Below are 72,089 nucleotides of genomic sequence, written 5' to 3'. Positions count from 1 at the left end.
CGTAAAAAGCACCAAGGTGCTCTCTGGCTTCGGGTGTCTTCTCGCCCGAAGTCATAGTGAAACAGTCACATTCGCCTGAGTCAAGAAGCTCAGCTGATGTGTGGAGAGAAGCGCTGCACAAATGTCTGCTGCACTGCAGGCTGGTCACAGGGCTCATCTCACCCGGGATGGCTCCAGTGTCTTCAGGCTCTAGAATCCTGCCGGGGAGTGGGAGAAGGCCTGAGTGGCCTGGTATCCTTCATGCAGGGGGAATCCTCACCTCAGAAGCTGTAAAGAAGTCTCTCAGAGCTGGAAAATCCCCTAGACCATGATACAGCGATTCCTTAGGAAGGTAAGTAGGGACAAATAAAGATCACATCATTATCTCAACCCAATGTTCAAGGAAAAGAAATAGACTCACTTGCCTTTCCATTCAAAGCTAGCATGCTGATGACTAAAGTTTGACCATTATACCTTGTCTGCTGTCACATCAGTGCTACCAAACGTGGAGCTTGCCAAAGGGTGGGGGCAGTGATAAAGACCATGCATGGACTTTGGATAAAGACCACGAAGCCACACTGCCTAGTTTGAACCCCGATACCTATCCTCGCTGGTTGTTGACTTGGGCAAGTCATTTCTCCTGTCTGTGTCTTGGTTTCCTCCTCTGGAGAAGAGCGGGAAGTCATGAGAGGGTCCTTGTGAGTTATCACTTATAAATACTAGGAAAGAGGCCACTTGGAGAGCCTCTCAGGTCTCTGTGTAGGTCAGCCCAACACACATCCACATATCTAACACTGGCTGGTAGGGTTGGCAGGACCCTCCCAAAGGGTCCAGTTTGGTACCATGCATGCCCACCCACACCTCTTGACATACTCTTCCATCTTCATTTAAAATGCAGGTTTTCCAACTTATAAAAACTCCCTTGATATTGAGAGGGGAATGACAGCATAGCCCCACTGGTCATCAACAGCACAGGAAAGCAGGCAAGGGTGGAATGATGCCGGAAGCCGCTGGGGCCAGTCTCCCGGCTTGCTTTCTCCACCCTGTGATTCTGTTTTGAGCTCCCCATACCTTCCTCCCTGCCCAGCTCTTCTCTCGGAGAGGTCCTCAAGAGCTGCTCTAAGGCCCCCTCCCGTCTCTCTTTTCTACCTCCATTAAGCTACTTCATGCAACCCATAGGGCCCACAGCCAGTCACTCCAGGGCTCACACATTTCACCTGCAGCTCTGACCGCTGCTGAGCTCCAGGTGCAGAGTCAAGTCCATACTGCAAGGGTCCTTTAGGGTGCCTCAGAAGCACTACAAACCCAGGGAGTGAAAGCCCAGCTTATGCCTTTTGTACCCACATGTGGCCCTCCCCTGGGTCAGCCAGGGTCAAGGATCAACACAACCATTCGTGCAGACCTGATGAACACCTACTCTATCCTTCACTTGTTCAGTGTCTCCACAAACCCCATCAGCTCTACCTCCAAAGCACCTTTCAAACAAATCTCTCAACTGGGCGGAGACCAGCCTGGCCAACATGGTGAAACTCCATCTAAAAAAATTCAAAAATTAGCTGGGCGTGGTGGCGTGTGCCTGTAATCCCAGCTACTTGGGAGGCTGAGGCAGGAGAATTACTTGAACCCAAGAAGCAGAGGTTGCAGTGAGCAGAGATGGTGCCACTGCACTCCAGCCTGGGTGACAGAGCAAGACTCTGTCTAAAAAAAACCAAACACACCCAAAATCCAAATAAATCTCTCAAATATCTGCGCATTGCTCTCCCTCCTCATCTGGGGTGACCCAGGCCCATTCTCTGGCTCAGCTATTGCCTCTGACTTTTCTACCTATATGTTCAACATAAAATATAGTTGAGGAAAGGGCTAACAAACACACTGATACATAATTCAAGTTGTTTTAGATAATCTAAGTACCATGAAGAAAAATACACCTGGGTAATTGATTGGAGAGTGACCGAGAGGGTGGCTGGGTAAGGCCCTGTGTGGAGATCATGCTGAGGATGCTGAGGAAGGGGACTCCAGGTCTGCCTCAAATGCACACTCAGGTCCTGAGATGGGAGCACGCTTGAAGGTTCAATGGTCGGATATTACAGGCTGGAGATAAGGGGGGTGAGTGATAGGGGATGTGGAGCTCACAAGGGCTGGCTCCTGCATGGTTCTGGAGGCCTTGGGGAGGAGTTCAAGTTTTATTCCAAAAGTGGCAATGGAAAGCCACTGATGACTTCTAAGCAGAGAATTAATATAGTTTGATTATGTTTATTAAGAAATTATCTCTCTGAGCCAGACATGGTGGCTCACTCCTGTAATCCCAGCACTTTGGGAGGTCGAGGTGGGCGGATCACGAGGTCAGGAGATCAGGACCATTCTGGCCAACATGGTGAAACCCTGTCTCTAATAAAATGCAAAAAATTAGCCAGGCATGGTGGTAGGCACCTGTAGTTCCCGCTACTTGGGAGGCTGAGGCAGGGTAATCACTTGAACCCAGGAGGTGGATGTTGCAGTGAGCTGAGATCACACCACTGCACTCCAGCCTGGGAGACAGAGCAAAACTCCCTTTCAAAAAAAAAAGAAAGAAAGGAAGAAAAAAGAAATGATCTCTCCATCAAGGCACAGTGGCTCACACCTGTGATCCCAATACTTTGCAAGGCTGAGGCCGGTGGATTCCTTGAGCTCAGAAGTTCAAGATCGGCATGGACAACTTGGTGAAACCCAGTCTCTATGAAAAATACAAAAAAATTACCCAGGTGTGGTAGGGTATGCCTGTAGTCCCAGCTACTCAGGATTACATTAGGTAGCTGGTCAGACATGAGCAGGGCAGGAGAAGGCTCCCCTGACACCACCAGGAATGTCAGGTGATCATCAGGTGAGGTTCAAGATTGTTAACTGTCTCCCTAAAATAATAACTGGTCGTAGCCAGCTCCAGGGAAAGGCAGTCTCGCAGTAGTTAGGAAACATCTGAAACTGGTGATTAGCTGCTTCCTGATAAAATCTCAGGAGTTGATCGAGTGGGCTTAAGCATACACATTAACTGGCACATGACCATCTAGGGATATTCGACTGGCAGGGGAAGTGAGCATGCGTGCAACTCCAGTAAACACACTGTGCATGTTCCCCTCCAAGTGCTGGCAGGCCACAGTATACATCGAACAGTCCACCCCAAAGGAAGAATCAGGGAGAAGGAACAACATATAAAACCCCAAGTCAAAGGTCAAATAGCACACTTGATTTCTCAAGTTGCCTGCTTGGCCCTCCTCCAAATTTTACTTCCTTTCATTCCTGCTCGAAAGCTTTTTAATAAACTTTCACTCCTGCTCTAAAACTTGCCTCAGTCTTGCCTTCTGCCTTCTGCCTCCTTGGTTGGATTCTTTCTTCTGAAGAGGCAAGAACTGAAGTCACTGCAGACCTGTATGGATTTGCCGGCGGTAACAGGGATGCTGAGAGGGGAGGACCACTGGAGCAGGGGAAGTCGAGGCTGCAATGAGCCATTATTATACCACTGCACTGGAGGCAAGGCCTGGGTGACAGAGCGAGGCCCTGCCTCAAAAACAAAAAACAGCAACAACAAAAATCTCTTCCTTTCTTTGTTCAGAATGTGTCTACTGAGAACTCATAAAAACGCCAGGTGGTAGGCGAATTGCTGGTGACATGAAGCCATGTCAAACATAGAGTAAACCCAGAGGAAAAATGCTTCCACTTCGCATGATTCTGCATTCAATAGAGTGTTTGGTAGATATAGGCACTCAATTAATGTTTGTTCAGAAAATTAATGAATGGTGACCCTGAAATCCAGCATCTACTGAGGCTGATCTCCATGGCCAGCTGGCCAGTGATTGCATGACTATCCACACAGACTCACAGGCCAGAAACTTAGGGATATCTTGACTTTCCTTTTCTCCAAGTGGCTTGTCACCAAATCCAGTTCACTCTATCACCTAAGTGTCTCTCAAATCTGTTCCCCTGGTATTCTTAGGAGGTAACAAGCTGAGCTAATCCTCGCCATGGCTAAGTGGCCACTCTCCTTGATCCCTAAATCCAGCTCTGTTGGTTTATAACCTGAAGACCGTCTACAGCTCCCTATGTCAGGGACTCAGGTCTAGTGAACACATCCAGGTGTCTTGGACCTATGACTTGTGGCTTTTCATACAGCAGTCAGTTATATAATGTCTCTGGGTTTGCTTGAGCTTATTTGTAAAGTGGGTGTGATGGTAACCACTGGATCTCCTTCACGTTGGGAAAAAGTGGGTTGCCTCTCTTTGAGGGCCAGAAAACATCAGGCACACAGGTAAACGTGAAGGATGATTGTGACTGGGGCTGGGAGTCTAACAGGCAGAAGGAGCTTCAGTCAAGGTGGAGAAACCAGAAGAGCTGGAGTGATTTTTTCTGCCTGACTGGAGCACACTCACTCCTTCCCATTTCCTGCAGCCCTGCTGGTGAGCTTGGTGAGAGTCTCCAGACCCTGTGGAGACCCCCCAGCACGGCTGGAGCTGCAGCAGTGATGCTTCAGGCACCTGAACCTCAAAGGGTCATCGTGTTGCCGGCCTTTCATTCCCAGAGATATGATCTTTTGCCCTCAAATCCTAACTTGTCATCTCTACTCACAGGAGAGGTTAAGGTCTGCCTTGGAGCTGCTGACTCTGGATTCATACAGAAGAGAAGTTCTGGGAAGAGGCATCCTGAAAGCACCCCAAATCCTGAGACCTCAGGCCCCACTCTGTTCACTCAACCAAGTGATTGAGCATCTGGACAGGTGAAAACATTCCAAGATGCAGATCGCGCTAGAGCCTTTCTCTTAGTACCCAGAATCTGATACGTGTAGAGTGAAGCTGCATTTGATGAAAAGGCTGTCAGTTTGGCGTGTGTGGCCGTGCTGCCCTCGATCCTGCCCCTGGCCATAAGTCCCCTCTGGAGCACACTGTTCACCTCCCCACTCACTCTCTGCTCTGTGCTGGCACCCATATAGTTTTTTTTTCACTTATTTTTCTTCTAGATTTTCAAGGGGCACAAGCTGTGCATCTTCTGACCTTCCTCTGAGTCACACATTCTAGCCCATTTGTGCACGTGAGCTCTTGGCTACATGTTATAGTTCTTGTCTAAAGCACAGCACGTGGGGGCTGAGAGGGAACGCACATTTGGTCAGCATCAACTCAGTGTTTTCCAGCACTTGCACCTCCCATGTCTCACTGACCCTCAGGCCCTGAAAACATAGTCCCTCCTTTTACACAGACGAGAAGCAGAACTTTACCACTGGGAGCTTGAGCAACATCCCTAGGGCAGCCCTGGCTTCAGATGCGAACTCATTTTCTCAGGGAAAAGATAGGTGAGTGATTTTGTTCATGAAGAATTCTGGCTTTTTTTTTTTTTTTTTTTTTAATAGCGGGCGAGAGAGAGAGAGAGACAGGGTTTCAGCAGACCAGAATGTTCTTGATCTCTTGACCTCGTGATCCGCCCACCTCGGCTTCCCAAAGTGCTGGGATTACAGGCATGAGCCACCGCGCCCGGCCTTTTTTTTTTCTTTTCTTTTTTTAGAGACAAGATCTCACTATGCTGTCCAGGCTGATCTCCTGGCCTCAAAGTGATCCTTCTACCTCCGCCTCCCAAATGGTGGGATTACAGGCACGAGGTACCACGCCCGTCTTTTTGCTCTTGTTTAAAACACATAAGCTATTGAGATAAGATGGTTCAGTTAAGTTTTTTGGCAACATTTTACCTCTCAGCTTCTACTATTTTCTACTTCTCTGGGCATGCCCTATTCCTTGTTCAAGAATTGTTAGGCTGTATCCTGTTTGAATAAGTTCTCTTATTAGCTCTGATCCAGATTCTCTGTGGCCAGCTGCTGCAATCTCTAAGATAATGCAAACAATACTTACTTCTGTTCTCAGTTGCTGATCTTTTAAAAAACTTTTTTCACAGAAACAAGAGACGGTTTTCACAGGTGGGAGCTGTGGCCTTTCTCGCCCGAGGCTCACATCTGCCGGCAGAAGGGCAACAGACAATGCCGTTCAGAACTCGAGAGCCGGCGCTGTTCCAAGCAGCTCCATGAAGCATTCGAGCACATTAGAAGCAGTCCTGGGCACCAGCACACTGTGACCCATGTGACACGCTCTTGCAGCTGGCTCTCTAGCAGCCCCACACTGGAAGCTACTCAAATGTCCATCAGCTGTAGGATGGATAAATGAATGGTGGTGTATTCACACGATGGAATACCAGCCACCAGAGAGAAGGAGCTGTCTGTAGCTACAGGCAGCAATATGGATGAATGGCACAGACATAACATTGTGTGAAAGAAGCCAGATACAAAAGAGAACAGACTGCGTGATTCCATTTCCACAAAGTACAAAACCAGGCAAAACTTATCTATGGTATTAGAATATTGGTTACCTTGGGGGTCGGCAGTGACTGAAAGAGAGAATGAGGGGGCTTCTAGGATATTGGTTGTGTTCCGGTTAAACGGGGTGTTTGGTTTGTGAAAATACATCCAGCTGGACACCTATGATATATGCATTTTTCTGTATGTCTATTATTATTTTGATACGGAGTTTTGCTCTGTAGCCCAGGCTGGAGTGCAATGGTGAGATCTCGGCTCACTGCAACCATGCCCTCTGTATGTGTTTTAATGACCCCTTGTGATTCATTTGTCACTCAAAACTGCTGCCAATAAGCTACTCAAAACTGCTGCCAATAACAAGAAAGATCCTTTCTTGTTTTTAAAAGAAATAACATGCTTAATCAAAAATTACTACAAATTGTGGAAGGAAATGGTATTGTAGGACCTTCATTTCTTTTTCTCCAGCAAAATTGCATTTCCATAATTCAAGATCTAGTCACAAGGGCTTAAGCAAGACCTTGTGTCAGCAATCAGGCATGGATCGAATGCACTTTTGCCTTCCTAAGGTACGTTCAATTAAGGAATAAAACTGTCATACAACATTCACAGGCTAAAGTGTGATTCCTGAGTCTAATATTTCAAAGATTTTTTTTATGCAAGATAAAATAAGTCACAGATGACCACCTGCTATTTCCCTAGGGATCCCTTCATCTTGGAAGAAATGCTGATGCATTGTCCCAGGTTGGCCATCACTAAGAAATGGAGACATCAGAATGCTCCTGGCTGGACCAAGCCACCTCTGTGAGTTTTGTTTCATTTTTAATTTTCACTGAAAATAACAGACATGTAGCTGGGCACCATGGCTCATGCCTGTAATCCCAGCACTTTGGGAGGCCGAGGTGGGCGGATCATGAGGTCAGGAGATCGAGACCATCCTGGCCAACATGGGGAAACCCTGCCTCTATTAAAATACAAAATATTAGCCGGGTGTGGTGGCACATGCCTACAGTCTTAGCTACTCAGGAGGCCAAGACAGAAGTATCCCTTGAACCTGGGAGGCGGAGGTTGCAGTGAGCTGAGATTGCACCACTGCACTCCATCCTGGTGCCAGAGTGAGACTCCGTCATCTCAAAAAACAAAAAACCATACATTCTCCTAACATCAGCTAACCATCTCATGTCAGGTCTCTGAAATGCAATACTTGAATACTGCTGCAGTACTTTTCAGGTGACTGAAGGAAAAATCAAAGCTTCCATTTTGTGGTTTTGAAATATACAGTGTTACTGAAATATAGCTTTAATTCAAGACCTATAGGATGAGTCATTGCTGTGGTTATTTCCAGCAAGTAATCTGAATTTCACCTTAACTCTCATACTGATGTCATATTTAATTGATATATTCTAATAATGTGCCTGCAAAATTTTCCCCAACACAACTCCAAGTCACAGTCATCTGCAATTCTTTAGACGTTTTCTCTTTAGAGTCCACCCTCAAAGGCTGCTGGGACACAGCTTACGTTAACAAGAGGCTCTTGCAGAAGCCGAGCTCAGTTTGCCTTTTGCTGCATTCAAGTCTCCAAGCTTGTGGTCCTGAGTTATGACCTGCCTTTAAAATAAACCATCTCTGGCCAGGTGCGGTGGTTTAGGCCTGTAATCCCAGCACTTTGGGAGGCCACAGCAGGCAGATCACCTGAGGTCGGGAGTACAAGAACAGCCTGACCAACATGGAGAAATCCTGTTTCTACGAAAAATACAAAATTGGCTGGGCATGGTGGCCCATGCCTGTAATCCCAGCTACTTGGGAGGCTGAAAAGCAGGAGAATCACTTGAACCTGGGAGGCAGAGGTTGCGGTGAGCTGAGATCACACCATTGCACTCCAGCCTGGACAACAAGAGCAAAACTTCATCTCAAAATAAAAATAAAAATAAACCATCTCTTTGGTGTATGTTTTTTTTAAATTTTTTAATTTTTTCATGGATCATAGGAAACAATGGTGCTATGTTAACCTCTCAAAATGCATTTCTGTCAAAACCATCATGTTTACTTTAAAAAGCACACGTCCTTGGCCTCTGTCAAACTCTCCTGTCAACTTCATGCTGGCTTTTGGAAGTATTTGATAAGGTGGCTTTTCCAGTGTTCATCATTAACTGCAGAGCTGAAGAAAGAAAGACCATGAGCTCAGATCACCACATGCCTCAGTGAAATTTCTGAAGCCGTGACCAACCCGGAAATCTGATGATTAGCTTCAGGCACAGAGGGGAACAGAAACAAGAAGCTTGGGGAAAACTAATAACTGTAGCAGGTGAGAGGTGGCCCAGCTCTGTTTAATCGTTTCTAAGAAACAATACACACATGGGTCCAGAGTCCAGGAGGCTTCCAGGTATCTATTTCTATTTTTTTCTTTCCTCTCTCTCTCTTTCTTCCTTTCTTTCCTTTCTTTTGAGACGGGGTTTCACTATGTTGGTCAGGCTGGTCTTGAACTCCTGACCTTGTGATCCACCCATCTCAGCCTCCCAAAGTGCTGGGATTACAGGCATGAGCCACCACACCTGGCCTATTTTTTAATTTTTTAATATTTGAGACAGAGTCTCTCACTCTGTTGCCCAGGCCATAGTGCAGCGGTGCCATCTCAGCTCACTGCAAACTCTGCCCTCCCAGGTTCAAGCAGTTCTCTGCCTCAGCCTCTCAAGTAGCTGGGACTACAGGTGCCTGCCTCCATGTCCAGCTAATTTTTGTATTTTTAGTAGAGATGGGGTTTTACCATATTGGCCAGGCTGGTCTTGAAATCCTGACCTCGTGATCCACCTGCCTCAGCCTCCCAAAGTGCTGGAATTATAGGCATGAGCCACTGTGCCAAGCATATTTATTTATTTATTTTGAGATAGGGTGTTGCTGTACTGCCCAGACTGGAGTACAGTGGTATGATTACAGCTCACTGCAGCCTTGATCTCCCACTTCGCTCTGACTCAACCTCCCAGGTAGCTGGGATTACAGGCATGTGCTGCCATATCCAGCTAATTTTTAAATTATTTTTTTTTTTTGGTCTTTTTCTGAGACAGAGTTTCACTCTTGTTACCCAGGCTGGAGTGCAATGGTGCAATCTCGGCTCACTATAACCTTTGCCTCCTGGGTTCAAGCAATTCTCCTGCCTCAGCCTTCCAAGTAGCTGGGATTACAGGTATGTGCCACCATACCTGGCTAATTTTGTGTTTTTAGTAGAGATGAGGTTTCTCCATGTTGGTCAGGCTGGTCCTGAACTCCCAACCTCAGGTGATCCACTCACCTCAGCCTCCCAAAATTCTGGAATTACAGGCATGAGCCACCCCACCCAGCCTAATTTTTAAATTTTTAGTAGAGACAAAGTCTCACTGTGTGTACCCAGGCTGGCCTCTAACCCCTGAGCTCAAGTAATTCTCTCTCCTCAGCATCCCAAAGTGCTAGGATTACAGGTGTAAGCCACTGCACCTGGCCTATCTGTCTATTTATTTCAAGATTTACTTTCTCTTTTTTTAAATTTTTTAGATTTTTTTTAAAGATGGGGCTTCACCATGCTGGCCAGGCTGGTCTTGAACTCCTGATCTCAGGTGATCCACCCACCTCAGCCTCCCAAAGTGCTAGGATTACAAGCCTGAGCCACCGCGCCTGGCAAGATTTACTTTCTCTAAAAAAGAGAAATCTAAGTTCCTAGGTGTGTGTCCCAGTGCCTGAGCAGGTGCTTTCTGCCATTTCGAGAGGAAACAGCAAGCCGTGACTGTGAAAGATGGGCCTGTCGGCAATGCTATCTGTGTGGATGCTAGGGATGAAGGAGGCGGGGTCTGACTGTGCATGTGGGGGCCTAGGGCAGGTGGTGCCTGTGCCACACCTGGGGGCCTGAGGTCCTTCCAACCTAAGCAGTTGGACAGACGGGAGTTGGAGAGGGCTCAGTGAGAGAGCTGACTTTGTTGTTGTTCTGCTGTTTCTAATGCATGGCTATAGCATTTGCTCCTGACATCTAAAGTCAGGGGATGTGAATCTGGGATTCTCTCCCAGCCACTCTTGGCTCCCCACGGGGAATCCCTTCACATCTCATTAGACTTGCCTGCCACCATCTGGATCAAGTCGACCTTGATCTGAATCGGGCGGGAGGGAGTAGGTGAGCAGAGGGAGGTGCGTGATGCTGCTCTTTGCAAAGAAGCCGGCCTGCCTGTGTCCCAAGAGCAAAGAGGTGAAGAGCTGGGATTAAAGTGCAGCTGGCCTGAATTCCAAGCCCAGCTCTGCTGTTTACTGCATCATTTTGGGCAAGCTACTCAACTTCTCTGCATCCCAGTTATCTTGCTCATGAAGTGAAGTTGCCAAGATTTACTTCAAGAGTTGCTGGGAGGTTTAAATGGGGGCGAGAGATGCAAACACTTAGCCAGAACCTGGCACTTGGTCAGGCCTCAGGAAATCTTGGCTTAAAAAACTCCTTGATGCTGCCCAAGGTGCTCCCCTCAGGTTTGCACCTTCTTTACTGCTTCAGTGTTTTCTTTTTCTTTCTTTTTTTTTGAGACAGAATTTTGCTTTTGTTGCCCAGGCTAGAAGCCTGGGCAATGGCACTATCTCAGCTCACTGCAATGGCGCTATCTCAGCTCACTGCAACCTCTGCCTCCTGGGTTCAAGTGATTCTCCTGCCTCAGCCTGCCAAGTAGCTGGGATTACAGGCATGCGCCACCACACCCAGCTATTTGTTTTCTGTGTTTTTAGTAGAGATGGGGTTTCTCCATGTTGGTCAGGCTGGTCTCAAACTCCCGGCCTCAGGTGATTCACCTGCCTTGGCCTCCCAAAGTGCTGAGACTACAGATGTGAGCCACCATGCCTGGCCTGCTTCAGTGTTTTCTAATCATCAGATGTTGAGGTTGAAATGGGGTCTTGGCATCAGTCTAGCCCCCAACTCACCTGCTTGTGAACCTCCCTTTTCTGTGTTGCTGGTAGGTGGCTGTTCATCCCTGCTAGGACTTGGCTAGGAAAGGGGACCACATCAATTCACAAAGCAACCCCTTTTTGCTGTCCCTCGGTTCTGGAAGGGTTTTCTTTGCACTAAAGTGAAATCTGCCTCTCTTACAATTTCTTCACATAATTTTGAGTTTCAACCTCTTTCCTTTCCTCTCTCTCTTCCACATGACAGCCTTTCCAAGTTTTGGAACAGCACTTTTCCCTTGTATATCTAATTATCATGGAAGCACTCTTTTTCCCCCCTTTTGCCTCAGGTTAACTCTCCTAAAACTTAAGCACTGTTTTGTTTTTTCTTTTTGAGACAGAGTCTCACTCTGTTGCCTAGGTTGGAGTGCAATGGCACGATCTCAGCTCATTGTGACCTCCGCCTCCCAGAACTATGAGATTCTCCTGCCTCAGCCTCCTGAGTAGCTGGGATTATAAGCATCCACCATCACACCCAGCTAATATTTGTGTTTTCAGTAGAGACAGGTTTCACCATGTTGGCCAGTCTGGTTTCAAACTCCTGACCTCAGGTAATCCACCTGCCTTGGCCTCCCAAAGTGATGGGATTACAGGTGTGAACCACTGTGTCCAGCCTTTTTTTTAAAGACATAGTCTTGCTCAGTTGCCCAGGCTGGAGTGCGGTGGTGTGATCTCGGCTCACTGCAACCTCTGCCTCCCAGGTTCAAGCGATTCTTCTACCTCAGCCTCCTGAGTAGCTGGGATTACAGGCACGTGCCACCATGCCCAGCTAATTTTTGTATTTTTAATAGGGATGGGGTTTCATCACGTTGGCCAGGCTCTCAAACTCCTGACCTCATGATCTTCCCTCCTTGGCCTCCCAAAGTACTGGGATTACAGGCATGAGCCACCACTTCTGGCCTGGGAACAATATGTCTGTGGAAGACAAATCTGTGACCATCTGTACCAACATATCAGGGAAGCAGAGTAGACTGCTCCCAGGATCAAACTATACCTGAAACCACCAGAACTTCGACACCCCCTGTACACAGGTCTCTCCACACTCTTTGTTGTTGTTGCTGTTTGAAGCTAGTTTGAGTTGGTTTTTTGTCACTTGCAACCAAAGGAATTCTGGTTTATCCAGACGGAAAGTTCCCCAAACAGGACTCAAGGGACTTGGTGTGTTCCTTCCTCACTCTGTAGTCTTTCTTATGGATATCCAGTGCTGTGTCATTGTCGGTATAGAGAAGGGCTTTTCATTCTTAGCACCCCTTGAACCTCAGAGACGGGGGAAGAATCCGGAATTTTTTCTTTCCAACTACTGAAGTGGACTAATCTGGGTCAGGGTGTATTTCAACCAAATGTGAAATACGAAACATAAGCAACAACCCACAAATCCTGTTTGCTGACCAGCCAGAGCCAGAAAAACAGAAGTCAAGGGATGGAGCTGCTACATGGGTAGAGCGACACCCGCCAAGAGTTGCAGCAGAACACAAGAGTCCAGTCTCCTCTCTCTGGCTCTGACCAATAGGTTTTCTGCAGAACTGAAACTTGCAAGATTTGCTCAGGGGAGAGACCTTGTTTCCTTTTCCTTTTATTTCATAAAAGGAAACTTATTTTAAAAGTATAGAGTGAAATGTATAACCAAACTTCTGTAAGAATCTAAGACACATACACTCACTGTGTTAGTTTGCAAAGGCTGCCATGCAGACTGGGGGTTTAAACGACAGCAATTTATTTTCTTATGGTTCTGGTGGAGGCTGGAAGTTCAAGATCAACCTGTGGGCAGGGTTAGTTTCTTCTCAGGCTTCTCTCCATGGCTCATAGATGGTCCCCTTCTCCTGTGTCTTCACCTGGCCTTCCTCTGTGTGTGTGTCTGTAGCCTAATGTCCTCTTCTTGTAAGGATGGCAGTCATTTTGGATTAGGGCCCTCCCTAATGGACTCATTTAACCTTGATTACCTTCTCAAAGACCTACCTCCAAATGCAGTCACATTCTGAGTTACTGTGGGCTAGAGCTTCAACACATAAAATTGGAGGGACCCAATTCAGCCCATAAAACTCACCAATAATAAACTTTTGGATGCTCCAGCCAACTATCAATTGCACAATGTTTAGGAAATTTGGAATGCTTGATAGCCTGCATTTCTCTTAGAAATTGGATCAACAGGCTCTATCAATCTTGGAGAACATGATTACCTCATTGGAGCAGATAAAAACAGAGGCAGGTAAGGAACACCACCCCGCCACAGAAGCAGCCCCAGGCAAGTCTGCTGAGAGAAAGAGGAAAGCCAATTCCCCCAGCAGAAGGGGCTCACCTTGACAAAGAACTTAGTGGAATCCTAGACCTCACCCTTTCTCAGACTGATCACTTATGCTCCTTGGGGCCAGGGTTGGATAAGGGGCTCAGAGGTTCACCTGGGCTACTCTTCCTTGAAAAAGTTTCCTCTCCAGGGAGCTCAGTGAGTTCTGTTCTAGGCACATTTACATCTGAAAAGCACTGAGGTGAAAGAATGAGGAAAGAAAAGGCACAGTTCCTGTCTTTGATCTTTTGAAACAACTTGAAGATTTGGCAAATTGCCCAGATAAAAAATAGATAATTATATACAACATCAACATAGGTTGCATATAACACAAGAGGTTATTTTTACTTGAAAAACTGCAATTTGCAATTGGAGTGAAAGACAACTGAAATATTTCAAACATGCCAATGGAAGAATCCATTTAAAGTAATCCTATATTGGATCTTTATTTTTTAAGTCAATCTATTGCCACTATTTTGTTGGTGAAAGAGATTATGATTTTCGTGTTAAACAACACAGCCCAGAGGAGCCATCGGAGAAGAAAGAACCAATCTGGGATGGGGCTAACTGGCTCTTGCCTCATTCAATACCCAGCAGATCTTTGTTCTGTCCTTTCAACTCCAGGAGCTCCCTTTCCCACATTGGGAACTTTGCGTCTGCTGTATCCTGTGCTTGAATCCTGTTTTTCTCATAATTCCAGTGACTTACTCATTTTCATCATTCACATCTCAACTCAAATGCCACACATCGGTAGAGAGGCTTCCCCCATTCCCCATTCTAATCCCAACTGTCTGTGTCCCAGGGATTCTCCAAGTGTGGTACCCAGACCACCAGCAGCAGCCTCACTTGGAAACCCATTAGAAATGCAAATTCAGGCCCAGGCAGTGGCTCATGCCTGTAATCCCAGCACTTTGGGAGGCCAGGGTGGGGGGATTGCTGGAGACCAGCCTAGACAGTATTGTAAAAAAAAAAACAAAAAAAATTAGCCGGGCATGGTGGAAGCACCTGTAGTGCCAGCTACTTGGGAGGCTGAGGAGGAAGAATTGTTTGAGTCCAGGAGGTGGAGGTTGCTGTGAGCCGAGATTATGCCATTGCACTTCAGTCTGCCTCAAAGCGGCGGGGGTGGGGGCCGCGGGGGGAAGAAAGAAAGAAATGCAAATTCCCTGGCCCTACTCCAGACCTATTGGACCAGGAGCCCCGAGGGTGGGGCCCAGCTGCCCAAGTTTGAGGACCACTGTTTTGTCCCATTCCTTGAAATTTTGTCTCCATAGTTCCTATCACTCTCAGAAATTACCTGAAAAAAAAAAAAAAAAACAACTGTTGGCCAAGCACAGTGGCTGGCACCTGTAATTCCAGCAGTTTGGGAGGCCAAGGAGGGTGGATCACCTGAGGTTAGGAGAACAGCCTGCCCAACATGGTGAATTCGTGACTCTACTAAAAATACAAAAATTAGCCAGTAATCCTGAGGGAGGAGACCCTTAATCACCCTTAAGTATCTAAGAGCATCCCCCCCTGGCTCCCCGCCTTGACTTCCACAGTGCACTTAATAGGAGAAGCCTGGCAGGCCAGGTGCCACCTTTAATCGCCCTCCTATAGATTGCAGGCATGGTGTGGAGGAATCTTTCTGGAAGACATTTTTTTTACTTAAACAAGATGAAACCCCCACCTAAGTCACTATACCCCATGCCTACTTCATGGTCCAAGACTCTTTCACATGTAATGTCTAGAGTTGTAAGCCTTTAAAAGGGCAGGGACTTTCTCTGTGAGCTCAAACTTGGCTGTTAGGCAACTATGCTGCCTTGCTCCCAGCTGAATAAATCACCCTTTTCTTCTCAGTTCGGTGTTCGAGAGGTCTGTTTCGCCGCCTATCCTGCTTCAATTCCAGCACGCCTGTAATCCCAGCTACTCGGGAAGCTGACCTAGGAGAATCGCTTGAAGCTGAGAGGCGGAGGTTGCAGCAGAGATTGCACCACTGCCTGGGCACTCCAGCCTGGGCAACAAGAGTGAAATTCCGTCTCAAAAAAAAAAAAAAACCCAGAAAACTGTCACTTTATATTAGTCAGGCATGGTGGTGGGTGCCTGAAGTCACAGCTACTCAGAAGGCAAAAGCACAAGAATCAATTGAGCGTGAGAGGCAGAGGTTCCAGTGGGCCAAGATTGTGGCACTGATTCCAGTCTGGGTGACAGAGCAAGACTCCATCGCAAAAAAAAAAAAAAAAAAAAAAAAAAATTGTCACATTATAACTGTACATATTTATGGGATAGAATTTGATATTTACCTACCCCTATATGTTGTACAATGATCAAGTCAGAGTAGTTAGCATATTCATCACCTCATGCATTTGTCATGTCTTTGTCATGAGAACATTCGAAAACCTCTCTTCTAGCTATAGGGTGGTATACAATACCTCACAATTAACCGTAGTCAGTTCCCCCAGACTCATAATCACTGTTCTATACTCTGCTTCTATGAGATCACCTTTATTTTTTAATTCCACATATGAGTGAGATCACGTGGCGTTTGTCTTTCTGTGTCTGGCTTATTTCACTTAACAGTGTCCTCCAGGTACAGCCATGTTGTCACAAATGACAGGATCTCATTCTTTTTTATGACAATAGAATTTTGTCTTCCTTATATACCACATTTTCTTTACCATTCATCTGTCAATGGACACTTAGGTTGATTTCTTACCTAGGCTATTGTAAATGGTACTGCAGTAAAGATGGGAGTGCATAGATCTCCTCAACCAACATACTGATTTTACTTCCTTTTTTTTTTTTTTGAGACGGACACTGGCTCTGTCAGCCAGGCTGGAGTACGGTGGTGTGATCTCAGCTTACTGCAACCTCTGCCTTCTGGGTTCAAGCGATTCTCCTGCCTCAGCCTCCTGAGTAGCTGGGATTACAGGTGTGCGCCACCATGCCTGGCTAATATTTTGTATTTTTAGTAGAGACGGGGTTTCACCATGTTGGTCAGGCTGGTCTCAAACTCCTGACCTCAAGTGATCCATCTGCTATGGCTTTCCATTACAGGCCTGAGCCACTGTGCCTGGCTCCTTGGATATATATCCAGCAGTGAGAGTGTTAGATCATACTATAATTCTATTTTTATTCTGGGGAAAACCCTATGCTGATTTCCATAATAGCTGTACTAATTTACGTTCTTATCAACAGTGTGCAGGTGTTCCCTTTTCTTTGCGTCCTCACCAACACTTGTTTTCCTTCGTCTTTTTGATAAGAGCCATTCTAAATGGAAGGAAGTGGTATCTCATTGTGGTTTTGATTTACATTTCTCTGACATTTAGTGATGTTGAGCATTTCTTCATGTACCTGTTGTCTATTTGTGTTTCTTTTAAGAAATGTCTATTAAGGTTTTTTCTGCCCATTTTTATATCGGGTTATTTGTTTTATTGCTGTTGAGTTGCTTAAATTCCTTATGTATTTCTGAATAATAACCCCTTGTCAGATGGTTTGCAGACATTTTCTTCCAAACTTGTAAGACAGTGTAGGTTTTCTCTTCACTTTGTTAATTGTTTCCTTTGTTATGCAAAAGCTTTTTAATTTCATGTAGTACTATTTGTCTATTTTTGCTTTTATTACCTGTGCTTCTGAATTCTTTTTAAAAAAAATCCTTGCTAGCATAATGTTGTGAAGTGATTCCCCAATGTTTTCTTCTGGTAGTTTTATAGTTTTAGGTTTTAAGTCTTCAATACATTTTGAGTTGATTTTTGTATATGGTTAGAGATAGGGGTCTAATTTCATTCTTCCGCATGTAGATATTCAATTTATTTTATTTTATTTTTGAGACAGGGTCTCACTCTATTGCCTAGGCTGGAGTGCAGTGGCACAATCTTGGCTCACTGCAACCTCCACCTCCCGGGTTCAAGTCATTCTCCTGTCTCACCCTCCCTAGAATATTCAATTTATTAAAGGGACAATCCAATGTGTGCTCTTGGTATCTTTGTCAAAAATCAGTTGGTTGTAGGTGCCTAAATTTATTTCTAGGCTCTCTATTCTGTTCTGTTGTTTTATGTGTCTGTTTATAGGCCAGTACCATGTTGTTCTGGTTACTTCAGCTTTGTAGTATGTTTTAAAATCAGGTAGTGTGATGCCTCCAACTTTGTTCATTTTGTTCAGAATTGCTTCAGCCTTTTGGGGTCTCTTGTGGTTCCATATGAATTTTAGGATTTTTTTTTTCTATTTCTGTGAAGAATGTCTTTGATATTTTGATAGGGAGTGCATTAAATCTGTGGCTATCTTTGGGTAGTATGGTCATTTTCACAATATTAATTCTTCTAATCCATGAACACAACGTATCTTTTCATTTATTTGTGTCTTCTAAAATATTTTTCATTAATGCTTTATAGTTTTTAGTATAGAGATATTTCACCTTCTTCGTTAAGTTTATTCCTAGGTATCTCTTTTATTTTTGGTAGCTGTTGTAAATGGAATTGTTTTCTTTTTTTTTTTTTTTAGATAGTTCACTATTAGTATATACAAACACTGCCAATTTTTATATGTTGATTTTTTATTCTTCAGCGTTACTGTATTCATTTATTAGCTCTAAGAGGTTTTTTTTGCGTGTGTGGCGTCTTCAGAGTTTTCCACATATAAGATTATGTTATCTGCAAACAGAGGAATTATCTGACTTATTTGTTCATTCCTTGCCCACCTCCCCTTACTAGAATAGTCTCATAAGGAGGGAGGAAACCTCTTTTGCCTCGATGCTATAAACCCTGAACAGTGCCTGGCATGTAGTAAGGACTCAATAAATACTGGCTGAATAAATGAATGAATGATTTGATGGAAAGACAAGATGAGGGGAACTTCTGGGGTTGGACTGTCTGGGTTGAACTCTGACTCCAGTTCTTGCCAACTGTGTGACCAGGTTATCTGAGCTTCCTAAGACTGTTTCTTCCTTTGTAAAATGGGGTAGAGATATGACCTATCTTAAGGTTGCTGGGAGATAAAATGAGGTAATCCAAACAAGTGCTTCAGAAGTGTTTAATAAATGTCTATTATCATTATTAGCTAGTTTCCTCCTTCCTTAAGGTAAACAGAGCAAAGGGGGGCTCCCTGAGGAATGAGGGATGAGAAGGAATTTGAATGGGCAAATGAAGCCATTTGTAGGCAATGGGAAAGGATAATTGGAGGTTGAAACTGTGTTCACAGGAGCTCTGGGGCAGATGGTTACAAAGAAGTAGAATATTTGGTAAAGGAAACCCGACGAACTTGGAGAAAGAACCAACACTCAGAAACCTGGAGTTCTGAGGATCAGAAATGAGATCCTGAAGTGGGGCGGGAGGCCCTGGAGAGCTCTGAAGGGTGCACTACCCCAGAACCGTCAATACCTCCCATGTGAATTTCTCCCCTCCTGCACAGACATGAGGTTCTGTCTTTTCCTCCTTGGATTATTTGCCATTTAGAGCAGTAAAGAGACTGGTCCCTACTTTCCTCTGAGTGTGCTTTCTCACTTAAAAGGAGAGGTTTCAACTCAGAACTGACTTCATTTAAAGATGCCATTAAAACTGTTATTCTTTATGGCAACTAGAGGAAGAGATGAGTTGGAGAGCTTTGCCCAAATCCCCAGGTTTCTCCATATCTTCAAATTTGTCTTAATTACTGAAGAAAAGTGGCATGACATAACACCTCATTCTTCTTTCTGAATTCCAAGGCCCAATGCAGTATGTTGTAGCAAATACTGTGGTAATGTGTCCTAACTTTTTTTTTTCTGAGATGGAGTCTCACTCTGTTGCGCAGGCTGGAGGGTAATGGTGTGATCTTGGCTCACTGCAACCTCCTCCTTCTGGGTTTAAGTTGTTCTCCTGCCTTAGCCTCCCAAGTATCTGGGATTACAGAAGCATGCCACCATGCCCAGCTAATTTGTTTAATTTTAGTAGAGATAGGGTTTCACCATGTTGGCCAGGCTGGTCTCGATCTCCTGACTTTGTGATCCACCCACCTTGGCCTCCCAAAGTGCTGAGATTACAGGCGTGAGCCACTGTGCCTGGCCTGTGTCCTAATTTAATAACATTCTGCAGAACATAAAAATATGGACATCCAAAGAGAGAATTTAAGCAGTGACTGATTACTAAAGATGTCTTTCTTGCTTTTTATCCAAAAAGATTTGAAGCTGCATGCCTTTAAATAGTTAGGTTTCCCTGACCTGTACATTTAAAATGCATTTAATTTTTTTTTTAATTGCATTTTAGGTTTTGGGGTACATGTACAGAACATGCAAGATAGTTGCATAGTTGCATACATGGCAGTGTGTTTTGCTGCCTTCCTCCCCTTCACCACATTAGGCATTTCTCCCCAGGCTGTCCTTCCCCAGCTCCCCCACTGCCGCTGTCCCTCCCCTATTCCCCCACAATAGATCCCAGTGTGTAGTACTCCCTTCCCTGTGTCCATGTGTTCTCATTTTTCATCACCCACCTATAAGTGAGAATATGCAGTATTTCATTTTCTGTTCTTGTGTCAGTTTGCTGAGAATGATGTTTTCCAGATTCATCCATGTCCCTACAAAGGACACGAACCCATCATTTTTGATTGCTGCATAATATTCCATGGTGCATATGTGCCACATTTTCCCAGTCCAGTCTATCATCGATGGGCATTTGGGTTGGTTCCAGGTCTTTGCTATTGTAAACAGTGCTGCAATGAACATTCGTGTGCATGTGTCCTTATAGTAGAATGATTTATGGTCCTTTGGATATATACCCAGTAATGGGATTGCTGGGTCAAATGGAATTTCTATTTCTAAGGCCTTGAGGAATTGCCACACTGTCTTCCACAATGGTTGAACTAATTTACACTCCCACCAACAGTGTAGAAGTGTTCCTATTTCTCCACATCCTCTCCAGCATCTGTTGTCTCCAGATTTTTTAATGATTGCCATTCTAACTGGCCTGAGATGGTATCTCAATGTGGTTTTGATTTGCATCTCTCTAATGACCAGTGATGATGAGCATTTTTTCATATGTTTGTTGGCCTCATGTATGTCTTCTTTTGTAAAGTGTCTGTTCATATCCTTTGCCCATTTTTGAATGGGGTTGTTTGTTTTTTTTCCTGTAAATCTGTCTGAGTTCTTTGTAAATTCTGGATATCAGCCCTTTGTCAGATGGGTAAACTGCAAAAATTTTTTCCCATTCTGTTGGTTGCCGATTCACTCTAGTGACTGTTTCTTTTGCCGTGCAGAAGATGTGGAGTTTGATTAGGTCCCATTTGTCTATTTTGGCTTTTGTTGCCAATGCTTTTGGTGTTTTGGTCATGAAGCCAATGCATTTAATTTTTAATATTTATTTATTTGAGATGGAGTTTCGCTTTTGTTGCCCAGGCTGGAGTGCAATGGTGTGGTGTCTGCTGATTGCAATCTCCACCTCCTGGGTTCAAGTGATTTTCCCACCTCAGCCTCCTAAGTAGCTGGGATTACAGGCATGTGCCACCATGCCCAACTAATTTTGTATTTTTAGTAGACATGGGGTTTCTCCATGTTGGTCAGGGTGGCCTCAAACTCCCAGACCTAAGGTGATCTGCCTGCCTCAGCTTCCCAAAGTGCTGGGATTACAAGTGTGAGCCACCGTGCCCAGCCTAAAATGTATTTTATTAAAGCTCAACTTAGGCAGAATTATTAGGGAGATGGTGCATGTATCAAATGTTGCATATAGTGGGAGGTTCAGTAGATACAGCCTTAACCTATTTATGCTGGAGCTTGCAAAACTTTTTGTGTGAAAAGTCAGACCTTGGAGATGACCTTTATCAGTAGGTATAAATAAGTCCCACAAGCTTAGCATTCCAATCATGGAACACTAGGCATAAATGGGTTTTAAGGCTTGGTGGGAGGATTCTGAGTGTTCCCATGGCAACAGAAGGAGGGGCTCCCTTCTGCTCCCTGAGTTCCTCGACAATCCCAGCTCTCTCTAGCTTTGGAGTTTTTGGTGATGAAGTCAATCAGGACTAGCTTGTCTCTGGGTACAAACCCTACCGTCCGTTGAATCCAAAATGCTAGCCTGTGAGGCTTGTATATGAGGTCTACTGGGCTGGGCACAGTGGTTAACTGTGAGCCAGAATCCCAGAACTTTGGAAGACTGAGGTGGGTGGATCACCTGAGGTCAGGAGTTCAAGACCAGCCTGGCCAACATGGTGAAACCCCGTCTCTACTAAAAATACAAAAATTGTCCAGGCATGGTGTTGTGTGACTGTAGTCCCAGCTACTTGGGAGGCTGAGGCAGAAGAATCACTTGAACTGGGAGATGGAGGTTGCAATAAGCCAAGATGACACCATTGCACTCCAGCCTGGTGACAGAGCGAGACTCTGTCTAAAACAAAACAAAACAAACAAAACAAAAATCATATACAGTAAACTCTTCCTCTGGTCATCTGTGACGTTTTCCTGGATGCTGGCTTAACAGTGTGGGTAATATCATGGTTTAGCATAAGGACCCACGCTGTTCAGAATGCAGATAGCAAACTGTTCCAGAGAAGATCCATGAAGGTGAAACTTGCCATCTGAAGACCAGAGATTGACAGGATCTTGCTCTTTCTGCCCTGGTCAGTGGGGTCAGCGACAGCCACCTCTACCTGCCTGCTGTAATTCCAGCCTCTAAGCAACTGCTCACATCACAGCCCTGTGCTGTGGTGGCAGCCCAGCCAGAACAGGGCTCTTAATGCCACTAGATATTCTTAGCTAGGTGCTCAGGGCTTGTGACCTTTCAAGGACCCAAGACAATATTTCAGACCTGGAAAAAAATGTACTGGCTCCTAAACATAAAAATAAAACATTAAAATGGAAATAAATATTTAATTAAGTGTCTGCAAATCGTAATGTGATATTAATGAGTCAGCTGCCACTCAACTCAAGCCTTATATGGTTACATGAAAATATAACACGGTTTGAATCATGAGGAAAAAATGTATGTTACAACAAAACTCCTAATTGGAATTATAAAAATTATACAGCAAAAATGTATATGTTCTGTGGAATGTAAATATGTTGTAACGCGTTTGCTATGAAGTGGGCTGGGTCCTGGGCACTGCAGTCCTAGACTTGGGCTTGACTCCACTACCTTGTAACATTGCCATCTTAGGCAAATCAATAAAAGTCACAGAACAATGTTTTCTCATTTGCAAAATGAGGTTCAATGAGATCAAGGTCAGCAAGGTAATTTGTAGATGGAAGAGTGCCAGTGAAATGTATTGTCCTTGTTTGTGAAGAATCTAAGGCAAATAGGTAACAGTAAAAGGAAGAATTTTCTCATCTGAAAACCATACTCCTTGTATTGTATTCTCTCTTAGTAATGGGTGCTGAGAGATCAGAGGTGGGCAAGGGGCCTCTCTTATACACCCTGAGGAAGTTATGACAGGTCTGGGGTCTTCCGATGAAAAGTGGAAAGTTTTTCTCATTTAGACACCAGTTGAAAATAATATATATATATATGATATTTAAAATATATATTTTTTGAGATGGGGTTTCACTCTTGCAGCCCAGGCTGGAGTGCAGTGGCATGATCTCAGCTCACTGCAACCTCTGCCTCCCAGGTTCAAGAGCTTCTCCTCCCTCAGCTGCCTGAGTAGCTGGGATTATAGGTGCTCAACACTATGCCCAGCTAATTTTTGTATTTTTAGGAGACAGGGTTCCGCCATGTTGGTCAGGCTGGTCTCGAATTCCTGACCTCAGGTGATCTGCCTGCCTCACCTTCCCAAAGTGCTGGGATTACAGGTGTGAGCCACTGCACCTGGCTGAAAATATTATTTATGTACAGGCTGAGCATCCTTTATCTAAAATTTGAAATCCCAGATGCCCAACCGATGCAGGCGAACCCTCAAACTGGGGCTCTGGCCGGGAGGGTTCTTGGCTTTGCTCAGGAAAGAATTCAAGAGCAAGTCTGAGCTGACAGTGAAAGAAAGCAAGTTTATTAGAGCAACAGTATATAGCAAAATGGCTGCTCCACAGACAGAGCCGGGCTACCCCACAGGCAGGGTAGCACTTGTGGATTGCTGGCAAGCTATATTTATTACCTACTCCTAATTATGTGCTAAATAAGGAGTGGATTACTCAGGAACTTTCTGGAAAAGGGGCAGGGAGTGCCCAAAACTATATAGGATAACTTCCAGGCATTGCCACGGTATTCGCAAATTGTCATGGCACTGGCGAGTGTCTTATAGCATGCAAATGCATTATAATTCCTGGTCCTAGCTGGTTTGGGCTGATTTCTTTGCTACATCCTGTTTGATCAGCAAGGTTGTGAAAACAAGTCCTACTGATCTTCTGTCTCAAAATGAGCATTTTCTTTGAGTGGCAAAACGTTTCAGATTTTGGAGCATTTCAGATTTTCAGATTCGGGATACTCAACTTGTATTCCTTATGTTCCCAAAATTCACCTAGAAGAAAGGTAATAATATAAGCAAAGACTAAACAGGACAAAGGTTCAACTCCCCTAATCCCTAATCCATTTGGCCTGTCTTGCCGAGACATCCCATCAATAACCCAAAGCCAGTGGCATATATTTTTCAGACCCTCTTCCCTACCAAAATGGACCACATAGAAGTCCATCCCATGTTCACCTCAAGAAATACCCCATTAGCATGGTCAGTGCCCTCTTTCTTGCCTGGGTCCTGGACTGTCTGTATCACCATTGACAGAATCTTGGGAAGGAGCTTGCTCTTGGCTTGCGTGGGCGTCTCATGGCCACCAGCTGAGATCTCCTGCTGGATTCTTCTATTGGAACCTGATCTATGGCAATGATTCAGATGGCCTGGTTGCAAAGAATATGCAGTAAAATCCCCTCACTCCAATATTAATTTATTTAAAACAGGACTTAATTCAGGACAGCTCTAACCCTGCAGTTAATTATGTGCCATATTATCCAATAAAAAATATTTTTAAAATCTAAATCTGGTTAAATTGGAATTTTTTCCCCCAGGTTTATTATACTTTGTAGTATTCAGGTTTTCTGGATTTACTTTCGGAGCAGAACTTTTTGAGTGTTCTGGGGTGGGTCTGTATTGGGAGTTTGATGTTCTTGCCTCCTGCTCACTGGTTGTTTTCCCTGCAGCTCTGCTTTGATGGGTTTGGTTTAATGACCGACTCCTAGAGATGCCCTGTGCACTGGAGTGTCCAGGCCTGTGCACACCCTCTTGGTCATCTTTAGCTATACACATTTTGCTCATTCTGTAAAGTCTAGCCACTAGCTACCCCTTCTGGAAGCCTTCCCTGGGGTACCTCAAATAACAGGTGCCTGTTTTCCTTCTACCTTTAATGACCCTTCATGCTGACACCACTTATTTTGAGATGTACGTTCTTCTTTGGAATCCAATTCAACCTTGTCTGTGATCTCATATGTGACAGATTCTGCGAAACATATAGAAAAGTAAGTCCAACTTTCTGCCCTCAAGGACATTCAGCAACATGTTAGAGGAGGCCCCTGAAAGAGAGGTCATGGAAGAAGAGACTGACCTCAAGGAGGTAGTGCAGAAAGCTGCACAGAGAAGGCAGCCTTCAAGCTGGTCTTGGGAGAAGAAGCCCACAAACAGCAAATCCCAAGCCGCAGAGAGACGAAAGGCTTGAGCTTGTCAGAATGGAGCACAAACGGCTATAGGCCAATTGGATTGTTAAGAGAACAGTTACTGGAGACAGACTCCCAGGGTTGGAATCTTGGCCCGAGAACTGACCAACAGTGTAACATTGAACAAGTTATTTAGCATCTCTGGGCCTCAGTTACCTCACCTGGACATTGTTGACAATAATACCAGGTCCTGATGTTGCTATAGGAATGAAGGGACATAAAGTGCATAGGACTGTGCCTCCTATATGGTTACAGGAGCAGTGAAGATGAACAGCTCTGGGGAGGAGCAGAGGCCCATGGGGAGATGCCACCAACAAGAGGCCAATTTGGAGTGAAGTTTCTATATTAAGCAAGGAGGTGAGTTTGGACTTTATCCCTTGGCCAACGGGAATCTTGAATTATTACTTAAATGTTCATGAAGCTTTGTTTTATTGTGGTTAAAACTAAAGAGAAGGGAGGGCGGTGGGGATGAGAAAAAAAAACTAAAGAGAACTGTGTCTTATACCTTCTTGCATCCAGAACAGTTCTTGATGCTCAAGAAGTGTTTGAATGAATGAATAAATACCAGGCTGAAAGATTCTCTCCTCTGTGTACATCATATCAATACACTACATCTTACTCAAGTGTTCATGGAAGCTTCCCTTATGTGTTTCTCCTTTTTCCAGACTCTCACATCTATGAACTCACTCTTCACCCTCACTATGAGCTTTAATCTTTAAAGCTCTCTTCTAATCACCTAGGACATTTGATTCTGAGTGTATGTTTGCCTAAATGTCTGCCTCGCAGTCTGCAATGTCAAATATAAATGCTGTACCCAAGCCCAGCCTTCCAGTGGGCTCACAGACCATTCCACTCCTGGGCCGGCACCACAGCCCCTCTCTGTTCTCACATTCTCAAGCCCTTGCATGCTGCAAGCGAATTCATTACATTTAGTTGCCCGGTTTTACTGAAATTCAATGCTGTCTACCTTCTCTACTGGGTGCTCAATGCTGCCTGCCAACCATTTATCTTTTATGCCTTTCAAAAATAAAATATTACAGACATCTATAAAAACTATAGAGTTCAATTAACCATTGCAAAGTTATTCTTCATGTGAACATTTCCTGGGCCAAAAGCTAGAATGATGTCAAACCCCTGAAGTCCCTCTCATGCCCCTTCCTAATCACCATTACTTTGTCTTTTGGTAAGAATTTCCTTACCTTTCCTCATAATTTTGCCACTTAAACACTCACCATTAGACACTATAATTTAGTTTTTCCCATTCTCTGAACTTCATATAATTGGAATTAAGCAGCACATATTGTGCGTTATGTTCATCTGGCTTCTTTGACTTAGTATTATGTTTGTGAAACAAAGTTGTAGGTCATTTGTTCCCAATGTTGTTTATAAATAGACCTTTTTTTTTTTTTTTTTTTTGCAAGTTCTCTCTCTCTGTTGCCCAGCCTGGAGTGCAGTGTGGCAATCAGGGCTCACTGCAACCCTGACTTTCTGGGCTCAAGTGATCCTCCTGCCTCAAGACTGAAACTACAGGCATGCACCATGGGTGTTGACCCAGCTAATTTCTTTGAATTTTAGTAGAGATGTGGTCTCCCTATGTTGGCCAGGTTGGTCTTGAACTCCTGAGCTCAAGTGATGCTCCCACTTCAGCCTCCCAAAATCCTGGGATTACAGGTGTGAGCCACTGTGCCTGGCCAATATATCTTAATTATTTATTTATTTTAAGACAGCGTCTCGCTCTGTCACCCAGGCTGGAGTGCAGTGGTGCATTCTCAGCTCACTGCAATCTCTACCTCCTGGGTTCAAGTGATTCTCCTGACTCAGCATCCTGAATAGCTGGGACTCCTGGTGCACGCCACCATGGCTGGCTAATTTTTGTATTTTTAGTAGAGACAGGGATTTCGCCATGTTGGTCAGGCTGATCTCAAACTCCTGACCTTGTCATTTACCCAGCTCAGGCTCCCAAAGTGGTGGGATTCCAGGTGTGAGCCACCATGCTCAGCCTATCTTGACTCTTTATTTACCCTTTCATGTCCATAGTTAGGCACACCTTGTTTCATTGTGCTTTGGTTTATCATGCTTCAAAAAGGTTGTATTTTTTTACAAATGGAAGATGTGTGGCAGTTCTGCATCAATAACACATTTTTCTTTTTTTTTTTTCTAGAGATGAGGTTTCACCTTGTTGGTCAGGCTGGTTTTGAACTCCTGACCTCAGGTGATCCACCTGCCTCAGCCTCCCAAAGTGCTGAGATTACAGGTGTGAGCCACCATGCCTGGCCCAATAAAGTATTTTTCAAACAGCGTGTGCTCACTTCAGATCTGTGGCACATATTGGTAATTCTTGTAATAGTTTAAACTTTTTGATTATTATTATATCTATTGTGGTGATCTGTGATCATCGATCTTCGATGTTAATGTCATAATTGGGGATGCTATGAACTGTCCATATAAGACAGAAAACTGATTACTCCCCAGCAAAGTGCAAAGTGATTCTTCTCTCCCCCCCCCCGCCAGGGCCTCCTTATTCTCTGAGAAGCAACAATATTGAAATTAGGCCAATTAACAACCTTACTGTGGCCTTTAAATGTTCAAGTGAAAAGAAGAATCATTTTATATCAAAAGAAGAATTATTTTATATCAAAAGCTAGATATGATGAAGCTTAGTAAGGAAGGTGTGCTGAAAGCCAGCCCTCTTGCTCCACACGATCAAGCTGTGAATGCAAAGGAAAAGTTCTTAAAGGAAATTAAAACTGCTACTCCAGTACAGCCTTATTGCTGACATGGAGAGAGTTTTAATGATCTGGATAGATCAAATCAGCCACAACACTCCCTTAAGCCAAAGCCTAATCCAGAGCAAGACCCTAACTCTCAAATCTATGAAGACTGAGAGAGGTGAGGAAGCTGTAGGAAGAAAATTAGAAGCTAACAGAGGTTGGATCCCGAAGTTCAAGGAAAGAAGCAATCAACATCACATGAACTTGCAAGGTGAAACAACAAGTGCTAACGAAGAAGCTGCAGCAATGTATCCAGAAGATCTAGCTAAGATCATGGATGAAGCTGGCCACAATAAAGGAGGGTTTGTTTGTTGGTTTGTTTCTTTGAGAATGGAGTCTTGCTTTGTCACCCAGGCTGGAGTGTAATGGCGCGATCTGGGCTCATTACAACCTCTGCCTCCCAGGTTCAAGCGATTCTCCTGCCTCAGCTTCCCAAGTAGTTGGGATTACAGGTGTGCACCACCATGCCTGGCTAACTTTTGTATTTTTAGCAGAGGCAGAGTTTCACCATGTTGGCCAGGCTGGTCTTGAACTCCTGACTTGAGGTGATCCGCTGACCTCGGCTTCCCAAAGTGCTGGGATTACAGGCATGAGCCAGCACACCCAGCCAAAACAAGAAGTTTTTAATGTAGAATGCAACAGCCTTCTATTGGAAGAAGATGCCATCTCAGCCTCTCAAAGCTAGAGAGGAGAAGACAATGCCTGCCTTCAAAGCTTCAAATGACAGGCTGACTCTCTCATTAAGGGCTAGTGCAGCTGGTGACTTTCAGTTGAAGCCAATGATCATTTAGCATTTTGAAAATCTCAGGGCCCTTAAGAATTAAGCTAAATCTACTCTGCCTGTACTCTATACATGAAACAACAAATCCTGGATGACAGCACATCTGTTTATGGAGTGATTTATGAAAATTTTAAGTCTACTCTTAATTCCTGAGACCTACTGCTTAGGAAAAAAATTTCGTTCAAAGTATTACTGCAAGCCGAGTGAGTTGGCTCATGCCTGTAATCCCAGCACTTTGGGAGGCTGAGGTGAGCATTGCCTGAGTGCAGGAGTTTGAGACCAGCCTAGGCAACGTGGTGAGCCCTCGTGTCTACTAAAAATACAAAAAATTAGCTGGGTGTGGTGACTTGCACCTGCAGTCCCAACTGTGTAGAGCAGTTACCTTACCCTACCCAAAGACAACTGAACAACGCAGACCTCAAATTCTACACGTGAAGAACAACTTGGAGAAAAAAACAATATGTGTATTTCTGTTATTTAAACAGTGCTCAGCAGAAGACAGGATTAATTTTGTTGAACTGTAATGCAGAATGTAAGAAGCCTGAGGGAAATTCCTTGTTCTTCAAATACAGTCTGTTGTTACGTTAAGACCAAGTGATCTGGGATGACGAGAGATTCAGCATGGCACAGAAACATTCTTTCTTGCTATAAGAGGGCTTACTATTTAGAGGGAGGAAAAAGAGAAATCATGGTCATTTTCTGTTTGTAAAGACTTATTCTCTAAAACAGACATGGAAAAAAAATTATCGAAACGAAGAATGAAAATAGACAATACAGTAATGAACCTAAGGTTTTAAGTGAGATTCCGGATCTACTGGGTGATCTTGGCCAAGTCAGCTACATCTGCCTGTGACCCAGTTCTCCTTATCTACATTGATAATCTCTTTATTGGTGCTAATTTCTTTCAAATGTTTGTGCAGTGAACTAATGGGAGAAAAATGTCTGCAAAATGCCAGAGGATTTCATTTGCAAATATTCAGGTATTCCTTATGCAGAGGACAGCAGATACCTGCTCACTGCAAGCACAAATTTTTAACACTTCAACTCCAGGCAGTGAGTGAAAAAAAAAAAAACAAGGCTGAATTATGAAATTGTTATGAAAGGCTGAATGAGTTGTGGAATGTAATGATCTCGATTTCTGGAAACACAGGGCCAGAGAGACACTGTCCATTAATGAGCTGTGTGCATAGAGAGAGACAACTTAGTTTTGTTTTTACATTGCTGTCTCCTAAAAGGAACCAAAGCCTGATTGCCCTGAAGAGGTAAAAAGGCTCCTTTGCATTGCAGCATTCTGCTAAGGCAAAAATACAGATAATGCAGTTATCCCTCTTTGGTCTAGGGAATCACTAATACCCAGTCAAATATAAAAAGACTGCACACAGCATACAATTTTGGAGAAGCAGTTTACATGGTTATCTTAGTTCCAGTGGCCCTGGGGTGAATTTTCTGTTTTGTGGTCATAAATGCTTTGTAAATACACAAGAATTTTTATAATCACAGAACAAAAATTAGCCAGGTGCGGTGGCAGGCGCCTGTGATCCCAGCTACTCGGGAGGCTAAGGCAGGATGGCAGAGGCTGCGATGAGTCGAGATTGTGCCACTGCACTCTAGCCTGGGCTATAGAGTGAGACACCATATCAAAAAAAAGAAAGAAAAACACTTTGTTGCTTAGCAATGCTAATGGTCATCTGTGCTGTTGGTGAGTTATAATCTTTTGGCTGTTGGAGCATCCTGATTCACGTTGATGGCTACTAGCTGATCAGAGTGGTGGTTGCTAAAAAATGGGATGCCTTTGGCAATTTCAAAAAATAGGAAAAAATTTGCCCTGTCAGTGACTCTTCCTTTCATGAAGAATTTCTGTGTAGTATGTGATTTCTCCCACAGTGGAACTTGATTCAAAATTGGAGACAATGCTCTCAAACTTTGCCACTGCCTTGTTAACGAAGTTTATGTAATATACTAAATTATCTGTTGTCATTTCAACAATATTCACAGTATCTTCACCAGAAATAGATTCCATCTCAATAAAACACCTTCTTTGCTCATCCATAAGTGCAAGTTCTCATCTGTTCAAGTTTTCTCATGAGATTGCAGTAATTTAGTCACATCTTCAGCCTCCCCTTCTAATTCAGGTTCTCGTCCTATTTCCATCATGTCTGCACTGACTTCCTCCACTGAAGTCCTGAACTCCTTAAAATCATTCATGAGGGTTGGAATTCCTGTTAACCTTGATATTTTGACATCCTGCCATGAATCATGAATGTTCTTTTTTTTTTTTTTTTTTTGAGACAGAGTTTAGCTCTTTTCGCCCAGGCTGGAGTCCAATGGTGTGATCTCAGCTCCCAGGTTCAAGTGATTCTCCCGCTGAGTAGGTAGGATTATAGGCATGCATCGCCATGCCTGGCTAATTTTGTATTTTTAGTAGAGACAGGGTTTTTCCATGTTGGTCAGGCTGGTCTTGAACTCCCGACCTAGGTGATCCGTCCACCTCGGCCTCCCAAAGTGCTGGGATTACAGGCGTGAGCCACTGCGTTCAGCCACAAACGTCCTTAATAGCATCTAGAATAGTAAATTATTTTCAGAGGGTTCTCAATTTACTTTGCCCATATACATCAGATGAATCATTCTCTGTGGCAACTATAGCCTTACAAAATGTATTTCTTAAATAATAAAACTCAAAAGTTAAAATTACTCCTTGATTCATGAGCTACAAAATAAATGCTGTGTTAGCAGGTGTGAAAACAACCTTAATTTCCTTGTACATCTCCATCAGAGCTCTTGGGTGACCAGGCACATTGCCAATGAGCAGTAGTATTTATTTTAATTTTTTTGATTGTTTTTGAGACAGGGTGTCACTCTGCCTCCCAGGCTGGAGTGCAGTGGCATGATCTCAGCTCACTGCAGCCTCACCCTCCCAGACTCAAGAGATCCTCCCACCTCAGCCTCCTAAGTGACTGGGGTTCTAGGCATGTGCCACCACGCTTGGCTAATTTTTTTTTGTATGCTTTGTAGAGATGAGGTTTTGCCATGTTTCCCAGATTGGTCTCAAACCAAGCTCAAGCAATCTGCCTGCCTCAGCCTCTCAAAGTGCTGGGATTACAGATGTGAGCCACCACACCAGGCTGAGCAATAATCTTTTGGTTGGTTTGCTCCTTTCTTTGTGAGACAAGGTCTTGCTCTATCGCCCAGGCTGGAGTGCAGGGAGCGCGATCCTGGCTCACTGCAACCTCCGCCTCATGGATTCAAGTGATTCTCGTGCCTCAAGAGCTGATCAGTTGTCTTCTGCTAGGGGTAAGGTCACTGGGCCACTCTCTCAAGAGGGTAAGAATATGAATAAGCAGATCCTCTGTCATCCAAGGGCTGTTTTCATACTCCATATCCATATACTGAGGGGTCCACTACACATGTGGAATTATTCAAGTGAGGAATTGAATCAATTTTAGCAGCAATCTGCCGGACCGGTGCAGGGCGTCCACGAAGCCCTCGCCCTTCATCCCCACAGGTTCTCCGCCCCTGCACCAGCTCCGCTATTACTGCCCCTGCTGCTGACGCCACCACTCAGCTCCCCAGTCTGGCCTGCTGCTCCACTTGGGGACCCATAGTGCAAAAAGCTAATTTTTGTATTTTTAGTAGAGTCGGGGTTTCGCCATCTTGGTCAGTCTGGTCTTGAACCCCTGACCTCGTGATCCACCTGCCTCGGCCTCCCAAAGTGCTGGGATTACAGGTGTGAGCCACTGCGCCCCACCAATAAAGTATTTTTGATTCGGGTATATACATTGTTTTTTAAACATAGTGCAATTGCACACTTAATAGACTACAGTATAATGTAAACATATCTTTTATACACACTGGGAAACCAAAAGGTTTGTGTGGCTATTGTGGTGGTATGGAATCAAACTCATAACATCTCCAAGGTATGCCTATAAGTGTTAAAAATAGGTTTGTCCGCTTTTTATATAAACAAAAAATACCTGTAGAAATTGTAATTGCTTTGACTCTGGATGCCAGTCTGGAGGGAGAATTGACAGCTTCACAATATTGAATCTGCAAATGCATGAACGTGAATATCATTTTTTAGGGCTCTTCAATTTTTCAAAGTAATGTATTACGATTTTTTGCATCTCTTTTGTTACATTTTTTGCCAAATAATATTTTGGATGTTTTTGTAAGTGGTATTTTTTAAACGTTATTTTTCTAACTGCTCATGCTTGTATAAGGAAATATGATTGAGTTTGAATGTTATTTGTGTCCAGGAATCTTGCAAATTGTATTTAATAATTATAATAATTGAATAGATTGCTTTGGATGTTTTAATGTACACTATCACTATAATCTGTGAATAATAAAAATTTCCTTCTTTTCCAATCCATATATATTTTATTAATTTTTCTTCTTGTCTTACTACAATGGGCAAGACTTTCAGTTAAATGTTGAATAGAAGTGGTAATAGTAGGCATTTTGTTGTTTTTGTTTTTTGAGACACAGTTTGAGTTTCACTCTTGTTGCCCAGGCTGGAGTGTAATGGCATGATCTTGGCTCACTGCAACCTCCACCTCCTGAGTTCAAGCAGTTCTCTTGCCTCAGCCTCCCAAGTAGCTGGGATTACAGGCACCTGCCACTATGCTCAGCTAAATTATTGTATGTTTTTAGTAGAGACAGGGTTGCACCATGTTGGCCAGGCTGTCTCAACTCCTGACCTCAGGTGATCCACCTGCCTCAGTCTCCCAAATTGCTGGGATTACAGGCATGAGCCACTGCATCCAGCCAGGCATTCTTGTCTTATTATTGATGTCAAAGGGAACACATTCAACAATTAACTATTGAGTACAATATTTACTACAGATATTTTGTAGATTTTTGTAACAGTCTGGGTCCAATCAGATCCATCAGAAACCACATGATAATTTAAACATGAAAGTTCAGTATGAAAAATTACTAAGCAAAGATAGGATGGTAACTCCAAAGATGTAAAGAGAATGTTAAAAGGTACCCCAGGGCTGTGGGAGAGTACACAAGGAAGAGTGGCTGTCTTCCAAAGGCTGGGGTTCCGCTCTTATGTAGACCATGTGGTTGCAGCACTCTGGTTGGTGGAGAAATTTGCTGGACTGCACAGGCTAGAACTGGGCCACAGTCAATGGGCAAGCAGAAAACCACTCTTTAGAATCCAAACTGGTGGGTGACTGGGTGGGTTTATAGAAGATGTTAGGCTGCCACTGAGAATGGCTTGCCAGGAACCTTGTAAGGGTCATGGGAAGTTAGTTACTGGGCCTAGGTTAATGCTGAAAGATGCTGTGGACTACATATTCTGGGCACGTTGCTGGAGTAGAGCATTATCAAATGTCCCAGCACATTTACACCTCTGACCATCTATGCAGCAGGAGGAAGTAAAAGCAAAAACACTTAAACAAGAGAGAAATTAAGGAGCAAAGGAAATAGAAAACACTCAGAAAGCAATTAACAAAATGACAGGAATAAGTGCTCACCTATCAATAACAACCTTGAAAGTAAATGAATCGAATTCCCACTTAGAAGATATATGCTGGCTGAATAGATAAAAATAATATGACCCAACTATATGCTGCTTACAAGAAACTCACTTCATGTGTAAATTCATACATAGACTGGAAGTGGAGGGATGGAAAGAGATACTCCATGCAAATGGAAACCAAAAGCCAGCAGAAGTAGCTATACATATATCAGATAAAACAGACTTTAATTCACAAACTCTAAATAGAGATGAGGTTTATTACATAATAATAAGGGGATTAATTCAGCAAGAAGATATAACAATTATAAATGCATATGTGCCCAACATTGGAGCACCCAGATATATAAAGCAAATATTAGATCTAAAGGGAAAGATAAACTGTATTCCAATAATATTTGTAAAGTAGGAGGCAAGACTAAGACTCTGAAAGCAGGGTTTGGACGCTAGACCAAATGGAGGACTCACTAAAACAGATTGGGGTTGGCCAGGTGTGGCGGCTCATGCCTGGAATTCCAGTCCTTTGAGAGGCCAAGGCAGGCAGATCATCTGAGGTAAGGAGTTCAAGACCAGCTTGGCTGACATGGTGAAACCCTGTCTCTACTAAGAATACAAAAACTAGCCAGGCATGGTAGCAGGTGCCTGTAATCCCAGCTAGTCACAAGGCTGAGGCAGGAGAATCACTTGAGCCCAGGAGATGGAGGTTACAGGGAGCCAAGATCGCACCACTGCACTCCAGACTGGGTGACAGAGCAAGACTCCATCTTAAAAAAATAAAATAAAAAAATAAATAAAACAGGTTGGGGTGGAAGTACCTTTCTATAAGACATGCCCAGCAGCCAGGCACGGTGGCTCATGCCTGTAATCCCAGCACTTTGGGAGGCCAAGGAGGGTGGATCACATGAGGTCAGGAGTTCGAGACCAGATGGGCCAACATCGCAAAACTCCATCTCTACTAAAAATACAAAAATTAGCCAGGCATGGTGGCATGCACCTGTAGTCCCAACTACCAGGAGACTGAGGCAGGAGAATTGCTTGAACCCGGGAGATGGAGGTTGCAGTGAGCTGAGATTGTGCCACTGCACTCCAATCTGAGAGAAAGAATGAGACTCCATCTCAAAAAAAGAAAAAAAAGGACATGCCCACCAATGTGCCATGTCAATTTACCATTGCCACGGCAACACCTGGAAGTTACTGCCCCTTTCCATGGCAACAACTTGACAACCCAGAAGTTACCACCCTCATTCTAAAAACTTCTGCATAATCTGTCCCTCAATTTGCATATAATTAAAAGTGTATCTAAATATGAGTGCAGAAGTGCCTAGGAGCTGCTGCTCTGGCCACATTCCCTGTGGGTACCTCTGCTGCTGCTGTATACTGCCACTGTCTAACACCGCCAGCTTGCCCTTGAATTCTTTCATGGGTGAAGCCAAGAACTCTCCAGGACTAAATCACAAATTTGGGGGCTTGCTTGCCTTACTGCATTAGTTAGAGACTTCAATACCCCACTCACTGGATTGAACAGATCATTTAGACAGAAAATCAACAAAGAAACATTGGATTTAAACTGCCCTTTCGACCAAATGGACCTAACAGACATTTACAGGACATTTTATCCAATAGCTGCAGAATACATATTCTTCTCATCAGCACATGGAACATTCTTCAGGGTAGACCACATGTTAGGCCACAAAACAAATCTCAACCAATTTAAAATAATTGAGATCATATTAAATATCTTTTCTGACCACAATGAAAAAAAAAAACTAGAAACCAGTAACAAGAGGAACTTTCAAAACTGTACAAATACATGAAAATTAAACAACACGCCCCTGAACAACCACTGAATCAATAAAGAAATTAAGAAGGAAATTTAAAATGTCTTGAAATAGGCCCAATGTGGTGGCTCATGCCTGCAATCCCGGGGAGGCTGAGGCGGGCAGATCATGAGGTCAAGAGTTTGAGACCAGCCTGACCAACATGGTGAAACCCTATCTCTACTGAAAAATACAAAAATTAGCGGAGTGTGGTGGTGTGCACCTGTAATCCCAGCCACTCAGGAGGTGGAGAATCATTTGAACCTGGGAGGCAGAGGTTGCAGAGAGCCAAGATCAAACCACTGCACTCCAGCCTGGGTGACAGAGAAAGACTCCATCTCAAAAACAAAAAAGTCTCGAAACAAGTGAAAATAGCAACAACACATACCAAAAGCTGCAGGATACAGCAAAAGCAGCATTAAGAGAGAATTTTATAGCAATAAACATCTACACCACAAAAGTAGGAAGATTTCAAATAAACAATGTAATGATTCATCTCAAGGAACTAGGAAAGTAAGAATAAACCACACACAAAATTAGTTGAAGGAAAGAATTTTTTACAATCAGAGAAGAAATAAACCAAAAGCCACTGCACTCCAATCTGGGTGACAGAGCGAGACTCCATCTGAAAAATATATGTATACATGGCACCATGCCTGGCCAGAAATAAACAAAATTGAGTTTAAAAAAATACAAAAGATCGGCTGGATGCAGTGGCTCACACCTGTAATCCCAGCACTTTGGGAGGATGAGGCAGGTGGACCACGAGATCAGGAGATCGAGACCATCCTGGCCAACACGGTGAAACCCCATCTCAACTAAAAACACAAAAACTGGCTGGGCATGGTGACACGTGCCTGTAATCCCAGCTACTTGTGAGGCTGAGGCAGGAGAATCACTTGAACCAGTGAGTTGGAGGTTGCAGTGAACCAAGATTGTGACAGTGCACTCCAGCCTGGCAACAGAATGTGCCTCCATCTCAAAAAAAAAAAAAGGTCAGCAAAATGAAAAGTTGGTTTTTTGAAAAAATAAACAAAATAGACAAACTATTAGCTAGACTAAGAGAAAATATTCAAATGAATAAAATCAGAAACAAAAAAGGAGATATTACAACTGATAACTTAGAAATACAAAGGATCACTAGAGACTATTATGAACTATACCTCCTAGATTGGAAAGCCTACCAGAAATAGATAAGTTTTTGCACACATACTACCTACCAAGAAAAAACAGAAAACCATAATGGGCCAGTTATGAGTAACAAGATCAAGTCAGTAATACAGAGTCTTCTATCAAAGAAAAGTCAAGTACCTGATGACTTCACTGCTGAATTCTACCAAACATTAAAACACAAACAGCTAATACCAATTCTTCTCAAACTCTGCCAGAAAATTGAAGTGGAGAAAATTCTTCCAAACTCATTTTACAAAGTCAGTATTACCCTGATAGCAGAACCAGACAAGGACATCGCAGAGAAAGAAAACTACAGGCCAATATCACTGATGAACATAGATCGTCAACAAAAATCTAGCAAGCCAAATCCAGTAGTACATTTAAAAGATCATTTACTATGATTAAGTGGGAATAACCCAGGAATGTAAGCATGATTCAACATAAGCAAATCAACGAACATTTTACATTACATCAATAAAATGAAGGACAAAAACCATATGATCATCTCAAAAAATGCAGAAAAGGCATTTGATAAAATCCTCAGCAAACTAGGTAAGTCCTCAACACTCTAGGTATAGAAGGAGCATACTTCAACCTAATTGAGGCCATGTATAGCACACAGCTAACTTAATACTGAGTGGAGACAAGCTAAAACTTTCCCTCCAAGAAGTGGAACACAAGGAAGGCCATTGTCATCACTCTTCTTCAACACAGTGCTGGAAGTCCAAGCCAGAGCTATTAGGCAAGAGAAGAAATAAAGGGCATCCAAATTCAAAAGGATGAAACTGTCCCTGTTTGTGAACAATACGATCTCATATATAGAAAACCCTAAAAGCTCCATCAGGAAAACTTTTAGAGGTGATTTTAAAATTTAGTAAGGTTGCAACATACTAAATTAATATACAAAATTGGTAATGTTTCTATGTACCAACAACAAACCAGCGGAAAAAGACATCAAGAAAACAATCCCATGTTAAATAGCTACTAAAAAAAAAAGATACCTAGGAATAAACTTAATCAAAGAGGAAAAAGGTCACTACAAAACAAAAACAAAAAACCTATGAAATGTTGATAAAAAAGAAACTGAAGATGTTACATCAAAATGGAAAGACATCTCATGTTCGTGAATTGGAAGAATTAATATTGTGAAAATGCCATACTACCCAAAGCAATCTATAGATTCAACACAATTCCTATAAAAATACCAATGATATTCTTCACAGAATTTAAAAACAAATTCCATAATTTCAGTGGAACGACAAATGACTCCAAGTAGCCAAAGCAATCTCAAGCAAAAAGAACAAAGCTGGAGGCACCACATTGCCTGAATAGAATATATATTACAAAGCTACACAACCCAACAGTATGGTACTGGCATAAACACCGACACATAGACCAATAAGACCGAATAGAGAGCCCACAAATAAACCCACATATTTATAGCCAACTGATTTTTTGGCAAGGTGCCAAGAATATTCAAAGGGGAAAAGACAGTCTCTTCAATAAATAGTTTGGGAAGATTGTGAATATCTGTATTTAGAAAAACTGAAAGAGACTACTATTTCTTGTATACAAAAATCAACTCAAAATGGACTAAAGACTTAATTGTAGGACCTGAAACTATAAAACAACTGGAAGAAAACTTTGGGGAGACTGACTTGGGCAAAGTTGCTTTTTGGGTAAGACCTTAGAAGCACAGGCAAAAAAAGCAAAAAATGGACAAATGGGATTACCTTAAGTTAAAAAGAATGTGTGCTGCAGAGGCAACAATCAACAGAGTAAAGAGGCAACCTACAGAGGGGGGAAACAATATTTGCAAACTATTTGTCCAATCAGGGATTAGTAACCAGCATATATAAGGGATGCAAACAACTCAATGGCAAAAAAAAAAAAAAAAAAAGGCAAATCATCTGAATAGATATTTATCAAAAGAAGACATAAAAATGTCCGACAGGCAGATGAAAAAAATGCTCAACATCAGTTAGCATCAGGGAAATGTAAATGAAACCCACAGTGAAACATCATCTCACCCCAGTTAAAATGGGCATTATCTAAAAGACAAAACATAACCAATGCTGATGAGGGTGTGGAGAATGGAGAATTCTTGTTCATTGCTAGTGGAAATGTAAATTAGTATAGCCACTATAGAAAAGAGTATGGAGTTTCCTCAAAAAACTAAAAATAGAATTAGCATATGGTCCAGCAATCTCACTGCTGGATATATCTCCGAAAGAAAGGAAATCATTATATCGAAGAGATATCTGCATGCTGACGTTTATTGCAGCACTATTCATTATTGCCAAGGATCAACCTAAGTGTCCATCAATGAATGCGCAGATGAAGAATACGTGGTATGTATATGCCATAGACTATTAATCAGACATAAAAAAGAATGAAATCCTGTCATTTGCAGCACCTTGGATGGAACTGGAGGACATTATGTTAAGTGAAATGAGATCGGCACAGAAAGACAAACACCTCATATTCTTACTCATATATGGGAACTAAAAAAGTTGATCTTACGGAGATACAGAGTAGAATGATGGTTACCAGAGGCTAGGAAGGGTGACTGGGGAGGATGAAGAGAAATTTGTTGATGAGTACCAGCATATAGTTAGAGAGAAGGAATAAGTTCTAGTGTTTGATAGCATGATAGGGTGACTATAGTTTACAATAATCTATTGTATATTTCAAAACAGCTAGAAAAGAAAATTTGAAATAGTCTCAAATAGTCTCAACACAAAGAAATGATAAATGTTTGATGTGATGGTTATCCTATCCTTATTTGATCATTACACATTGTTTGCATATATTAAAATATCACATCTATCCCATAAATATGAACAATTATTAAGTATCAACTTTTTAAAAAGACAAAGGAAAACAAAACAATATGTTGTACGTTGGAACCAGGACGAGAAGCCACCTCTGTCTTGCAGCGTCTCTCCAGCACCCTTTTTGGGCAAAGTTCCATGTACTCACTGTAAAGGGAAAATGCTTAAATGAATCTAGTCTGTCACAGAGCAGGTAGTGAAGGGTGAATTCGGAGCTGAGAGGCAGTGAACTGATAACTAACAATATTCTTTATCAGGTGAAAAAAGTTCTCCCTGTTTTTAGGTTTTTGTTTGTTTTTATTTTTGAGACAGAGTCTCGCTTTTCCACCCAGGTTGGAGTGCTGTGGCCCGATCTTGGCTCACTGCAATTTCTGCCTCCCAGGTTCTTGTGATTCTCCTGTCTCAGCTTCCTGAGTAGCTGGGATTACAGGTGTCTGCCACCACACCAGCTACTATTTTATGTTTTTGGTAGAGACAGGGTTTCACCATATTGGCCAGGCTGGTCTTGAATTCCTGACCTAAAGAGCTTCCCCTGCCTCAGGATCATTAACTTTCTCCCAAAGTGCTAGGATTACAGGCATGAGCCACTGCACTTGGCTGGTTTTTAGGTTGTTAAAATTATTTTTCATAAATGAATTTTAAATTTTATCAAATGACTTTTCTACATCTATTGAGAAGATGATGTGGTTTTTCTCTGTAGTTACATGATCAGGTATGTTAATTTTTTTATTGTGGTAAAATACATGTAACATAAAACTTATGAGGCTTTTTGTACATTTTGATAATTTTTAAGTGTACAAATTCAATATCATTATTTATGTACATGCCATCATTATTACCTAGCTCCAAAATGTTTTTATTACTCCAAATGAAAACTTTCTAGCCATTAAGCTTTAACCCCCTCCATTTCCCCCCTGCCTGGCACCACATAACCTCTAATCTATTTTCTATGAATTTGCCTATCCTAGATATTTCTCTTAAGTAGAATCATACAATATTTGTCTTTTTTGTCTGGTTTATATCAATTAGCATAATGTTTTCAAGGTTCATCTATGTTGTAGCATGATTCAGAACTTCATTTCTTCTGAACAAAACATATATATGATGTTTCATTTACCCATTGTAATGGCTAATTTATGCACACACTCAACATGTACAAAGGTCTGTTTTTCTGGAGAACACTGACTAATATATCCATTCCTTTGCTAATGACAGTTGGGTTGTTTCCATCTGGGCTAATATGGATAATGCCGCTATGTACATTCATGAACAAGTATCTGTTTGAGTCTCTTTTCAATTCTCTGGGGTATATACCTAGGAGCAGGATTGCTGGGGCATATGGCTTTTTAGGAGCAACCAAATTGTTTTCCAGAGCTGCTGCCTACATCCCCCAGCGATGTAGGAGCTTCCAACACAAACAGGCTGAAAGTGAAAGGATGGAAATTTCCAAGTCCATGCAACTAGCGAAAGACAGGGGTGGCTCTACTGCTATTAGAAAAATTAACCGGACTTTGTAAAAATCAAAACCGTGTCTTCTCCCAGCCCCTTAAGGCTGTCAGAAGCACTGCCCAGATGCCTCCACGGGAACTGGCAAACACTCTCGAGGGGAAAGGACTCTGCACCCACGCTCACGTCTCTGGGGGATTCTCTTCCGAAGTCCGCTGGGGATTTCTCATGGCTTTTAGCCGTCATCAGGTAGCTGCCGCTTCCCTTTCGTTTGGCTTTTTGAGTGTGCACATTGGGAGGGGTGGTCTAAGTTGTTGGAAAAGGAGGTCTGGTGTTCCCTCCCCCACCTTTCTGTTGCTGCCTTTCGAATTCCACACAGGAGCTGTGGCATCGTTCACTGCGGTGTTCCATCTACCACTCAGTTCTTCAGGCTCAACACCTGGCCTAGCTTTTGCCTCATGGAGGAAGCCAACCTTCCCCTGCACCCGCCTCTCTGCCTCAGTATTGTTGCAGTCTCTTGTTTGATTGTTTTTGTATCTTTCTATCTATTTGTGTACTTTCTTCCCCCACCCCCCCCTTTTTTTTTTGAGACGGAGTCTCACTGTGTCGCCAGGCTGGAGTACAGTGGTGTGATCTCGGCTCACTGCAACCTCCAACTCCCTGGTTCAAGCGATTTTCCTGCCTCAGCCTCCCGGGTAGCTGGAATTACAGGAACGTGCCATCACGCCCAACCAATTTTTGTATTTTTAGGAGACACAATGTTTCACCATGTTGGCCAGGATGGACTAGATTTCCTGACTTCATGATTCGCCTGCCTAAGCCTCCCAAAGTGCTAAGCTTACAGGCGTGAGCCACCGTGCCCAGCCTATTTGTGTACTTTCTTTCTAAAAATGCCAGGGGCGTGGTGGCTTACTCCTGTAATTTCCAGCACTTTGGGAGGCCGACGTGGGCGGATCACCTGAGGTCAGGAGTTCAAGACCAGCCTGGTCAATATAGTGAAACCCCATCTCTAATAAAAATACAAAAAGTAGCTGGGCATGGTGGTATGCACCTGTAATCCCAGCTGCTAGGGAGGCTGAGGCAGGAAAATAACTTGAATCCAGGAGGCGGAGGTTGCAGTGAGTTCAGATCATGCCACTGCAGTCCAGCCTGGGCAACAGAGCAAAACTCCATCTCAAAATAAATAAATAAATAAATAATAAAAATGCACTGTTTACAGGGCCTCAACTTTCTATGTCCCACCTCCCCCAGTTCCCATGTCACACTGCTGTTCATCAACTAGAGACAAGCTTTAATCTCTCCTTATCCCTAGATTTTCCATTGTGCTTACAAATATTCCCAGGTATTTCTCACCTCAGGAAACCTTATCCCACATCTCCTGCCGTCTTGGTCTGTCATCTCATCTTTTTTTTTCCTCATTGTTATCTTCTTTTGAAAAGGAAACCCGTGTTTTCTGCTCCACCCCCACCCTCATTCTATTGAATCATCTTTGTAGATCGTCACCAATAACATCTAGGTTGGAAATTCAATTTCGGGGGGGTTACTCTTCTATGTTGATTTCACTGGAGCTCATGAAACTGACCTACTATTCCCTACATCTCTTCTTTCCCTTGGCCTAAATTGTAGTTCTGTTTTCCTCAGCCCTCTACCTTTCATTCCATATGTCTCTCCCACTTCAGTGGGCTTCTCTTGTCACATTCCTCATCAAACAAGTATAATTGCAGAATTGCTGCAGGGTCTTTGGGCGCATGGATGGTTCTGTTGTTGCAAAGCCAAGCATCCATCTCACAGCTGGGCCCTAGGCATGTCCCAGAGCAGGGAATGGGGGAAAAAGAGAAACAGATGGTTCTGCCTCAAAGTATAAAAAGCTCTTTCAGTGATAGGCTGGGAAATATTTTGCAGGTTATATTGCCTTCAGGAAAATGTTTCTCTTCCTTTAATGTGTATTTAGACCACTGTTTCTGAGAATGACTGTTTGTCCTTGAAAGGGGTGTGTGAGGTTGTGTTTTCCGGTATATGTGGGACAATTTAGAGGCTACCCTCACCTCCCACCATGGAGACAATTGGGCAGGGATCGAACCCGCATGGGAGAGGCCTCGGCACTGTGCTTGTGAAGCCGCCTGCGTTGGGGCTCTGAGGGGATTAACTCACATGCTGGGAAATGTCCTGGTATTTACTGTGTTCCCTGGATCGCATGCCTGTGTGGAGTGATGATGTGGCTCCATGTGAGAGCACCCACTGGGTGCAGAAGAGGGATGTGGAGATTGACACACCAAAAATAAAAAAATAATCAGACGGGATTTTCTTAAGGAGGGGAAGAGAAGAATGGGCCTCAAGTCATGAAAGCAAGGCTGGAAAGTTGAGTCTGCCTTGTGAAAACGCTGGCATTTCTCCTCTTCTTCTGGACTCTGGGATAAAATATTTATATTTAGCATGTGGGCTTCAGTTTTCTTCTTTCCTACATTATAATTTCTTCCAGGTATCCCCAAAACCTTGATAAAGATGTTGCCATGCTCTAGAAACTTGTGTATGAGTGGTTGTGTGGATACATCTGGGGCAGCCCAGAGAGAAGACTGGAGCCATCTGTGCATCGTCCTCACCCACCCAGGTGGATCCTGCTGAGGAAGCGCAGGAGACCCAGAGGTGTGGATGCTGAGAGGGAGGGTGGAACAGGGTGGGCAACCATACTACACTGCACCCCAAAGACATTACAGGACGGTGCCTTACAAGGGAAGACAGACTTCCCAAATTCTGGCTTGAACTCTGTTTTCTGATCCCCTTTTGCTCCCCTGATGCACCTCTCCTCTCTGCATGTCACATCCTTCTCATGGGCTTATACGTACCCATGGAATCAACCTCTGCCTTTCTCTTATTACTCCCAGATTCCTATACCTTCTGTCCTGAATTCTCACCCCTATTCCTGCCAAGTGACTGCGCGGATGAATTGTTCACACTGCAAATTCTACATGAGTGAGGCGAAACTTGGAATCTTTGCTTTTCCTCTACAGCCTTCCGTCCGTGCCAGCGTCCCTCTCTTTCTTATTGTTATTTTCACTGGTTGCAGCCACTTCCCATCACCCAGGCTCGGAATGGGGTCTTCATCTCTCTTGTCATCCTCATCGTTTGAGGGGTCACATCCTGTCCAGTCTTCATTTTGAGTGGCTCTTCCTTTTGACCCCACTTTTCCATTCCCATTGCCACAATCCTAACCTGGCCATTCACTTTAGGCTCTGATTCCCGTGAGACCCTCCTGGTTTCTGGCCTCTTGTTTTGGCCTCTTTCAGGAATCTGCATGTCACCACCACCAGGCTCATATCTTCCAAAAATGTGTTTGTTCCTCCTCAGTTAGAAGCTTTAGTGGTTTCTGTTGCCTACCTAATACAACCGGATGCCCTCCCTGGTACTGGGCTCTTCTCCCTTTTCAGTTTGATATCGCATTGCACCCCTAAATGCGCGTTGCCTTCAACAAAACAGAGCTAGCTTCTTTCTTTCTTTCCCTTTCTTTCTTTCTTTCTTTCTTTCTTTCTTTCTTTCTTTCTTTTCTTCCTTCCTTCCTTCCTTCCTCTTTCTTTCTTTCTCTTTTTTCTTTCCTTATTCCTTTCCTTTCCTTTCTTCCTTCCCTTCCTTCCTTTTTTCATTCCCTTCCTTCCTTTCCTATCCTTTCCTTTCCTTCCCTTCCCCTCCCTCCTTTTCTCCCTCCCTCTCTCTCTCCCTCCCTCCTTCTTTCCTTCCTTCTTTCTCTTTTTTTCTCTCTTGAGACAGAGTCTCACTCTGTCACCCAGGCTGGAGTGAGTGCAGTGGCATGATCACAGCTCACTGCAGCCTTGACCTCCTGGACTCAGGTGATCCTCCCACCTCAGCCTCCTCAGTAGCTGGGACCACAGGTGTGCACCACCACACCTGCCTAATATTTGTATTTTTGGTAGAGATAGGGTTTCACCATTTCGCCCAGTCTGGTCTTGAACTCCTGCCCGAAAGCGATCCACCCACTTTGGCCTCCCAAAGTGTTGAGATTACAGGCTTGAGACACGGCGCCCAGCCAAGAGCATGCTTTCTATTTTCCTTCTTCCTTGTCTCTCCTCACAGTTTTCTCATTTTCTGGTATATTCTTTGCTTTTTTTGGCTGACACATCTTTCACAATCTCTACTTCAAATGCCACCCCACAATCAAGGCCAACATTCCTATCTCACCACCTTAAACTTATCTTTTACTGATTGTGTATGGTTATGTGTTGTAGGTATATATGCAGATGTCTTATTTCTCCAACTAAAATAAAAGCCTTGTGAGAATAAAAATACATTTTCTGTCTTGTATGCCCTCCACAGACACTAACAGAATGATAGGCACATATTAGTCAGTGGATGTTAGAAGAACCAGAATAAAGAAAAGTTCAAGAAAAAAATGCTGATAGGAATCACAGAAATCGGGAAGAGGTTTTCTTTTATTTTTAGGTGGACTGCTGAAGAAAAGAACATTTTTAAAAAGCCAATCTAAACAATACATCTAAATAATGCTTGGCTTCTTGTGTCCTTTGTGTTTGACCAAATTTGATTAGAACATGAAGATGTAAGGAAATTAGCCAAATGGCTTTTCCCTGAACAAAATCTATTTTTCTGGCGATGGTTGTGTAGGACGGTCAGGTGTCAACACAGACTGAGTCTGGTTATTTCCAATCAAACATAGGTCGTTCACAATAATATTGAATTTCTTATTTCTCAAGCCATTTGGCGAGTCTGGTTTAATTGTCTAAGAAGTACTAGAAAACTCTATGTTAATATGATTAATTTTCTCTTCCAGAGTAATGTAAATAAGGTTTTCTAAAAATAAAAGTAGAAGAAAATGACATCATCCAAAGCCAGTGCAAGTTCTTAGCCTTTAATTCTACAGAATTGATGTTACTATTCTGGTCTGCTCAAATATTGCTGCTGTGTGTACCCAGAGAGGAGGCACGAAATGGCATGTTTTATCTATTAAAATGATTAATTTTTGTTTGCTTGGGTTGATAGTTTTGTTTTTTTAATTTCATAAAGCAGTGGTTTTTACTCAGCCCTAACCTTGAGGATGTTTTGATGTCAGTGAGTGTTTGGCTAGTTGTACTGCAATTTTGCCAAATTGCTTGAAGTCAGGAGAAAAAAAATCATAAAACAGATTTTTTTATTGATGACTCGATATCAAATGGATTTGGCTGCATTATCTCTGCTTTTTCATTTTAATCAAAGGAGGGTAAGTACTGAAATGTTCAGAATCAAAACTCAGCTGGAGCAAATTCTGAATCAGTCAGATGTCTTTCTTTCTGACACACACACACACACACACACACACACACAACACTCCCCTTCTATTTTAACCCATATTTTTTACAGAACAAATCTTGGACTATATTTTTAAAATGAGGTGTTTGTCAAGTAATCTGAACTCTCTGAGCCTGAAAAAATTGTGGATCCTAGAAACCTACTAATGGGCTGAAATTATGGAAATTTGCCAGACTATAAAACTGAATGACTGGAGTCACTTAACCTCTTGGGATCTGTAGCTTATCTGTCATGGTGAGATTGGATATGGTAAGAAAAGAGGAGGAGTGTGGATTCTTTCAGGTAAGACTGCCAATTTAATGAAGCAAATATTTGAACATCTGTGGTGGTCATGCCTTGCAGATGACCAGCTACAGGAAGTGTAACTGATCAAGGACCTTATCTGCTCCACTATGAAATTCATCATTAGCTTGTGCCGAGGCCATGCCTCCCATGGGCTGCTCAGTCAATGCCTGAGCAAGGCAGGAGCACTAAGGCAGGGCTATTGTTGGAGCCCCAGGACTTCTCAGGCTCTGCTGAACCTTCCTATTACTGAGTGGCAGCCCAGGAGAATTTCACCCAACCTTCCCTCCCTCTCCTTCACTCAGAGTCAGACTTGTATCATGATCTGATGACTGTCCCAGCCTTTTCCAGCTTCTCTCCTATTTTCTCTCACACAAGCATTTCCCCTAATAAAATGCTTCCACATTTAATCCCATATACTTCTCCAGTGACACGGATTAACATAATATCTACTGTGTGCAAAGTGACATTCAATAAGCAAACCTTTGTCAGTAGGAATGGGAGAACAGCTGACCTCTATTTCCTCCTTCCTTGCTTTTGGAGAGCTGAGCTTGTGTGCATGAGAGGGGTAGGTGGGTGCACTTTGGTGCTTAGCATGAACTCAATGAATATGTTTGGCATCATTCATTTCTTCCATTTAATTAATTATTCAATCAATTGTTCCTCTTCTTTTTTTTTTTGAGACAGAGTTTCACTTTATTGCCCAGGCTGGAGTGCAGTGGTGCGATCTCAGCTCACTGCAACCTCTGCCTCCCAGGTTAAAGCAATTTTCTGCCTCAGCCTCCTGATTAGCTGGGATTATAAGCGACTGCCACCATGTCCAGCTAATTTTTTTTCTACTTTTAGTAGAGACAAGGTTTCATCATCTTGTCCAGGCTGGTCTTGAATTCCTGACCTTGTGATCCACCCGCCTTGGCCTTCCAAAGTGCTGGGATTACAGGCATGAGCCAGTGGGCTCGGCATTTTTTTTTTTTTTTGAGATGGAGTCTCACTCTTGTTTCCCAGGCTGGAGTGCAGTGGTGTGATCTCAGCTCACTGCAACCTCCATCTCCTGAGATCAAATGATTCTCCCACCTCAGCCTCCCAAGTAGCTGAGATTACAGGTGACTGTCACCACACCTGGCTAATTTGTGTATTTTAGTTGAGATGGGGTTTTGCCATGTTGGTCAGGCTGGTTTGGAAGTCCTGACCTCAGGTGAGCTGCCTGCCTCGGCCTCCCAAGGTGGTGGGATTATAGGTGTAAGCCACTGTGCCCCGCAGTTGCTCCTATTTTTTTTTTTGAGACGGAGTTTTGCTGTTGTTACCCAGACTGGAGTGCAATAGCACGATCTTGGCTCACCGCAGCCTCCGCCTTCTGGGTTCAAGCAATTCTCCTGCTGCAGTCTCCCGAGTAGCTGGGACTACAGGCGTGAACCACCATGCCCAGCTAATTTTTGTATTTTTAGTAGAGACGGGGTTTCACCTTGTTGACCAGGATGGTCTCGATCTCTTGACCTTGTGATCCACCTGCCTTGGCCTCCCAAAGTGCTGGGATTATAGACGTGAGCTACCGTGCCCGGCCACTCCTCTTAAGAGCCTTTTTCTTGTTTCTTGTTTTTTTGTGTTTTTTTTTTTTTTGCTTGTTTGTTTTTGAGACTGTGTCTGACTGAGTCACCCAGGCTAGAATGCAGTGTCATGATCATGGCTCACTGCAACCTCTAACTCCTGGGCTCAAGCCACCTTCCCACCTCTCAGCCTCCTAATTATCTGGGTTTACAAGTGCATGCCACCATGCCCAGCTAATTTTTGTATTTTTTTTTTTTTTTTGGTAGAGACGAGGTTTGCCATGTTGCCTAGGCTGGTCTTGAACTCCTGGGCTCAAGTGATCTGCCCTCCTTGGTCTCCCAAACTGCTGGATTATAGGTATGAGCCACTGAATCTGTCCCCTCTTAAGAATCTTGATATCAGTAAGAGCACCTTTAAGCAATTATTTATTTAAGTGATGAATGAAACTAATTTTTCAAAAGCATCTACCAAATACCAAAAATAGGTTTGGATAAGATGGGGATTCAGAACAGCATGTACATATTTTCGCCCTTAATTTTGAAAAACATTTAATCTAAGGCCAGGCCCAGTGGCTCATGCTGGTAATCCCAGTACTTTGGGAGGCCAAGGAGGGTGAATCATAAGGTCAAAATATTGAGACCACCCTTGCCAACATGGTGAAACCCTATCTCTACTAAAAATAAAAAAATTAGCTGGGCGTGGTGGCATGTGCCTGTAGTCCCAGCTACTCAGGAGGTTGAGGTAGGAAAATCACTTGAACTCAGGAGGGGGAGGCTGCAGTGAGCTGAGATCACACCACTGCACTGCAGCCTGGACAGAGTGAGGCTCTCTCTCCAAATAAATAAATAAATGTTTAAAAAAGAAATACATTTAATCTAGGAAGACAAGATTTATGATCATAAAACCATACTTAATAATATTAAAAAGTCTATAATTCAGTATATAATATATACTTTTATGGGACTGACTGAAAGTGTAGAGAGGAGATAGAGACCAGAATGTTTCTATGTTTATAGGGTCATGATCCAAATTCTCATCTAGAAAAATGTTCTATCCAGATTCTGTTTGCAAAGATTCCTCCCAACCAGAGACTTTCATTTCTTTTGGTGAGTGCAGCCCTTATTTGGTGTATCTAAAGATGAGGTCTTTCTAGCTGGCATGCTCTGGAGGAAGTGAGATTCTACCTCAGCGTCAACTCCCAGAGAGCTGACTCACACAGTAAAAGATTCCAGTCTCTCCGCTGCAGGTAAGCAAAACCCTAGCTTCATGTGGGAGACAGGCTTCAGGAAGGTGCCATTTAATATAATTTAGAGGTAGGACGCTATCTGGCCAAAGTTCCTTATTTCAGAGGCGAAGAAATGGATAGAAAATGAAGGTAAGTGACTTGTCCAAGGTGGCACAGCAAGGAATACTTTGTTAGAAGCAGCAGCCGATCCCACTTATTTCAAGCAAACAAATAGAATTTGTTATAAAGATTCAGAGGTATTCCATGAAGTCCAAAGGGAAAGATGGAGTTGGGCTGGAAATAATGCTATAGAAAGCCATGGAGAACTCAGGGAATTCTCTCTTTACATTTTCACCTGACATTTCTTGGTGTCTGCTTGGTGTTTTTGGCCCTGGCTCTCTGCTGCTTAGAGAGCACCCAGAGGCATATTCCAATTCCAGTCACACAAAGAAACTGGTTGGGTCTTTTTAGTCCCTAGTCAAAGTTTTGGGAGGAAGGAATCTGATTGATACAGTTTGGGACAATTGTCCAACTCAGTTGAATTAGTCATTGCTGGGGGCAGGGGACTCATATAATATAAACTTGGTGGTATGTGAGGTTAGGGGATGAGAAAGAATAGCACATAGCAAAGGGCAGAGAGGTTGGGAGCTGTGCTGGCACCCCAGAGACATCTGCTATAACTACCTTACACAACGACCATGGCAGAGACAGGACTGGACTGTTTTCTCACTCCTGGTCTTTGATGACTTCACCAGAACCATGGGTCTAGGGCAGTGCAAAATCATGCATACATATATACACTACAAACACATACATGTGCACACACATATACATATATCATGCATACATATACTACATACATACATACATACACATGTGCATACATGCATACAAACACATATATATATATGAACCCTCATATATAAAGGAACTTCAAAAAGTCTGTAGGAAAATGGAATTAAAAGAAAAAGTAAAATATATAAACTTTTAATTAATTAATTAATTAATTGAGAAAGCATCTCAATATGTTGCCAGGCTTTTTTTGAACTCCTGGGCTCAAGTGATCCTCCTGCCTCAGCCTCCTGAGAAGTTGGGATTACAGGCGCGGGCCACCATGCTGGGCTTATTTTACAACATAGTCTAAGTCATAGTCCATCAAGTCTAAGACACTTTTGTAAGTGATGATACCAGCTATGTAGTCCATTCCTAGAGAACTGGAGATCCTGGGAATCAAAGCATGTCAATGCAATCTTTTTTACATTATTAACTGGAGAAAAATGAGTGCCCCTGAAAGATTTTTTAAGATTAGGAAATAAACAGAAGTCAGAAGGGTCCAAATTAGAACCATAGTGTGGATGCCTACTGATTTCCCATCAAAACCCTCGAAAGATTATCCCCATTTGATAAGAAGAATGAGCATTGTCAGGATGGAGATGGGCACTCAAATGAAGCTTTCTCCAGTATTTTTCTACCAAGGCTCCAGCTAACTTTGTCAAAGTACTCTTACAATAAGCAGATGTTATTGTCTTTTGGCCTCAAGAAAGCCACAGGCAAAATACCTTGAGCATCCTCCAAACTGTTGCCATAACCTTTGCTCCTGACTGGTCCACTGTTGCTTTGACTGGGACACTTCCACCTCTTGGTAGCCAGTGCTTTGATTATACTTTGTCTTCGGGATTGTGCTGGTAAAGCCACATTCCATCTCCTGTTGTAGTTTTTCAAAGAAATGTTTCAGGATCTTGATCTCTTTTGTTTAAAATTTCCACTGAAAGCTCTGCTCTTGTCCGCAGCTGATTTGGGCACAACAGTTTTGGCCCCTATCAAGTGGAAAGTTTGCTCAAGTTTAATTTTCAGTTCGAATTGTGTAAGCTGAACCAATTGAGATGTTTATGGTGTTGGCTGTTGTTTTCTCACCCTTGCTCTTCAATGATGTTAATCATTGGTCCTCTTCAATTGAGGCACAAACAAGATGAATTTTCCCCTCACAAATTGATGTGGATTGTCTGCTGCAGTGGGCTTCATCCTCAATATCATCTTCCTTCTTTAAATCAGTTATTCAGAAACTGCTGATTTCTTCAGGGCATTATCACCATAAGCTTTTCATAAAGCATTAGTGGTTCTACTATTCTTCCACCCAAGTGTTGCCGTAAATTTGATGTTTGTTCTTGCTTCGATATTGGCAGAAATCATATTGCTCTGATAGGAGATCTTTTCTTTATTATCATTTTTTATTATACTTTAAATTCTGGGGTACATGTGCAGGTCGTGCAGGATTGTTACATAAGTATACACATGCCATGCATCCATCCCCCTGTCACCTATACTAGATATTTCTCCTGTTATTCCTCCCCAATACCCCCTCCCCCTGCTATTCCTCCCCTAGCTCCCCCCACCCCCCAACAGGCCCCAGTGTGTGATATCCCCCTCCCTGTGTCCATGTGTTCTCATTGCTCAACACCCACTTATGAATGAGAACATGCGGTGTTTGGTTTTCTGTTCTTGTGTCAGTGTGCTGAGAATGACGGTTTCCAGCTTCATCCATGTCCCTGCAAAGGACATGAACTCATCCTTTTTTATGGCTGCATAGTATTCTATGGTATATATGTGCCCCATTTTCTTTATCCAGTCTATTATTGATGGGCATTTGGCTTGGTTCCAAATCGATGTCTTATCCTTCTTAGGGCCACAAACTAGATCCTCTTCAGACATGATATTACAAGCTAGTAAATAAGCATGAGCTTATTTTCGTGCAAAAAAGTTTTTGAAATTTATGAATAGTTCTTTCATAATATGCGTTTTCTATTAAAAATTTTTTTTTTCACACAGTATTTCACTTTGCCAGCCAGGCTAGAGTGTAGTGGTGCAATCTTGGCTCATTACAGCCTCTACTTCATGGGTTTAAGTGATCCTCCTGCCACTACAGGCATTCGCTAATACACCCAGCTAATTTTTTGTATTTTTTTGCAAAAACAGGGTTTTGTCATGTTGCCCATGCTGGTCTGAAACTCCTGAGCTGAAGCAATCCACCCGCCTCAGCCTCCCAAAGTGCTGGGATTACAGGCATGAGCCACCATGCCTGGCCTTCTGTGAACTTTTTGAAGACCCTCTTACATACATATATACATGCATAGGGGCTGTTTGACAGGTGCTTGTGAGGGCAGAAGGACAAGGAAACTCCCTGCATGTCATAGTTTACAGACATTTTTCTTTGATTATGTCTGTAAACTATATTTTATATTTTGCAATATAAAAATTATTTTTATATTGCAAAATAATTTCTAATTCTATCGCTTTCAAGAAGAAAGATTAATTTAGCTGATTATGTGACATATGTTTCTAAAAGTCTCAGGAAAGTTTTCTTTAGGGTATTGGAGCTCTTTGTACCTCCTTAAGTTTCTTAGTTTTAGGACTAGTAAGTAAGACGAAATGATCTGAAGATTTAACAAACACATCTTCACCTTTTCTATGGCAATCCTTTTATGTGGGAGGTGAGGTAAAGAAGTAGAGAAGCAGCAGCAGAGATTAGAACAGAGATAAGTGAAATAGACAGTGGAAAAACAATAGAATCAATGAAACCAAAAGCAGGTTCCTTGAAAAGATTAATACAATTGACAAGCCTATAGCTAGACAAAGAAAAGAAGAGAAGATACAAATAACTAAAATCAGAAATGAAAGCGAGGACATTACAACTGACCTTATGGAAATTAGAAGAATTAAAAGCAAGGACTCTGAACAGTGGTATGACAACAAATTAGATAATCTAGATGGAATGAATGAATACCCGGGAACAGGCAAATTAGTGAAACTGACTCAAAAAGACATAGAAAAATCAACAAACATGTTACAAGTAAGGAGGTTGAATCAGTAATCTGAAATCTCCCAGCAAACAAAAGCCTAGGACCAGATGGCTTCACTGGTAAATTCTAGCAAACATTTAAAAAAGAATTAACGCTAATCCTTCTCAAACTCTTCCAAACAAATAGAAGAAGTGGGAACAGTTTCTAACACATTTTCTGAGGTGAAAATTACCCTGATGTCAAAGCCAGGCAAAGATACAAGAAAACTACAGACCAATATTTCTTATGAATATAGATACAAAAATCCTCAAAAAGATCTAGAACAGGCAAATCCATAGGGACAGAAAGCAGATTAGAAATTACCAGGCAATTGGGGATAAGGGAAAGAGGGGAATGATTGATTAACAAGTATGGGAGGCTTATGATGGGGTGACAAAAACATTTTGAAACTAGCTAGAGCTGGTGGTTGTGTAACATGGTGAGCATACTAAATACCACTGAATTGTATACTTTAAAACAGTTAATTATATGTTTTATGAATTTTGCCTCAATGGTAATAAAAAGAACATGTAGAATAGGAGATAATTGCTGTGGCCACGTATATGTGTGGATAATACAGATAATCTGCAATTAGATAAGTAAACTCTCAGATAATCAAGCATAGACTACTTCAGACTTTGTTATTTAAGGAGTGACATCCTTATTTAGGAAGCTAGTTAGACAATGCATTTTCTTTCTTTTTTTTTTTTTGAAATGGAGTTTCACTCTTGTCTCTCAGGCTGGAGTGCAATGGCATGATCTCAGCTCACTGCAACCTCCACCTCCCGGGTTCAAGTGATTCTCCTGCCTCAGCCTCCTGAGTAGCTAGGATTACAGGCATGTACCACCATACCTGGATAATTTTTGTATTTTTAGTAGTGATGGCCAGGCTGGTCTTTAACTACTGAACTCAAGGTGATCCACCTGCCTCGACCTCCCAAAGTGCTAGGATTACAGGCGTGAGCCACTGTGCCTGGCCTGACAATGCATTTTCTTAGAGTGAAGGTGATATTCTGAGCCTGTTCTCTTCCCTCCTGTCATGATGTAGTGGCTCACACCTGTAATCTCAACACCTTGGTAGGCTGAGGTGGGCAGATCACTTGAAACCAAGAGTTTGAGACCAATCTGGGAAAAATGGCAAAACCCTGTCTCTACCAAAAATACAAAAATTAGTTGGGCATGATGGCGGGCACCTGTAATCCCAGCCAGTTAGGAGGCTGAGGCATGAGAATCTTTTGAACCTGGGTGGTGGAGGTTGCAGTGAGCCGATATCGTGCCCCAGGCACTCCAGCCTGGGTGAGAGTCTCAAAAAGAAAGAGAATTCTTTTTGTGAGACATTTTTAACAGGACAAGCTTTGAAGACTAGTAGTTTACAAAGATTATTCTCACATACTTCCTAAAAGGAATTTGAAATTTTTCACTTTGTTGTATATTTTAATTGATATTTACAATTATTACATAAGTTTAGATAGATGCGAAAAAGTGTTAAACCTCAAATTAGAACTGTTATGTCACTCTTTTAAAAGTTTCCAATAGAATTTCAAAACTATAATAATTCGAAATTCACCAGCATTCATTTAAAAAATGAATTAAGGTAGTTTTTTCTTTTTGAACTGGTATTTCCAACTCACACTTTTCCCATAGCTTTTGTCCTCATACCATATTTATGCATGGAAGTGTTTTATTGGTTATCCTACCACATAAAGTCAATGCATGGAAACTGGAATTGTATCATTTCAGTACAGGCATCCTCTCTCTCTCTCTCCCTTCTTTCCTTCCAACTTGCTGTCTTTGTCTTAAGCAACTTTTCAAAAGAAAAGAACAGGAAATGCTAAGGTATTTACCTTGATCCAGAAATTGTTTAACCAGTAAACAGTTTTGCATAGCTGAATGTATGTCAATATTATTTTGTTCTTCTTTTCTCACTATTTCCTTCACAATTTTTTGTCTAAGTATTCAGTTTTCTTCCAGATTGAGTTTTTATTATAATTATAATTTTAGAACATGATTGATTACAACAACAGAAATATGTTATCAATATTAATAACTAATGAAACATAAAAGGCAGAATTTGGGGGGAATGAATCTCTAAATCAGAAACAGCATAACCAATTATTTACTATGCATGTAATGAAAGGTAGATAATGCCAAAAGCTTAATAATTGCTAGTATATTATTTATTTCTTGCTTTTAGGAGGTAAAAAAGGTTATCATCTTATAAAATAAAACAAAGTTGAATATCTACCTAGTTAATACCTCATAATACTTGTAAAAATAGTTCTTAACTACTACTTTGAAAAATATACACCAAATCTGAAAAAAGTTATGTAACAATTTTGTCAGTGGGTTTTAGTCAATGAATCATGAAAACTGGCAGAAAGCATTATGGTACATTGCAAACAGTGATGTTGACCTCTATTTCTTGGGCTATTTGAAGCTATATTTCTTTTCAGACACACTTACCAATCGAGGGAATTAATAAGGTGAAAACCATTTGCGATCATAGATTTAAAGTCTCCTGAGTGTCCTCATGTATAGAATAATGGTATAGGTCTCCATGCTTTTAGGTTAAGGTGTCATAGAGGAGTTGTTACAGTAAGTAGCTAGTCAGACATGAGCAGGGCAGGAGAGGGTCTCCCAACCCCCACCAGGAATGTCAGGAGACCATCAGGGGATGATCAGGCGGTTGTTAACTGTCTCTAAAATAATAATTGGTTGCAGCCACCACCAGGGAAAGGCAGTCTCCCAATAAATAGAAACACCTGAAGCTGGTGATCAGCAGCTTCCCAATAAGATCTCAGGAGCTGGGCAAGTGGGCTCAAGCATGTGTATTAAGAGGCAAAATGGCAGAGCTTAACTGGCATTTGACCTCCTAGGGACATTCAACTGGGAAGGGAAGAATGCCTCAAGTGAGCATGTGTACAACTCCAGCAAACACACTGCTCATGCTCCCCTCCCAAGTGCTGGCAGGCCATTGGGCAAGCAGACAGCCCACCCCAAGGGAAGAATCGGGGAGAAAGAACGCAAGATGGTGGAAACATGCCAAGGTGTAAAACCGCAAGTCAAAGACAAACAGTGTACGTGAATCTCTCAAATTGTTGGCTTAGCCCTCTTCCAAGTGTAATTTACTTCCTTTCATTCCGGTTCTAAAGCTTTTTAATAAACTCTCACTCCTGCTCTAAAACTTGCCTCAGTCTCTAACTCTGCCTTATGCCCCTCAGTTTAATTATTTCTTCTGAGGAGGCAAAAATTGAAGTTGCTGCAGGCCCATATGGAATCCTTGCCGGTAACAGTTTACAGGGGGTCTGTATTTATATAACCAATTCCCCATTCTTGAGCATCTGAGAATCCCTATCTTACAATTGTAAATAAATAATTTTTTTCTTCAGTGTAAACAGGAGAAAATACCTACCCAAAGTAGGGTATTGGGCTAGAGGTCACAAAACACATTGACGATTCTTTACTACACATATTGCTACACTGTTGTCCTGAATGATCAAACTGACTTAGAATTTGACCAGGCTGGATATTTACATTCTTATTTGCTAGCTTTATAGGTCCTTCAGAGTATCATAAAAATGTGTATTTACATTTCTAAAATTGCGGCTATGCATTGATTCATTGTATTTGCTCTTGTATAAACTGTCTGGCTTCTTTGATCCCGTATCAGATAGAACCCAGGTATTGATCTTTCATATTTGTCCTCAGTCTCTGTCGTCCAGGAGGCATTTTATCAGCAATGTTTTCCCTTTTCTCTGCACACAGGTTGTTGGCTTGCCCTTGGTGCACTGGGGCGAGAGGTCTGGTTATCAAAGGAGATGCTGCCAGGGCACAGCTGCTCCGTCCTTGAGCCCCTTTGAAGTCTAAACAGGAAGTGTTTCAGCATGAATTAGCACTAGCTTAGTGCTTTCAGTGCTATCTCTAAGCAGAGTTAACGTCTGTCCTTTGGGTTTTATCACACCTCCTTCCTGGGACCTACTAATGCAATGTTCCAAGATTGAGAGCTTCCTTTTCAACAAAAGAAGAGGAGTCATACACATTCTGAATGACTGTGAATTCTAATTGCTACTCATCTCTAAAATTTTTGGTTTTGTGATGTCTTTCTGTTCATCCAGTGCAGCACTGTTTGCTCACATTCAAAAGTGAGAATATGCACCTTCCATAACTCCTCTAGGCCAGACCCTGCCATCATCCCATCAAGACTGGTACCCAAACTTTGAGCACAAACCTGGACCATTCTAACCATTTCCTCTTAAACTCCATCCTGGGTAATAGCAACTGAAAAATTTGGAAAAGGAAGTTGTTTTTCAGTGCTTGGAAGTGGAGTTACCACTTGTTTATGATCAACTGATAAAACTAAGCAGAGGCAACCCTCCAGGACAGGGCCTCACCAAAGCGGGGAGTGACATCAAGAACCATGGCAGGGGCACATATAATTCTGGGACAAGACTGGTGGAGGTCAATCTATTCTGCCTTTTCGGCAGCTGCTGGGATAGCTGGAGGTAGGAGAACTTCTCTTTTATCTCTGCTAATGAGTAGTCATCTGCTTTCCCCAGGACAAGCTTCCAACTCTAGGTTATTCAGGAGTTGTTCAAAGCAGGAAAAAAATCCATTCCCATGAGGCAGGTGTGTCAGACAGCATCGGCACTCAGTCTCCCTGCAGAGATCCCAAGCTGATCTCAGAATAATGCAGCCCATGGAAGAATGTTAAATGCTCGCGATTGGTTAAGAAATAAAGAGCCACCACTCAAAGAAAGAAAAAGTTGAAGTGGAGACGATATATAGCTGTTTCAAAATAGAGGTGTTGTGGGGCTGGAGGGGAATGAAATTGCTTAACAGTTTTCTTTTTCTTTTGCGACAGAGTCTCACGCTGTAGCCGGAGTGCAGTGGCATGATTTCCACTCACTGCAGCCTCCACCTCCGGGCTCAGACGATTCTCCTACCTCAGCTTCCTGAGTAGCTGGGATTACAGGCATGTGCCACCACGCCCAGCTAATTTTTGTAATTTTAGTGGCAATGGGGTTTCACCATGTTGGCCAGGCTGCTCTTGAACTCCTGACCTCAGGTGATCCGCCCACCCTGTTCCCCCAAAGTGCTGGGATTTAAGGCATGAGCCACTGCACCAAAAGTTTTCTTAATTAGTTCAAATCAAGATGTTACAGATATGTGAGTGTGCTTACAGAGATGTTTGATATTAGCTTGGTCTCTGATAAATATGTTGATATAATTCTTTGCTTTAGGTTTAGGGGAATTTTTACTTTTCCTTTTTTTCTTTACAGATCCTCATTTGAAAATGGAAAAAGAAAAGAAATGGAGGCATTGTGTGATATTTGCCTAAATATCACTAAAGAGATCCATTTATTGTTAGTGTTTTATTAAAAACCCTCAAATGAAAAGAGAAATTTTGGTCTTTGAGAAGAGCTGTTTTCCACAGGGAGAGCTTTCTTTATTCTTCCTTGCCATTTAAGAGTTTAAAAGGTTGGGAAGGAGAGCTCTCCTTTTTCTCTTCCCACTTGCTCCAGTTCTTATGGGTTAACTCCTCCTCCTCCTCCAGACGCCACCAGGACCCATTTCCTAGTGATATGGCAACAGGGAGCGTGAAATGATGCCTCCAAGTGTAAGATACAGGCTACTAGGCAGGAAGCGATGGATGAGGGCTCTTTTATGAGAGAGGGTGCCATGGGGTGAGGAGACATTCATAACATGGCAAAGAAAGTATCACATGGAGGAATTGTCTCCCCTTCCAAACAGGAAACAACTGTCCTTCCCCAGAGGAGTTTCCACACCCTCCTCCCAGAATAGTATTTTGGGTAAGAATGTGGACACTGGATACTCAATGACAGAACTCCAGCTACTCATGCTGGAACCAGGAGCTGGCAGAGTTCTTTGGAGGGCAGCGACTTTTATAGAGATAAAGCAATAGGGATTTTCTCCTTGTGGACAGCACTGGCTGTGTGTAAGCCAGAGTCAAGGGTAAGGAAGGCTTGAAGCTCGGAGTGAATAGCCCAGGACCTCCAGACAGCAGGAGACAAGGGTAAGAGACAAGGTCAAGGCACAGCGGAAGAGGGCTGGGGCTGGACCAGAGGTAGCCCAAGGTCACTGGAGGAACTCAAGCATGACAGCCACCTGAGGAGCCTGACAGTCTGTTTTAAGAATTTAAGATTTACGTAAAAAAGCAGATCACCAAGGGAGCATCAGCTCATGCATATAATCCCAGCCCTTTGGGAGGCTGAAGAGGGAGAATCAAAGGATTGCTTGAGGCCAGGTACTCAAGACCAGCCTGGCGAACATAGTGAGACCCCCATCTCTACAAAAATAAAACTAAAAAAAATTAGCTAGGTGTGGTGGTGTACACCTGTAGTCCTAGATATTCAGGAAGTTAAGGCAGGAGGATCACTTAAGCCCAGAAGTTCAATGCTGCAGTGAGCTATTATCCACCACTGCACTCCAGCCTGGGCAACAGAGCAAGACCCTGTCTCAAAGAAGAAAAAGGAAAAAGAGGTCTACACAGTAAAAGTCAGTCTTAACTTCTTTAAGGTCTCACTTTAAAGAACCTCTTGCTGCTGCCCCTCCCCTCCCTTCCTTCCTTCCTTCCTTCCTTCCTTCCTTCCTTCCTTCCTTCCTTCCTTCCTTCCTACCATCTGGACTGAGTAGGCAGTTCAGATTGCTGTCTAGAGACAACTTCTCTTTAAAGAATCTGACTTGTTGGCTGGGTGTGGTGGCTCATGCCTTAATCCCAACACTTTGATCAGGCCAAAGCAAGTGGATCACCTGATGTCAGGAATTTGAGACCAGTCTGGCTAACATGATGGAATGCTGTTTCTACTAAAAACATAAAAATTAGCTGCGCATGGTGGCAGGCGCCTGTAATCCCAGCTACCCAGGAGGCTGACGTGGGAGAATCACTTGAACCTAGGAGGCAGAGGTTGCAGTGAGCCGAGATCATGCCATTGCACTTCAGTCCAGGCAACAAGAGTGAAACTGCATCTTTAAAAAAAAAAAAATCTGACTTGTCAAGGCTCATTTCTGCTAGAATGCTACTGTGTTCAAAGTTCCTGAGTGAATGATGGCTCTTGCAGGGGTCAGGGTCTGTCATTTTTCCCCCTGCTTCACTCATTTTTCTAGCCAGTCCTGGATCTCAGATAAGAGGACGTTCAACATTAGAGACAAAGATCATTTTCAGCTAAGCAACTCTTATGTTTCCCTGGCAACCCCAGAAACTTCCAACCTGTAAGAGCCACAAAATCCCCCTTTCCTAAAGTGAGTTCACAAAGGAAGACAGAGTTAGTGGACAGGGGCTGGCAAACATGTGACCTGGGGCCAGCTCCCTCCCCTGTGCCCTGAGGGGCGTCACCCAGGGGTCGCAGTCTTCTCCACTGAGCCTCGATGTGAACCTAGACTCTTCTAATCTCCAACACTCAGCACTCCAGCAGCTTTGTTAACCACTGGGGTGGGCATGCAGGTGGAAATTTATTTGCCATCCCAGTGACAGAATAACTAACTGGTCCTGGCTATACTCTGAGTACACTGATCAATTTAGATTCTTTTCTACTAATCACAAAGGACATGAAGTAATTGAAAACAGTAAAAATGTGTCTTCTTCTGAAGATGCAGATAATCCTAATGGGAAAATAGGGGCTGGCGCTCTGGGTTCTGTATAAATAAAGGCTTCTGAGTCTATTGCAAGTGGAGTCTAGGCCAGGATGGAATGAAGTGTGAATCGAAGTGGGAAGTGGAGAGGGTATGTTTTTCAGGTGTTTGAAATGAGTGAAGAGCAAGACTGGGGGAGAATAGGGATCATGCCAAGAAGACAGAATAGCCTGAGTTTCCCAGGGGCAAGGAGGGCCCCAGGAATCATAAGCAGCTGGATTGGGAGAGTCCGATTATAAGAGAACAGAGTAGGGCTCTGGAACTACAGGGCAGGGACACAGGCAGGAAATCTGCAGGTGCCGTTGATGTGCATGGGCTATAGGTGAGCCAGGGTGGAGCAAACAGGCTTGGAAGTCCGAGTATGCAGGGATATGGAATTAGGAAGTTTAACTTAAGACATCATGGAGAAGAAAAGCCACTGAAGTGAATCTGATCTGAAGGGAGGGAGAGATTCTCCTGTTTTTTTTATGCCCCTTCCGGGTGTGGCAAAGACAGGGGAGGTCAATGGGGACTGACGCTCAAGATTTACATTGAGAGAGTGAATGTGTGGACAGGCAGCGTGGTGAATCCCTAGGTGGGCTGGTGTGAGGCTGATGAGGGCATGAGGGAGAGAGGGGAAAGCCAGCCAGCATTTGAGGGCCTGCAAGTCAGCCCAGAAAGTTATGCTGAGCTTTTGAAACTGTCCAGGTGGCAAGAGGATTCAGTTCGGTAGCATTCTTCCCATGGTTTCTTCTCATGTAACTGCTAAAACCTCTCAAATCTGAGTTGGAAGGTGGAGCAGCTACCATTTGAATGAGGGCAGTGGGGTCCAAGACAATCCTACTTTTCATCAGGTTGCTGGGATCAGATGTCTGAGTTCATGGAGTCAAGAGATAGACTTATTCATTCATTTGCTCATTCACTCATCTGCTTGTTCAACAAATATTATTATAAGCTGGGTCCTACCAATTAGGTGGCTTGATACAACTCATTTTGCCCATCAATAGGATAGCTATGAACTACAATGCACATAGATTCCTGTCCTTTTCAGCACAACAGCCAGCAGGAGAGGGGTATGAAGACAAGGCAGAGGCAGGCGAGGAAGCAGACGAGCCAGGGACCCCTGAAGGGGCCGGACTAGCAGGCTCCAGCAGCTCCTCAGCTTCATCATCTGGCTTCTCCCGGTTCCTTACCCTGGTGTCTGGTGCTCCACCCAGCCCTGACCACTAACTGAGCACACCCACACCCACAGGTGAACTAAGACTAAAAAAACCACCAACATTGACTGAGAACTTCCAATGTGCCCGGGGCTAGGCTAGATGCTTTATGGTCAAGGTCACATTTATCCTCACATCCACTCTACCGAGTAGGCTCTGTCTTCACTTTTGTGCAGATGAGGAAATTGGGGTTTAGAGTGGTTAAACAGTCAGCAGTGGTGTTTCCTGCAGTATTGGAAGTTTCTTCTGTCCACAGAAAAATGTTGGCTTTCACAGGAAGTCAAGCCAAATGGGTTGGAGTTGGTATTAGTACCCCAGGGCTGCTGTAGCAAAGCACCACAAACTGGGTGGCTTAGGACTGTGGGAATGAACAATGGGACTCATGGTTCTGGAGCCCAGAAGACCGCAGTGTCAGCAAAGCCAGGCTCCCTCTGAAGGCATTAGGGAAGGATGTGTTCCCTCATTTCTGGTAGTTCCTTGGCTTGTGGCAGCAGAACTGTAATCTTTACACGATGTCCTCCCTGTGTGTGTGTGTGTGTGTGTGTGTGTGTGTGTGTGTGTGTACACTTCCCCTTCCTATAAGGGCTCCAGTCATATTGGCGTAGGAACCAACTAGGGGCCGCACCAGTACGATCTCATCTTAACTGATTGCATCTGCAATAACCCTATTTCCAAGTAAGGCCACATTCTGAGATCCTGGGGGTTAGGACTTCAACACAGCAATTTGGAGGGAGACAATTCAACTCAACTCATGCCAGAGCTGTTGGGGCAGATGGAGGAATCCTAGTTGTTTTGTGACCTATTTCCATATGGTCTTAGCAGGACCACACAGTTTGCTGCTACCTGTGTGAGTGCAGGGAGGGAAGACTGGGAATGGAGGGGGAAGGGAGCCTCTGCCAACTCTTCTCTTCTACTCGTGAGCCTCACCCAGGGTCAAGCGGTGTCTGCTTCTCCTGAAGGGGATACAGAGGCCCCACCTGCCTCCCATCTTGTGGACTCATATGTCCTCTGTGCATATAGGTTTTTTTTTTTTTTTTCCTTTTTTGAGATAGAGTCTTGCTTTGTCACCCAGGCTGGAGTTCAATGGTGTAATCTTGGCTCACTGCACCCTCCACCTCCCAGGTTCAAACGATTCTCCTGCCTCAGCCTCCCAAGTAGCTGGGATCACAGGCTCAGAGGCCTGTGCCATTATGCCAGCTAATTTTTTGTGTGTGTTTTTAGTAGAGACAGGGTTTCAGCATGTTGGCCAGGCTGGTCTTGAACTCCTGACTTCAATCCACGTGCCTTGGCCTTCCAGAGTGCTGGGATTACCTGTGTGAGCTACCCTGCCCAACCTCTCTGAGTATTTTCAATATACAGTGGATGGAATGTGGATTTGGAAACTGTGGATACAGATGGCTGACTATACCTGGTTCAACCAACTATTTTATGACAGAGGAAACCCAAGTCCAGCTCACACATTTAGTTCATGGTCAAGGAATGAATGCAGGCTCCCATCCCAGAGTTCCACTGCCCTACAATTCTTCTGTATACTCCACCCTCCAACTGTGACTGGTTGGAGCAGTGGTGGCTGGAGAGCATTTTCATTTGTGTCACACCTAATCTGGGGCTAAGCAGGAATCAGCAATCAAACAACAGTGTCATTAGTTTCCAAACTTCCATGGTCTCAAGTTAAAATGGAGCCTGTTATTGCTTCTCCATGGAAGCCGCCTCTGTCTAATGCTTCCTATATCCTAAAAATAAGACAATTCCATAGTTTATTTTTAAAGAAAAATGAAAAAAGAGAATGAGATAGAGCCCTCATATGGATTCTCATAAAAATCAAACCAAGAGACCAGGAGGGTGAGGCTGAGGGCATATTAAGTTTCAGGCCTGCTTGCTGATATCCTTCGGATCAAGGCCCACGGGTCACATTCTCTTCTTGGCTTCTATATATAGTCCCGACAGTTAGACTGGCCTTTCTCCAGGGGACAGCTCCACCCTGCTAGATGTGCACCCTTGGGAATTTTGATAAGGGGCTGCTTTAGTTTGCATTTTCTCTCTTCATAGTTGGTGCTAGAACTAGTTCTAAAATCATGGATATTTTTTTCTTCAGATTGTTGCTTGAAGTGTATAATAAAAAAGGATTGCTTTCCCAGCCTTCATGGCTGCATACTTCAGAAAGGGAACGTGATTCTATTTAAAGAGACGATGTAAACTATGACCGCACATGTGTTTACAAACACGTGTCATGTCTAAGTTTCCAACCCTTAACTAACAATAAGCTCATGAAGAGCTGCTAGCTAACTTGAATATTTACTCACGGCCAACAGAGACAGAAATATCTTGTTTAGATGGCTGACACTGACACTGGATGCTGGAAGTTTCTGACAACCTCCACCTCCCGGGTTCAAGCGATTTCTCCTGCCTCAGCCTCCTGAGTAGCTCGGATTACAGGCACGCGCCACGATGACTGGCTAATTTTTTGTATTTTTAGTAGAGACAGGGTTTCACCATGTTGTCCAGGTTGGTTTCAGACTCCTGGCCTCAGGTGATCCACCCTCCCTGGCTTCCCAAAGTGCTGGGATTACAGGCTTGAGCCACCGTGCTCAGCCATCAATGGAAATTTAAAACAAATTTTTAAAAAGATTTTTATTCTAAGCAACTTACTTCTCTTTGCTCATCCCAGCCTACTGTGGCAGTTTTCTGAGGATTCCTTTCTTTCTTTCATGAAGCACAGCTCTTTCCCTGAGGAATACAGTCTCAGTTTTAAAATCAGGGCTGTAGATTGCAGAAGTGGCCACAGTATTTAACAGCTTCTCCCCCCAACAGGTGAAGTCCGTTTCCTGAACCTTCTGGTCTGGAATGAACTCAGGACCTGGAACCAGCAGACAGCCTGAGGGAGGCAGTACATGTTCTGAGCCAGGGCTTCAGGAGGCCTGGAGATGCCACTTTGCTTTTCTTGGAACATGACCTCTTTGGGAATGCTCCCAGGCCTGACTCTGGGGTGGGAAGACCACACAGAGCAGAGCTGAGCCACCGGGATTAGACCCCTAGATCACCCAGCTCCCAGCTGACCACAGATCATGAGTGATCCCAGCAAGACCAGTCAGGCCAGCACGCAGCAGAAGCAGCCGGCAAGCCTAGAGTTCTGAGCCTGGTAGACAGTTGTTGTTCTAAGGTATTCACCTGGGGATTTTTTTTTTTTTTTTGAGATGGAGTTTCGCTCTTGTTACCCAGGCTGGAGTGCAATGGCTCGATCTCAGCTCACTGCAACCTCCGCCTCCTGGGTTCAGGCAACTCTCCTGCCTCAGCCTCCTGAGTAGCTGGGATTACAGGCATGTGCCACCATGCCCAGCTAATTTTTTGTATTTTTAGTAGAGACGGGGTTTCACCATGTTGACCAGGATGGTCTCGACTTCTTGACCTCATGATCCACCCGCCTCGGCCTCCCAAAGTGCTGGGATTATAGGCGTGAGCCACTGTGTCCAAAGTCACCTGGGGATTTTTTAAAATGCAGAAACAGCTAAGCGATATTTCCTGCAATTATTAATACTTTCCTACTGCATGGTCCAGTTGGGTAGTTACTAAGGAGTAATAGGTACTTGACCAGAGTGGTCATCAACAAGATGTATTAATTAAGACGTATTAATACTCTTCATCAAGAAGAGTATTAATTAAGACTTAGGGGTCAGAGAGGTCTTCCCAGAGCAAGAGATGCCTAAATTGAGACCTGAACATGAGTAGAAATTAGCCAGGGAAAGGATGAAAAAAGATTTCCAGGGAAATGGAACTGTGCCCAGAAAACCGAAGGCACTAGAATGAATGAATGAACGAACAGATGAATGAATGAATGAATGGATGAATGATCATTATTAATGTAACATCTTTGAATCAAAGACCCTTATAGTAAAGGACAGATATGCTCAAGGTTGAGATAAAATGAAGCTTTTAGCTTCCATCTGAATTGTCTGGGTATTTTGCCTTTGTGATCTTTAAGTCTAACCCTCTCAGGAAGGTAAACTGAGCCCAAAGTACAGGTCGCTTAGTTTTGTAGAGATTCAAGTACACATTTGTCAACCATGAGAAAATGAGTTCCTTAGGGGCCATGGGTTGTGTATTTTAGTATTCCTAGACCTACCAGTTACCTGGCACCAAGTGTGTGAGTAAATAAACAAGCCACTATGTTACTGACAAGGCTTTAGAGTTCGTGAAAAATTTAAATCCCCAGGGACATTTTCAGCATACTTTTTTTTTTTTTTGAGACAAGAGTCTCACTCTGTCGCCTAGGCTAGAGTGCAATGGTGTGATCTTGGCTCACTGCAACCTCCGCCTACTGAGTTCAAGCAATTCTCCTGCCTCAGACTCCCGAGTAGCTGGAACTATAGGTGCGCACCACCATGCCCAGCTGACTTTTGTATTTTAATAAAGAGAGGGTTTCACCATGTTGGCCAGGCTTGTCTCGAACTCCTAACCTCAGGTGATCCACCTACCTTGGGGTCCCAAAGTTCGGGGATTACAGGTATGAGCCACCACACCTCACCTTCATCATATTTTTTATTAATACTGTAGGCCCAAATTTGCTCATGCCCTGTAACCAGTCTCTGCCTAGACCTTAGTATATATAAATATCACTTTATTCAAACAGCCTTTGCCTTAGTTTTGTCGGCCTTACATGCTCTCCTGCTGTGTTCATTTTGATCATCCCTCGAACGTTTTAAAAATCAGCACCTCCTGAACTTCTCTCTAGGAGGAGTTTGATCCTTCATCTCTGTGCCTTCCTTTGTTAGAGAATGATTAGAGCTTCCGGGGCCATGAACCCACGTTACATTCAGTCTAGTTTCAAGAAGGACAATGCTTCGAAAAGGCTCAGGGTGGGAACCATGCAATGCTAAAACTGAAATAGAAATATGCCAGTTTTCAGCAATGAGTAACCAACTTATACATCTTTCTGACATACTGGAGAGAAAGCAGCTAGAGAGCCTCTGATTTTCTTTTAATTAAAGAGAAGACCTATGAGATACAAAAAACTAAATTAACCTACATGTTTCAGCTGTGGATTTTATTTACAGAGATAAAACTTGGGGCTCACATGTATTCATTCCTAATGTCTGACAGAGCGGCGAGCAAAGGAGAAAAGATTAATAGATATTTAGACAGGCAAGGGGCATTAAAGATCACCTAGTTCCATATACCTGTCCTTTACATGCACTCATTTTACAGAAAAGAAACTGAGTCAGGGAGAAGCTAAGCATGTGCCCAAACTCAGAGAGCTACATGTACAAGGACATGACATATGTTTTCATTATGTTGACTGTTGGTGATGGTTTCTCAGTGGATATATAAGTCAACACTTATCAAATGATATACTTCAAATGCATGCAGTTATTTTATGTCAAGTATGCCTCAATAAAGTTTTCTTTATGAAAAGAATAAAGGTAAGATAAAGGGGGAAAATCCCAAATCACTATTGAACTGTCATCTTTAAAAATCCAGCTATGGACATGTTTTCCAACAAATTAATTATTTGATGGAATAAGAGGGAAGAAGAACTCATAAATCAAAAGCAATGTAAGGGACCTATCTATCAAATGCAATGCGTAGATTTATTTGAATCCAGATTCAAGCCAGGAGCAGTGGCTGACATCTGTAATCCCAGCACTTTGGGAGGCCGAGGCAGGTGGATCACTTGAGGTCAGGTGTTTGAGACCAGTCTGACCAACATGGTGAAACCCCATCTAGTAGAGAAATCACAAAAATTCACCAGGTGTGGTGGTGGGCACTTGTAATCCCAGCTATTCAGGAGGCTGAGGCAGGAGAATCGCTTTGACCTGTGAGGCAGAGGTCATGGTGAGCCAAGATCGCACCACTGCACTCCAGCCTGGGTGACAGAGCGAGACTACATCTCAAAAATAAATAAATAAACAAACAAATAATCGAATCCAGATTCAAACAACTCAACTTTAATGTAAAATATTTATGAGAACATCAGGAAAATGTATACACTGACTGAATCTTTAATGATTTTAAGGAATTAATGGTTTTTTTTTAAAACCATGATGATAATATTGTGATTTTGCTTAAAAAAGTTGAAAAGAAGACTTTTTAGAGAGATACAGACTGAATTATTTATTGACGAAACATTAGGATGTCTGTCATTTGCTTCAAAACAATCCAATGGAGACATTTGAAATGTTAAGAAATCATTAAGATTTTTGATGTGAACATGGTATTCTGGGTAGTTTTAAAGAGTCCATATACATATATGTGGTTTTTGTTTGTTTGTTTTTTTTTGAGATGAAGTTTCACTCTTATCACCCAGGTTGGAGTGCAATGGCAGGATCTTAGCTCACTGCAAGCTCTGTCTTCGGGGGTTCAGGAGATTCTCTGCCTCAGCCTCCTGGGTGGCTGGGATTACAGGCATGCACCACCACACCTGGCTAATTTTTTTTATTTTTTATTTTTAGTAGAGATGGGGTTTCACCATATTGACCAGGCTGGTCTTGAACTCCTGACCTCAGGTGATCCACCCACCTTGGCCTTCCAAAGTGCTGAGATGATAGGCGTGAGCCATTGCACCTGGCCTAGAGTCTTTGAATTTTTAAGATGCATAATTACATCTTTACAGATGCAACTATGTGATATTTGGGATTTGCTTCAAAATAAACTAGGCAGTGGGGAGTTGGTGGGGATATAGATGGTCATTGTTGATGCTGCTTATGGACACGTGGTAGTTCAGTGGGAGGTTCCTCTCTTGCTTGGTAGATATCTGACATTTTCCAAGATATAAAGTTTTTAAAACCAAGGCTATAAAGTTGTCGATTCACTTCTGGAGTATGAATTGGCATTGGCCCGTCATGTGAAGGGCTACTGGAGAACTGGGCACACACACAGAACTAGGGAAATAGTGCACAGATTCCAAATGGAAATGGGAGAACCATGTTTGTTTCTGGGTCTCTGTGAGACACGCTCTGGAGTGTGGGCATACAGAAAGCAGGCAATAAGGCTATCAAAAAAAGAAACCAGGAAACCCAGTGTCTTTCATGACAGATGAAAGCAATTTAACCTCTGTTACCATCAGAAGCCTTCAGGTACTGGTGTTTGAAATAAAATTAATGTGCTGGTATTTAAAGATGAAAATGCCATCCCCAGCATATGAAGCAAAAGTTATAAGAAATTGTTAAATATTGTGTTTCTGCAGTTTCCACCTAGGTCAAGGGTGGAGTTTTGCCCAGAGAAAACTGGTTTGGATTGTTCCAGTTCTGCATCACATTCTGTTTCAAGTTGTCCTAAAACAAAACCAGAAACAACCACCACAAAAACACCATGCCTTCAATAGTCTTCTAAGTGTTCAGAATAAAGGCTCTGGTTTTCCCTTGGGCTCAATTTTCATGATTATGTCTCATTTGTCAGTATGTTTTTCGTCTTCCTCATTTTCAAACTGCACTTCCTGTCCAGAAACACTACACCAAAAGTTATATTTAACTTTTCACGCAGAATCCTTCATGTTGCATCCAGGAAGCTGAGCCTGTAAGTGCAGCGTGGGATCACAGGGTCAAGATGTTTCCTGGATAAGAGCTTCATCACTGCTCCGTCCAAAATCCTAAGGCCCTGGCCATCCACACCCCTGTCCTCAACTCAGAGCACGTGTGAGGATGAGCAGCCGCCAGCAAACAAAGGGCTCATTTTGTGTGCAGGTTGCTGCCTCAGTGTCAGGGGCACTGGATTTTGTTGACACCCACTCATACATTCATGCAGACCATGAGTCCTAGTGCATGTCACCTGTGTAAGTAATCTTTCCCTGTCCAGTTACAGCCACCTGTCACCTGTCCACTTGTAGGTAAGGCTCCAGGAGAAATTCTTCCTTCCCGTCTTGAGTGTAGACTCAACTGAATGATAGATGAAGGGATCAGCAGCTGGAGATCAACAGGGCAGATTTTTACTGATAAAAGCTAGGATGGAGGATGTAGCATAGGTGATCAACCCAAGCTGGCTTGCTAACACACTCTCCATCACTCTTTCACATACATCCCTCCCCTGCCCCCAGATCCAGATCATGGAAAGTCCACTTAGAAAAAGCATGGGTTGGCTGGGCGCAGTGGCTGAAGCCTGTAATCCCAGCACTTTGGGAGGCCAAGGCCGGTGGATCACGAGGTCAAGAGATTGAGACCATCCCGGTCAACATTGTGATATCACGTCTCTACTAAAAATACAAAAAATTCGCTGGGCATGGTGGCGCGTGCCTGTAATCCCAGCTACTCAGGAGGCTGAGGCAGGAGAATTGCCTGAACCCAGGAGGTGGAAGTTGCGGTGAGCTGAGATTGCACCATTGCACTCCAGCCTGGGCAACAAGAGCAAAACTCCATCTCAAAAAAAAGAAAAAAGAAAAAGAAAAAGCATGGGTTTGCAAGCATACCCTCTAAGCCAAGATTGTAGTTGACACTAGCCTAGGGCAGACAGGGAAGAAGAGAGGTTGGTACTTTGGGGCTTAGAGCCTTTTAATAGATTAGATCCTCCCAGTGGAGAATATGGACCAATTGCTGTCTCTCATGAATCATGTAGCCTGTGGAGGAGTAAGTAAGGGATAGTAACAGACCAAGAGTACTGCTGAGGTTATCAACTCATAGGTCATAGGAGTGGGGTTGGAATGTTCCTTCCTAATAAGTGGGTACATATTAGGGGTGGGGTAGGTGTGAGGTGACTGTGACGGTTCAGGACAAAGGAGTGAAAAAAAGAAAATAAGGACTCAAAGTTTCCATCCTAGGAATCACAGGCTTAATGGAGGGACAAGACCAAGAAATAGCTGGTGTCAGCTGAGTTATTTATTGTTTCAAGTCAATGACTGAGGGATGACCTTTCACGTTACAGCTTTTCTGAGTAGATGCCTAAACAGATTCTGAATGGTGAAGCTGAAGCTTGGTGGGGGTTTCTCAAAACATGGGAACTACTTCTGACAAGGAAGCCTAGTTTCTAGTTCAAGAACTATGAGCAAAATTGGATAACTGACCCCATGATAGCCTCTGCAGTAAATCGATATGCACAGGAAATGACATGGTTTTGAGCAGCCTTTAAAGTTAACTTAAATGTTCACGGTCTCACTCCAACTGAGACCAAGTATTAAATAGTGAAACAGGAAGTAAAGTGCTTATATGTAGTAATCATTATGGTTATATTTAGAATTAGATAGGCCAAATGTGTAAAATTCAATATTTATTGATTATTGTGGTGAGAAAATATTTTAAATAACTCCTTGCAAGCAGGGATAGTGTCTACATTTGCTTACAATTATATTCCTAATATTATCAGAATGCCTGGTACACCACAACCCTCCATAAACACTTGTTGAATGAAAGAATGAATGTCAACCTAGTGGGTGTTGGTGGGTATATATTGTTGCATAGGACAATACAGATTGGTTTTGGCAAGAGATTTTCTGCTCTCTAGGAGGACAAGGAAAAGGTTAAATAAATCTGGTTTACCAGAAGTTATAACAAGATATAAAATAAGAGCCAAGTAAGCTAGTTTGGGCTTCCAGAAACAGTCAGAGCACTGAGATTAGAAATAGAAGAGAATAGGTTTCCAGGCCTGTTGATGTAAGCACCTGTGTTCCCTAACCCTGCACAGGGGGTGTTGAGGTTCTTTATCTGTAGAGTCAAGAAACCTCATCTGTTTCTC

General features: G+C 43.1%; 1 long non-coding RNA gene across 1 annotated transcript; it reads left to right on the top strand.

Moving 5' to 3' along the window:
* The first annotated feature begins 41,372 nt into the window (after positions 1-41,372).
* LOC144579138 (uncharacterized) lies at positions 41,373-58,990 on the top strand. Its single transcript, XR_013526050.1, has 3 exons — positions 41,373-41,637; positions 57,355-58,091; positions 58,869-58,990. It is a non-coding gene; the product is annotated as an uncharacterized LOC144579138 (long non-coding RNA).
* Positions 58,991-72,089: the final 13,099 nt, after the last annotated feature.

The sequence above is a fragment of the Callithrix jacchus genome, chromosome 14 (assembly GCF_049354715.1).
Source record: "Callithrix jacchus isolate 240 chromosome 14, calJac240_pri, whole genome shotgun sequence".
NCBI lineage: Eukaryota > Metazoa > Chordata > Mammalia > Primates > Cebidae > Callithrix > Callithrix jacchus.
The sequence above is the reverse complement of the archived record's forward strand: the minus strand, read 5'-3'. Positions and strand labels throughout refer to the sequence as shown.